The 72,089-nt window shown below is 36.5% G+C and overlaps 2 protein-coding genes and 3 long non-coding RNA genes across 5 annotated transcripts; all 5 read left to right on the top strand.

The window, feature by feature from the left end:
- The first annotated feature begins 17,198 nt into the window (after positions 1–17,198).
- LOC146734300 (uncharacterized) lies at positions 17,199–17,769 on the top strand. Its single transcript, XR_014931722.1, has 2 exons — positions 17,199–17,349; positions 17,709–17,769. It is a non-coding gene; the product is annotated as an uncharacterized LOC146734300 (long non-coding RNA).
- A 1-nt stretch (position 17,770) lies between these two features.
- Positions 17,771–30,208, top strand: LOC146734299 (cubilin-like). The gene is made up of 14 exons (XM_085508561.1): positions 17,771–17,804; positions 18,027–18,184; positions 18,752–18,848; positions 19,308–19,628; positions 20,951–21,184; positions 22,486–22,638; positions 22,994–23,362; positions 23,600–23,956; positions 24,077–24,280; positions 24,676–24,906; positions 28,057–28,204; positions 28,707–28,921; positions 29,093–29,476; positions 29,769–30,208. Exons 1-14 carry the CDS (start codon positions 17,771–17,773, stop codon positions 30,206–30,208), a joined length of 3,345 nt encoding a protein of 1,114 aa, XP_085364687.1.
- Positions 30,209–30,353: 145 nt separating this feature from the next.
- Positions 30,354–30,864, top strand: LOC146734298 (uncharacterized). The gene is made up of 2 exons (XR_014931739.1): positions 30,354–30,523; positions 30,794–30,864. It is a non-coding gene; the product is annotated as an uncharacterized LOC146734298 (long non-coding RNA).
- Positions 30,865–42,482: 11,618 nt separating this feature from the next.
- On the top strand, positions 42,483–43,053 carry LOC144359963 (uncharacterized). The gene is made up of 2 exons (XR_013422107.2): positions 42,483–42,633; positions 42,993–43,053. It is a non-coding gene; the product is annotated as an uncharacterized LOC144359963 (long non-coding RNA).
- Position 43,054: 1 nt separating this feature from the next.
- Positions 43,055–46,476, top strand: LOC146734297 (CUB domain-containing protein 2-like). Its single transcript, XM_085508560.1, has 5 exons — positions 43,055–43,088; positions 43,311–43,468; positions 44,036–44,132; positions 44,592–44,912; positions 46,235–46,476. Exons 1-5 carry the CDS (start codon positions 43,055–43,057, stop codon positions 46,474–46,476), a joined length of 852 nt encoding a protein of 283 aa, XP_085364686.1.
- Positions 46,477–72,089: the final 25,613 nt, after the last annotated feature.

The raw sequence follows: 72,089 nt of genomic DNA, 5'->3' as shown, positions 1-72,089 counted from the left end.
CATACTACTAAATCTAGTGATTACAACACGAAAGCTCAAATGAACAGAGAACTGATAAGTGATACAATAAAATCGAGAAATGGCAGACATTGGTTCAATTACTTTGTTTTTCCGCCGACTCCTTCTATGTAACTAAGTGTGTCAACTCGACAGCGGAATGTTCACAATATCTCCGTGCTTCGTGTTAAGCATAGTTATTACGATGTGCACCGTTGGAAGTTGTCAAGTCAAATTACAGCAATCACGTGTCAACAGCTACTGTGCTTTTCTCATCCAACCCGCCACAGTTTATTAACTCAACCAGAACTTCACTGTAAATCTAAGTGTTTTCAAATATGACACATTTTTGTAAACACATTTTAAGTGTTTTATAATTAAACACAGTGTTAAAATTGCATTTTTAATGTGTTAATGAGCATAAATAATCTGCATAAATTCAGAAGGTGTATATGATGAAAACCCCTGCAGTCAGTGTTTTTAATTGCAACATTTCAGGGATGAACAAGTCTGAATATTGACAAATGCTTATAACAGAGACACATTTTAAAATGCGTTTCCACTAATAACACGGCAAAAAATCATTGTCATTTTTTAAAGTGATATGAGCAAAATATATCAAATGATGTGTTTCATGATTAAGCACTTTGAACTATTGTACAGTAATCATAACATACGATAAACAAATCACATATTCAAGTAAATATTCATTAAGATAAGTATGACTAATAACATTAAAATAACAGACATTTATAGTTATTGTAAAGAATAATATCAATCGCATGAAAAAGTGTCCTCGACTTATGGGCAGCCGAATATGTATGTTTACTAAAATTCAATACCCAATAATTATGAGCATTGACACTTCAAAACAGATGAATAATGAACTAAAACGAACAATAACATCTTTGCACCCTTTCTTCATTGACATAAATGAAAGTGCCTCTGGTATTTTTATACTATATTCACCTAACCAGAGTTATTCTGGCATAGAGGACGAGGACACTGGAACAACAATAATCCAAATTAACAGAACAAAATTGATATTAGAATATCATCTTGTCCGCTCCGATATTTTCTCTTAAAATATGAAATGTATAATAATATCAGAATCTAATGAGTAATGTTTAATTAATTGTCATTATTGTTTCAAGCAATGGGAAATTTGAATCAGAAATAAGTGATGTAAAATAATATTTTTGTTATAAAGTAACACAAATTGAATGGCATTTCCTGTTATATATTTCTATTATTTTATTTGGTAACTCATGTGATGTCTAGGGAGATGTCGGCAAATAAGTTATACTGTATAGAATTAACTGGTCCTGCATAAACTTGTGTTTAATCAGCCCACACATAATGAAATGAATGTAGGTCGCTGCAAATAACAATGCAGTACACAACTGCCGACGCTGTCTCTATCAATTACACTTTCCACACGTTTCGTAACGAAGTAACAATATCATCACACCATCAGGTTTATTTAGGATAACTTCCGGTTTTCTCCTTTTATCAAAAAATCGAAAAGGCACCATTTGGTCCAAGTTGTTGTTGCTTGTTTGGTAACAACACTGTGCATGTTTAATTTCATCAGTTATTAAACAAGTACATGATATGCATATTCGCAAAGTATAGTAAGGTGTATGGGTTGAATTATTGCTATGTGTCTTTGTTTTCCGAAGTATTTCAAAATAAAACAATTTGGAAGAAAAGTGTTTTAGTTACTGCAAAGAACATGTGTACATCTCATATACATAAACCCTTATGAAACATGAATAGTCTGGTGTCTTACCTTGGAACATTTCATGTGTGTTTTTCGAAGTGCTTCAAAATGAAAATGTTTGTAAAAAGTGTTTTAGTTACACTCGTGAACACAAATGTACCTTATACATTAACACTTTGCGAAACATTTTTGTTTTGTGTTTTTGTGTTTTGGGTTGAAACATCGTTGGTTATTTTGCCTTCGAAAATTTTTTCGAAAAATGCTCAGATGTGATTGGAACTACAACCACCGTTCCCCAAATCCGGAGTATCTAAATCGGTGAGGCCAAGAGGTACTTAATTCACCATGTGTCTCAATTTCCAATTGTACTTACAGGTTGGTAAGACCATAAATAAACGTACATACAATTAATTCTTCCACAACCTGGTGTTTGACATAAAACTATTGTCTGAAGGTAATGTCATGACCATCTGCTTTGAACTACGCCTCTTTCTGCGACTGTCTAGTTGGCAATGTTATATGTGTGAGGGCGATGTTTGGGGTCATGACCATATATCATGCTAATTAGTATATTCAGGAAGATGACGGTGGAAACATGGTCTGCGGAATTCCAAGAAAATAAAACTACTAATCCTAGTTCCTAGTGCCGGATTTTGAAGTGTTCATCCCAGGAACTGAAACATTCACCGGGTAAGCTCACTTATGGAACTCTGGGTGACCCTATTTGAAAGGAGGTAACTTGGCTACCGGTTAATACGCCGATCGACGTGTCTGCTCCGTGTCCGTTTCAACGCCTGTAACTTCGCGCCCACGTAGCTGCTGTTCAATGACCTTTGAAGTAATTCACTGCATAACCGTACACTTATAACCACTGTGATAAGTTATATCTGGCCAGGTATTTTTTTTTACTTTAAACATTGTACTACTGGTGGTAAAACCATTTAATTTATCTGCCCTACTTGACACTGTCAGTTGTGTATTGCATAGAATACGATGCATGAAGCTGAATATCGTACCTGTTCTGGTTATTTGCGTTTCATTGTATTTCTGTTGCCATAGGAACCTGTTGTTGCAAGTTATTGTAACCATGGGAATTCGCTCGTATTAGCATATATACCATATTTTTCAGGGACATTCAATGTTGCTAATACTAATTGCTCAAAGTTAGGATCATTAGTCCGTAAATGTCCATCAATCAATAAACATTTTAATGACACATTTATGTCCTCATAAAACACTAATGACTTGAAAAAATGTGCTTAATTTTTCATCAAAAAGTGTTTTAATAACACTTTTTTTGACAATTATACGTAATGTACACGCCACTGTGGTCTACTAGATCACTTCTTTAAATAAAAATAAAACCCGCCAAATAACGTAATTAACGAATGGGTCATTTACCGGATTAAACTCTATAGATTTTGACAATAAAACAGTAAACCTACACTTGTTATTTTGTATGCAGATTGTAAACCGCTACGGTTGTATTCATATGCAAATTGTAAATCACCACGGTTGTATTCATATGCAGATCGCAAACCGCTCTTGTAGACATAACTTTTAAAACTACATGACTGTGCAAATTAACCAGTCATTGCGCATTGGTTACGAATGTCAACAGCTTGGCAAAGGTGCAACGCCTGGAGTTGATGAGAAGACAGATTCCTTTATCAACCGATGGCAAACTTGGCTAACTAAGTGGATCAAACCGTCAACCACAGAAGGTAAAGCGTCAAACGTCTGAGCAATTGGGGATTTATTAGAGCATGAAAACAAATTCACATATTCAATCAAGTTATTCAATCAATGTGTATACCGTTTATGTTTTACTCGTGAGAAAATAACAACGTGTTCAATGCAATCTTGCGTTCAGACAAATAATGTCCATTGAAAACAGCTGTGTAGGTAAAACATCGCGTTAACTCCAATGCATCGCCTATGTTTACTGCAAGGCTATTATCAGCTCACTCCGTTACCAGTACTAAAAGTCCTCGCTTTCTATATTCATTACACACTAATATGCCACCAGGAATATTACGTAATACCGGCAATATGTATAGTGTATAAGTTATAAATTAGCCTGACGAGGACGCGTGAGTTGCGCCCTCCGCGGTCCCCTAAGCCCAACACACACGAATTTTTGTCGGTACCAATCAAATTGCAAGAACGTTAGATAGTGACAGCCATCGAAGAGTAACCATTCACGGCAGAGTTTATTTCCGCCCAATGTTTATCATCTTGTTGAAAACAGTTTGTGGTTTTTGCCGACAGTGCAAACACGGCTTTGGTTGACGGTGTTAACATGGCCACCAAAATGAATATTCAATGACCTCATTGCAAGAAGGCGTGAACTTTGCGAATTGATCTTACCGACAAGACATACACTATACTATTCTATTCTGTCAGGCGTTAGTGAGGTCTGATGCCGTTTGGCCGGCGAGGGCCTACTCACGCCTACATGTCAGGCTAAATATAAATATATTTAAATGAATCTACATACGATGGCGAACTGTATATAACGATGCCAGATAAAAGGCCAGTTATCTGATCAGGTTGTGTCTGATCATATTACAGAGCTACACTGTGTTCCCAATTATCCCTTATAATATTTAAACTGGTCGATATCTACAATTAAAGAAATTTCTATACGCATGCAGGTGTTGACAGAGTCGAAAATTTAATTAAAATAGGTCAAGATATTGTCATATATATGTGAACGTATCACATTAAAAAATTGTCATACATTGTCATTGTCTTCTGAATCCACATTAAAATTGTATTTGAGGACTCGTATTTGACTGTGCGCCCTGAACTATTTTACGCACGTTAACACTTCAAACACAACGTGTTCCAATGTTGTTATTACGACTATTTATGAATACTGCTCGACAGCTGTCTAATCTGTGGAATTGGCATATCATACCTGGCGTTCTACTGTATCCAAATCTCGTAATCAAACGGAAATTATGGCAGTTTGCTGAAGTGGAAAATTGAACAGCGCGAACTACCGCATCACATTTGGTATGTAATGGTATGACTTTGTATCCATTTCCACTCAGACATTTCATGAATCGCACTGGTATATCCAGCACGCACATACACAAACGAAAAGAGTTATTTTGTTTCAGATTAATTTGACACATTTTGTTACAAAAATAATTTACTTGACTTCACAAGCAATCATGATTAACAAAATTACATTACAATTTTTAAATTAGGCGTGTACAATATCAAGATTACCCCATCAACCATGATGTTTTTCATGAGTTAGACCAAAAACATGTGTTTCTGTGTGTATTTCGCAGGACCCTTGTACTGCACGCATTTAGCGGGCCATCTAGTCTCAAAGGATATAACGAACTCTGTTGTGAATTATTCAATTTCTGTGTTTGTTCAATAGCACAATATATCGTGAAACTCTGTACGATTGAAAGGTGGAAACGACGTGATATCACGTAGAGTATCTTGTGATAAAGGTGATTTCGTTATTAAACACTAGGGGTGGGCCGGTGGAAATTAACGAATGCCAATACATGTAGCGAGCATAGCTGATATCATGGAAGCTAAATGTGACCCCCTACTTCAAACAAATAATGTTCACATTTCAATGTGACCTCATTTAACGGCACTTGTGTAGAACGTGTTTCCCCTCGATTTCTCATCTCTAAATGTTGATAAGTATTTTAAAATAATTCTGTTTATTATTTTACGTTGGTAAAAATAATGAAGAAAGATTTTATTTTATGATGTTATCTTGCCAACAAACATAGTGTAGATTCATTTTTATACATACTTATTTATATGTTTAATTATTAAATTTACAAATCAACATAAAATGATCGAAAAAACAACAACAATCCACAAGAACAATTATTATTTAACCGACAAGTGCATTGTAATATAGTCAGATTAGTAAGAGGAAGATACGTGGACCCTATGGTACACACGATGTAGTGTTTGAAAGCAGAGGTCTACATCAGACAAGTGACATTGTTGCCAGCTATAAGATTATCTGTGTTGTAACAGTTTTGTTGTATTTAACTACAAGCTCGTTCTAGATTACCCTTTGAATGTTAAGTCTACAGTTTTGACGGCAGAAGATAATTTTTTTAAGAACGTCTGTATATCTACTTCAATCCTTGGCATAGCCAATGAGTTGAATGCATTTCCAATAGATAGGAGAAGGTGGAGAGACAACCATGTCTCTCGTCATCAGTAATTGGAAAGCTGGCCATTAGATACATTTAAGACACAGATCTAAGTAAGAAGCAGAATAATGTGATTCTGTTGCTTGTTGCTTCTTTGTTCTCGATTTCAACTGGCTATATATTTGGCATATAAATACACTACATTTAGGATTGTTGGTGTAAAGTACGTCATCAATATATCTGAATGTGAAATTACAAGATTTATTTTGCAGTGTGAAGTTTTATGCATTTTCATATGACTAGTGAAATAAATAAGCCAGCGGAGAAGCACAAATGAGTTTCAATTCTTCACATCTTCAACAATGTACGTTGAAGAAGAAGAACATAACTGACAATAACGTCACTTGATATTACCCTATTCAATCAAATAAACATGTGTACATCAATATGAAATCCGACAACAAACAAAAAGATTAATATCAAGATTATAGTAGCTCGATCAGTTCGACCCTTAACAGACTGACTATTTGACTATATGGACAATAGAAAGTAGAATACATCAAATTCAGATTTGACTGACTGGCCAATACGCAGCCACATGAGATTGCGTAAATTTTACGTTCAGAAAAACTCAACTCCTATAGTTGGTTAGTGCTGATCGTTATTTGTCGACACTTCTTAGCAATAACCACACCCTTTTCACATGTAATACATTCTTTAAAAAATCTGCATATTATCAGACATGGATTTAGTCATGCTTTTCTCCGAAAGGAAATTCATTCGCTACTTCCAACTATGGTTAATGACTATGTGTAACACCAACAGTCTCATATATAAAACACTCACCGACTGTATATTTTCTTAAATCATTAAGTGATAAAAAATAGGGAGAACACGAATGTCTTTATTTGAAATTGAATTGAATGTATTCATATTTTAGAATAGTTTGATGGAGGGAAATCTCACGCAATCAGGGCATTGCGGGTCAAATGAGTTGATTGTTTGTAGAACGAGTCTCAATAAATTTCAGTAACAATATACACATTGAAGAGTAAATACTATTTTAATTAAAGTAAACAAGTGATGGGAAAGTGCGCGGGATATGTTATTATCATTTTATGAGTATTGACACGGAATAAGGTGGACAGAATGGAACAGCATAAATGACTAACACTTATTTCAATGCCTAATTAAACAAGTAAAGGAAAGAAAGAAATACATGTATAAACACTCAAAATCATAACAGAGTGCTCTGACTGTTTATTACAATGTCACGTGATACAAATGTATTGTGCTATAAAGTGCGTTTACACAATGACCGATGCGATCCAATGGCATCAAATACAAAACTACTCTGATTTGATCTTCAAATAGTCGTCGAAATAGTGTATAATAATTTATAAACAAATCATCAGACACGCCACATATGTTGACCAGAAAGTGGTGGAAATTATATAGTATTGTAAACGGCAAAACATCATGAAATTTCTGTCATTGCTTATGAAGTGTGGTTCCAGTATTGTTGATTTTCATATGATATAAACAACATGACATCTGCTTGACAGACGTTCAATATATAAATGAATTATATTCACTTTGCCATTTCCAAAGCATAAACCAAAAATACGATATTTGTCAAATTTATCGACATTTTATTTTATGATAATAAACAGCTACTACCTAGCTCGATCGATATTTATATAATTATCCAAATAACTAGTATGTTTTTTTTTATCAAAGCAGAACTGTCCACCAAAGAGGAGTAATGGACTTTATTGACTCTGCGTTGTGGGCTTCTGTGGGTAAGTTCGTTTTATATAATTGTGTGGTAATATTCCATACGCATATGCGTAGCCGACATGTCTGTCAATTAAATGAGGTGACGCCGGAAATATAATAGAACAATACTTTTCGTAGTGATACATATATTACATATATTGTTATAATAATTGGCTATTTTTAATACCCCACCCATCCCCTAAAGAAACACAATCTTAGTAATTCTGGCATCCTGGGGCAAAGGAGATAGCTGGTACAGTTTTCAGAAAATAAAAACGGCATTTTAAATTTTTATAATAATTTTATTAAGTTGTTTTTTTAGAACCAAAATTGAAAATTGCGACAAATTACGACTTAAAATTTGGAAAATTGTTTACAATTTATCGCATTTGTATATCCAGGACGCACATACACCTAGGAAAATAGTTATTTTGTTTCAGATTAATTTGACATTGTTTTTTTAGAATCAAAATTGAAAATTGCGTACAAATTACGACATTAAATTTGGAAAATTGTTTACACTCTAACAAAAAATAATATCTTAGTACAAATTACGGACGAATAAAATAGTTGATTACATTTTACACCTTGTCCATGTCTACGAATTTACTTTTTTATTTATTTAAATTACATTATTACGAAAATAAAACCAATTTATTACAGCTTACGAAAATACCCTTGCCGATTCTCTTCGTGGAAAGCAATTGTTGACTTATAAGTATGGGCTTTTAAAGAAGAAATAAATAGCAAAACTGAAATGTGTGATTTGGGAATGGAACGGCATTTGGGTGTAACGTTTTTGTACATCAAAACTTGGATTGGAAAGAGATCACGTGGACAGCGAACAATAGATGATTTTCCGTTCAACTGCGAGATCTCGCGAGATGCATGAAAGACGCTCGTCGAACGTCTGCCGCAAAAGTCGAACGATTTGATTTTGAACTCGAATATCTTTATTTCGTAGCTCACATCGACCGGCCGATTTTCGACAAAGGAATATTGCTTTCGAATACCCCAACTTAATCGAAATTACCTATCATCGAATGTGTACAGCACATTATTAAGCATGGAAATATCCCCAAAATACTTTCGCGTTTGTCGAATCCCACGCGATGTTTGACGCAACTACGACGCTATGACCTTTGTTTGTCCTGATTTTACGTTCGATTTCACGCATAGCGCGGGATTCTCGCAGTGAACGGAAAATGGTCTATTGTCTAATAATCAATCTTATTAAACTGTACATACACTTAGACACATACAAAATATTAAATAAAGTGATGATTTTTCGTTCTCAGTTTCGTTGCTGCTGTTTGTTTACGCCGTCTTTGCCGCAGTGGATGACACATCAATGGTTTCTGCCATAGGTAAGATTCTTAGTTCTGCGATTATGCAAAATACTGAGATAGTAAAGTGTACATGAATATCTAATCATGATTGGAATTGAAACAGATTATAAATTATATAAATATAATATATATATAAGTTATAAATTGGAAAGTAACATATGACAGCGATTTGTGTGCAAATATTTTAAAGCCGTTAAATTTGTTAATGGATGTGCAAAGAAAACACTATTCTGCATATTTGGTTCATTGAAGACTTCCATCATGGCTCCTAATATCTTCTTAATACAATTGAGAGTGAATGTATTTATTTCAATATGTATGTAGTTATAATTAAACCCTGCTACATGCCGCATATTCTAAAAGTACATTGAGTTACTAAGACAGTGGGGGTCGATATATATAATCCTCGTCTTTGTCGGGGAAAGCAGGAAAACATCCGCAAATTTTTAGTTTTTCATGCGAAGTTCACAATATAGAACGGAGAACATCCCACCTAGTGTGTTCTTTTAAATACACGAAAACATCAAACAGGTTCGGAAACTGGAGAGATTAAAAAAATAGATTGTCACACAATATACATCTGTATTTGAGTATGCTATCCATAAACACATCTATTCCGTTCAAGCACAGGCGGACAATTTTAGACAAAATAAAAACCTGAGTTTCTTCTATATTAGTGTAGTCGATTTAGTGTGGCACCGGGAATAAATTTGGTATCATTGGAAGCGCAATTTTAAGGCGAGTAACATATCCAAAATCCAGCGGCTATTTTACTGAAGGCACCCGTTTTACTCAAAGTTTAAAACCGAGATATATGCCGTGGCGGGATTAATTTGCATGTCATCCATGTAAAAGCTCTGGATGTAAGTTTTGTTACAGATATACAATGATGAATCATGCTTATATCATTTCTACAAGTTGTTATCACTGGAAGCTCATAAAATTAAACCAGAAATCACGTGACATATGATATTTTAGAGATCCGAATTCACGACATCATAGTGTATGAAAAAAAAATATTTAAGATGTATAGTAATAATAACAACATGCTTGAGAAATAGAAGCCTTAGCTCAACCAATTCTTCTAATACAAATACTTTATTGAATGTAATTTTCTTCAACAAGTGGCTCTTCAGCATTATGACAATTATCACCTCTGCACCCTTCACATGCTGCAACACATTTTAGCCCACTTTTGTGACAGGATCACAAGTTTGTACCACACACATTATTCGAGTTAATTATGCACTTGCGTCTGATAATTATTAGCAGATTCTCCGGTACATCTTTATCTGTCATTATTGGCATCAATCGATTGTTAATTTGTCTCCAGCCCCACTCCAATGGGTTTTCATGACAACTGTCAAATGTCTTCCACACTCGAACTTGGTAATGAACCCGCAGGCAGTGGAAATATGCCGCTCTCTCTGTTGGCGGCAACCTCTGTGGCTCAATTTTTGATTTACTTGAAGCAACCATATCGATATACTTCTTATAACGCAGATGATCCAGGGAGTCTCCAGCAATTCCACCATAGCTAAGCGCAAACAGTGCCAGTCCTGCTTCAGACATTTGTCCTTGTGTAGCAACATCACTGCCAAATATAGAGCATGTCTCCTGTAGTTGCTTTGATTTCTTTAGCCTTTTTAACATACTGGTTTTTCCCTGACCGAAAATTGAAGATGGCGTGTCACACCCAGACCAAGCATGAACAAAAAGAATAAAAGACTTCAGATTGTTGCCAAGAGAATCTGACATGGCTTCGATGGAGAAAATTGGAACAATGTTATATTTGTCTTTCTTAGCTTCTGAACGGAAATAGATATTGGCCATTTCTTTATTCCAGTTGTACAAGAGCAAGACTAAGACATCAGCATCATCTACCACCACAGTAGTTCATTCACCAGAAGCAGCTAATTGTAATGTTGTTGATGCAATTAAGGTGTCAGCATCACCTTTACTGTATTCCACTTGATGGCCGTCATTTGCTAGGGCTTGACCAAATAATTTAATAAACTGTACCTTGTTATTAGTGTTAGACAGAAATGCTCCCTGACTTTTGAAAGCTGGTAAGTCACTGCGTACTTGGATATCTGCAGATGTTTTTTCTGCTCTGCCCGGGTGCTCATGGTCTTTAGTGCTGGCTCCATTTTCATAACCATCAAATACAATGTAACAGTGGCCAAATTTCATGTCAATACATGCTTGGTACTGTTGAACTATATCATTATAGATCAAGTTTGGTAGCCAACGAACTCTATGCAGTAGGGCTCCACCAACGAGAACATATTCTGTTGTCACTGTATTTGCATTTTCGGGTAGTGTGTTACTTATCAAAGCTTTTGTCAGGAGTGCTTTGTAGGCTTTTCTCATCATGTTGTCTTTGAACAGAGCTGCAGGAACAGATATTAGTTCATAAGCAAAGTACGGGGAAGGATCAGCCTCCCTTCGAAGTATAAGCATCAGTCTAGCGAAGAGAACCATGGGATTGATGTGCACCGTTTCGTTGTCAATTGTAATACTGACTTTAAGACCTTCTAGTGTTTTGGCAAGTGTATTTCTTTTTATTGTTGCATCTTGCAAAGCCATGTTGTCAAGTGATTTTTGGATGGCCTCTCCTATTTCCTCAAGGTTATCACAATTAACCCCACTTTCAATCGAGGCAACAATTCCTGATGATATACTTCTCAAATTTGGTTCATTGAGATCAAAATGTTCAAACTTATCAAACCAGTTCTGGATCTTCAATAAATCACTGTTGTCTCGCTTTATCCGTGATTTTCCTAGCTCAATATGTTGTTCACTAGTTGTATGTTGGAGACCTGTGAGGATTGTCATGGCATCATGAATTTTACCACATGCATGAACACTGTGTACCCACATCAATCACACAGATTCAGTAAATCCACGACCTATAGTCAAACCACCTCTACTTTTCATTGACCGCATCATCACTTGCTCAATGATTAAATCAGTCCATAATCCTGCCCAGAACCTGTCACTTCACCGAACCGTGTGATATTCAAGCTCTGCAAATCTGTAGTATAGCCATGGGTATTCTTTTGGCAGATCTAACATAAATTGCAGGTAAAGCCGGGAACTTTTGGCATAGTTGATGTGTCGTGTAGCAGCAAATAGATTAATCATCTTCCTTACTACAATCAAATGATGTTCCCAGTTTCCAGTCCTCTCAGCTCGAATGAAGAGTCTCAACATATTCCAAATACTGAGTTTTGCAGTACACGACTTCCCAACCAGGTCATTCTTCAGAGCTCTCAAATTTATCTCCAGTTTTTTTAGTTCTACAGACCCCAAAATATCGGCATCTTTGGCTTTCCCAGCTCTGACTAGTTCATATAATTGAGTTGAATTTTCGGTCTCCTCCTCATTGAAAAGTTGATTCTTGTCAGCTACACAATCATCAATAACCAATGCAAAACTGTTTGTTGTTTCCTCATCAGCTTCGTTATCGCTGCTATTGGCACTAGAAACTTCTGTGTTCTGTATCATCTTCTGGAACAGGGTTGTCCTTAAGTTGCTGGGGTAGGAAATGTGATACAAGCTTATTGGTGAGGGCAGCCTCCACCAGAAAGTGTCCTCTTAGTGCGCTTGAAACGGCTTTACCTGACATCATATGCTAGACAGTTTCCAATGCTTCTTCCAATCCTGATCCTCTCATCATAGTACCAATACTGCCCATGAAACTCATTAAAGTGTGAAATCCACCCAATCGACACACGATGTGCATTGATTTGTTTATTATAACATCCATAGCTTTAACCCAAAGTGGTTGATCAAATGTGATGCACGGTGTGGTAATATTTAGTTTCTTGGCTCGAGATTCAATATGTTAGACATGTTTGGTCAGATGGATTCAGGTCTATTATTGGTAGAAGATGGACATCTTCTTTTGGTGGATATGTTCCAATGCTTGCATCTTGCATGAATCCAGACCAACCTGGTCTCAGATCTTTCATATTTCTGAAGTAATTTCCAGAAAGCCAAACTAGGTCGTACTTAAGGCCAACTGGATGACTGTATGATAAATCAAGGTTTTCAAGGGGCATAAATATGACTGCTGACAAGCCAGGCTTACAGGAACTGATATATTGGACTATCTTGACTCCTTTGTTGGCAACAGCTTCATTTGCTTTCAACAATTTCTGCTTAGGTATGGAATGCTGTTGAGGTATTCTTTCAATTCCAAATGTGCCTGTTGTGGCATTCACAATACCCATTCCATGGAAAGTATGTTTGCCACCGATTGTAACAATGTTGTGATCAACATTGTCAGCTATCCATTGAGTAAAACTACCAGCAGGATGGCAGCTCAAAATGTCTTCCACATTTATGTTTTGTACAACATTTTGTTTAAAATGCGTTACTTCATCGTAGGAAATGGAAAATCCTAGTCTATTCAGTTCATTAATGGCCCACTTTGAACCAATGACATGGTCCATTTCAACACCCAAACCAAACAATATCGAAGGTATGACAGATCTTGGCCGCACAGAATACACAATACATTGCCCAATGTTCTTTCAAAAACTTCTGCAAACAGTTTGGTATGCATGACTCCTGTTTTTCTGGCCTTGATATGTCCTCTACGGTAGGGTATTGATCATTGTTGTACTCCATGGCCCTGATCTCAGACAAAATAATCTTAGCAGCTGTCTCTACAATACGTTCTGCCTCATCTTGCACCTTGTTCTTTCTATCACTGTACCATTTCTCATTGATAATCGAAATTGTTGTACTCCTGAAACATACGATGTTCGATCGGCCTTCTTTTTTTTCTGCAAAGTGCACCGAATCCTTGTATCAATCAATAAGTTTTTGCTTTAGCCATTTAGCACTGTATACACTTTCGCCATCTGCAAATTCAGACATCTTTATCGCAAGTTCATTTAATGTGTAAAGCTCCTCTTCTGCTTCATTTTCAAGCCAAATGTACAACATATTGAAGTATTGTAGCATGGTAGCATCTGGTTTTCTTCCCCTGCTACTCCCAGACACCTGCCCAGATGAAGGAAGCTGCCTATTTAGCATAAACTGCGTGTGACATAGCTTATGATAGACAGGATCCGCTGCAGGTAAATCTAAACATCCATTCAACCTTGTTTTCACATCTGTTGCCCATTCATCTCCTCGTATTTTGCACTGTCCAAGAATAATATTTTTGAAGGGAAGACGTTCGTCAATGGTTCAGCACAAAAGAAGCATTTTGTTTTCCACTGAAAATGTGCATCCTGTAAGCACAATCTCTTTGGTGTTGAGAGGTCTTTTCTGTCATCAGACTGACGAAGGCTTCGTCTCTTGTTTGTATAGTCTCGTCTGCAGTTCTTGTGTACTTTGACCACAGAACTATTATCATTATCATTAGCTTTAGATGTAAGGCTGTTATACAGAGATGTATCATTACGTTTTTGACTATATTCGATGAGGGTGGCTAGTCCCTTCTTTGTAAGTTCAACTTTGTCGGTTGCACTACAAAATTCCTCATGGCATATCACACAGTTCTCTTCTTCAGTATTGCACGCCATCACAATGAGCTGCAAAAATTATAACTTCGGTTATTGAAGTGGATAAGCTAAATACTTTTTATGTGAATAAAAAAGTAACACAATTATCGTGTGATCAAAAAATTGAGAGACGATAAAAAACAGAATGACACAGTACTGCTCATATATGTTAGTATGCCATGATTGGGTTACAGTTGCATATTTTAAACGGCGGCGGTCGGCCACAGCAAGTGTTCAAATTACGTGTTTATAAATAAGAATTTATGCATGCGTTGTGGGTCCCTTATTACGTGCACAACGTGTACAAAAGTCGAATGCGCGCTGTAGTACGACTGGTGCCCTTGAAATCTAGTCTATGTGTTCTAAGGAGAATCCAAAGGTCCATGGATCATCTTTTTCCGACAATGGTTCCACTTACTGTAATAATATTAGTTGAATGAGCTCCGTAAAAGGGTGAGAACATCAACTGCGCATGCGCGGAATAGTATAAAATTAGTAATAGCTGAAAAATTCAAATAATAGACAATTATAACAGCAGAGTCATTTTAAAAAAGGTCAAACTAGATGTTTGTATATTTTTCCAACTTGAGCTTTAAATCGATCACATTGGAACTCAATGTTTCAGCACCCAGTATTTAATTTTAGACAAAACAAGTGCTATTGGTAAAATGGACAAAAAAATATTCCCATGGATGGATTTCGGTGAATTTTGTATATGTTACTCAGTTTAAAATTGCGCTTCCAATGATACCAAATACAAATTTATTCCCAGTAAGGTCCATTTTGAACTTAAAACGACTGCACTATATACCATGTCCCACCAGATGTGTTGCACGAATCAGCTTCAACATGTATTATGCGTTGAGTAAGTGCGTGCTTGTAAGCGTGTGCAAATGAGTGAGTGAATGTGCCTGAGAAAATAAAACAAACATGTCAGTATGTACCATTTTGTTCAGAGTGCTACACAGAGCCCGACGGGTTTGACTACAGAGGTCATGTTTCCCAAACTCAGAGTAAGTTAGCATGTCAGAAGTGGACACGTAAGTCGCCACACAGTCACTATCATACTCCAGAAAACTTCCCACATACTGGGCTAGGAGATCATAACTATTGCCGCAACCCAGAAGACGGCGAGGGCGTGGTGGGTTTCTATCACGGGCCGTGGTGTTACACGGAAGATGTAAACACGCGATGGGATTACTGTGATGTTGGCGAGCCTCAACAGCACTGTATTCGAGGTGAGTAGCTTTAAAGGGTAGCAGGATACAAATCTTATACTGTCATTTAGTTTCACGTATTCTAAACACAAAAACTATTTTGAAAGACCGCCTCCCATGTCTTACCGGAATTACCGTTCTTAAATTGGGTGTCACCGACGTCCAACCAGGGCAATATAGCGGGACTTAAACGCTAAATGTAACTGAATTTTACTTTCCCTATTTCAGATGTATGCGTACAAGTCGACCCATGCCGTCATGGCGGTACGTGCGTCGGCGAAGGAGAAGACTTTAGTTGTATCTGTAGTCCAGGTTTTCTAGGAAGAGTATGTAACAGTCGTAAGTTTGGTTTCTTTTTTAAAACAATTTTCGTGGGCCAGCCGACAATTCGCGATAGTGAATGACACTATTGTATCACTTGGCCTATTGTTAAACAGCGTCCGATTGTGCATATGCTTCACTCGACCACAGAAACCATATTCGTAATTTCCATTTCCATTTCCTACGTGGTAGGATCATATGTATGGCATTATAACAGTTTAATGCGCTGTCATGGACTTTAACATTGATTTCTTAGAATACGCCCGTTAATGAATGCATTATGATCAGTGCCTCCGATCTTTCCATAGACTCTGCTGCTCACTCATAAAAAGTACGGTTTGAACCGTTTTCGCTGTTAGTATTACTTCACGGTTCTGGTGAAACAATCACTGTGTAAATAGTAATCGCTAGTCAATAGTTGCGTCAATACATTTTTGCTTAAATGTTTTATTATTATTTACTAAACGATTTGTTTTGGAAAGCCGAATCGCGCTGCGTATTAAACATGCTTAATTACATGTCTTATAGAAAAAGGTATTAATTTTGTTACAGCTACTGTTTTTCAAGCACAGTTATCTACAACAATGGAAGACTTTGGAGACGCCCAACAATTGTGTGATTCGATGGACGCGGATATAGCAAACTATCATCAGTTGGATAGATCATGGAACGAAGGACTGGACACATGTGAATGCGGCTGGCTTGCAGACAGCTCAGCTCGCGTAGCTGTACACACATTCTCGGATAGATGCTCGTTTGACTTTGAAGGAATTCACGTCTGCGGTACTTATCCATCTGCACAGGTTATGTTGGTGTACTGTTTTCCACGTCTGAATGAAGGTTGGTAGATCTCGATATGTTTGTTTCATTTAACTTATATAGAGGTTGTTTAAAGGTCAAATATAGTCAAAACTAATGATATGGTATGAATAACACTGTTTTATCAATATGAAATCATAGAAACATTGCGACAACAAATATTTCGATGCTTATATCGTTGAACAATGTATGTGTGCGTACTGAGATATATCCTAGCAAGTTATGAGCTTTCGCCTGCTATGAGAAAAACACCTAAATATACATTTTGAATCAGCATATATTCGCTTCCAGGTGTAAAGTGGAGAGGCGACTTTCGTTGTGGCACGCCTGTCTTTACAGCCCTGGCACCGGGTACAGCAGACGCCAAATGCGACCCTGACGCGAATGGTCCATGCTGTTCTTTCTTTGGCTGGTGTGGATATACTAGTGCTCACTGCGACTGTGATGGGTGCTTCGATTATTCTACTGTCGTTGGTATGTACTTTAGTTAGCCTGATCTGTGACTTCTGTGTTTAGACTTCTAGCCTTAGGTAACATTTGTAACGAGCTGATAAAATATTCACAAATTTTATTCAAGTATACGACCATTCTGATCGATTATGGATTACTAGTTCATTTAAAATGAATGGAAGTGAAATTGAAAATCTACCTAGAGGTAATAACGATATTTTATCTTTCAACAAACGAAACGCTATTTTATCAAAGGTTATTTGAATATTTGAGAAATTATATACATACCATATATCTATTATCACCCATACGTATCCGGCAATAGTCTTATCTCAGTCATTTTATGTTGTAAATTGCATTTAACAATATTGCTAATATTCTAGAACAAATACAAGAGAAAAGTGGTTGGATATCACACCCTAATCTGGGCAGTTACCTGGGAAATATGCATCGATATTGGATTGTAACAGTAAGAAAAGGTAAAATGTACGATTGTTGATTGTTATTGGCTTGCATCAAAATAAAGGAAGTAAAAACAGATGACTGCATATCTTATTACTAGACCAGCTTTTATAAGGAAACCTTCACACTTTTTACAGTGCTATGAATGGTGAATTCAATTGTATATATTACCTCCGAAATCAGTGCATGACATCTCAACTGATGAGGTGATTCATAGTTGTTTTGTCCCATTTTACTAGGTATGAGGATAGCAGTAACGTTTAAAAAATTTCACCTTCAACGATCATGTAATAGTGTTCAAGATAAATGTTTTATGGATTATGTAGACATCTATGACGGTGCCGATACAAACCAAACTAGACTGTTCCATTACTGCGGGGACCAGCTGCCACCGAAGGTGAGCTTTTCATTTTTACTGGTATTTCAACTATCATGTTCAATGGTACGTGACCATCAATGCACAGGGAAGGCTTGATAACAGAAATACTTCGTATTCGTGTACAGCGTGGCGTTTATGAAATAATTAACGTTTACGTAATACGCTGACATTTAATTATCGACTCCCAGCAGGTAATCATAATGTCAGTGTACTTTTAGGTTTCATATTTGTTTCTATCTGCATGAACGTCATCGCTCGATATACACATATAATGCAAGCATCATAAAGTATTAGTGTATTAGTGTATTTGGCTTGAATTGGGGTAGACATAAACTGTCTATGTCTAAACAAACGCAAAATCAATTTACTGATTTTCATGATGATATATGTAAGCAGGGCCTTCTGACAGCTTTTGCATGTTTTTATGCCGACCAAATTCGTTCTCACTACATACATATGTGTATGATCGGCGATATATCTGTTAAGTAGCTAATATGCACTAAATAGCATAAAATGTTGGTTTTATTCAGCGAAATAACAATTAAGTTTACTATAATAAAAACATCCAGATTATCACTTCCACAGGAATATATATTCAGTTCGCAGAATGAGATATCAATAATCTTTCACAGCGATGCTGAAATAACAGGTCGTGGGTTTTCACTATACTACGAGGAATATGGTAAGTACGTTATTAAAAGAGCGTCGTATAGTGTATTATTTTTGAATATATATATATATTAAAATGTGAGTGACATGTATTGTCACATGCATTTGTGCTCATGTCGAGGAAGTCATAGATGAGTTCCCTGTGGTATTTAGTAAGAATTTCACCATTTGTAAGTTTTTAAAAATTTTGAGAAGAAAAACGTTTACTGTCTGCTTGTCGTATATGTAGTTGCGTTGAGTGTGTCTTCTAGTTATGTCGTAGATTAAATCTTTCTAAAGGCTGAAAGAGGAAATATTACAAGTGCGCTGAATACACGTATGAGACTTTCGTCTATGTATTAATTGTCGCGTCTACAGAGCGCAATTGATGACACATCGCATTCATTCTACTGCGTTCACCTATATTTATGCGAAATGAATACAGGGAATACTGGTCAATCAAAATAATATTGAATTCCGTTGCCTCTTCAAGGTTTATCGGCGTGTCCACGTTCGATTGGTCACAACGCATTACCAAACTCAATAACCGTCAATATTCCACTGAGTAATGAAGTCACTTTTATTGACAAGAATCTCCAGATGTCTTGCTCGGGACGTGTGGTTGCATGGCGTTTTGAGAATGATCAGACAAGTACTTCTGCTGTGCGTCTTGGAATCTATCGACACCAGGACGGCGACACGTACATGCTAATTGGACAGAATGTTATTAGTTATTCCTATCTAACAGTAGGGGAACACTTTGTTAATATCTCTGAAAATGAACAGATTATCTTTGAAAAAGGCGACTACATCGGTGAGAATAACTTTGTAAAGTATTATAATTATTGAAAAAAGAATATAACTGTATAATTGCATTGTATGATTTATTATTAACATGTAGATACAGACGTAGGTACGAAATTAGATACCAATGTGAACATATATCGTAAACGAATAAGTGGCTGGTTGATATTATAAAGTTAGAATATGTCAGCTCTGTAACAAATGTATATGAAATAACTTCTATTATAGGTTGGTATTGTGATGGCATTTGTCCATTTTTCACTGCAATGCGTGACTCTTGTGTGGACGGTCTTAATATAGTACATACTGACTCACTAAGCGATATACATTCAACTGTAATAAATGTATCTAATGAGCTGAATACGTCTTTGTCCATATCTTTGGCTGCTCATATAGAATCCAATGGTAATTATAAACTTTCATATTTGTTACAAGTGCAACTTCTGTTGATTTAATTAATTTGGCGTAGATTTTGTGGATAGGAATACTCATGTCACGGTATACGTTAGAGAGGGTGAATGATATGCCACACGTTTTAGCGTATAAGGCAAGTTATAAGTCACAACACAAATAACTGACAAGAACAAAAACAAATACAACTGACAAGTACACTACACTACATCGTCACATCAGAATAATATATGAACTAAATGGTACACATGAAGTGATGCCAAGGGTTTTGAAAAGAGTGAGAACATACTACTCCACATACAGCACCCGCAATCTATCATTCTGAATCACAATTGAATGATTTCTTTACGAAATAGAATAATTATGTACATCAGATATTGCTGGTACCTGCTGGTAAACAATGTTGTTTAACCACAAGCAGATAATATTCGTCAAAAATCGTGCAACAAATTCTTGGCGACGGAAAACATAAGTCTGCATAAGTACAACATTAATGAGCTTGACAATTTCTACCCCCGGGTAGAAGATAGTTGGATGTTCCTGAAATAAAAGATGACAGTAAAATTTAAATTACCGAGCACTGTCGGAAAATGTGTGGTGTCTTTGACGACCTAGATAAGATGAACAGATGTTTAGCCATATGTAGTTTTTATGACTTTAGTGTTATGTAACATACTGCCAAGCTTCGATTTCTGCTTATACAAATATTGACCTGTAACAGTATTTAGTTGCTTAGTTTTCATGATTAAACCAGTTGCTGCTTTGTGTTTAAATTAAACACATCTCGTATCAGTCTCCTCACGACCCGAACACTTTCCTACAATTACTTGGTCCTCAGAGTCACATTCAAGGCTCAGATCCAATCAGATAATATTTAACGTATACAATGTTTTTTTTATCCCGGCTACTCTTGTTTTTCAGTTTGTCAGAGTGATGAGTCAAATCTCGAGTTGGATAGAAACATGGTCATTCACGTGGATTGCGTGAGTTCATTTGCATCGGTCAATTTCCCAGGTCAATACTATCCAAATGAATATTACTCCTGGGACATACGGGTGCCAGAAGGCGACGTTGTTGGTATCTCATTCGTTGAGTTTGAGTTGGAGGACCGAACGCCTTCAGGACAATGCCTTGACTACGTGCGACTAAAAGAAGGTACGTGACTGTAGTATTTAGATTTATTCCATATGTCATGGTAGTTCAGTGTAATAAAGCAGAGTAATACTTTTATATATATTTCCATACTGTGTAATAACAATCTCTGCAATATGATTGGTCCATTCAATCAGACCGAACCTTCGATATCATATTCGAAATATTGGTAGTTTTACAAAATTTTTTTTGAATTATTATTGATAATTACCTTAATTCAAACTATAAAGCACCCGGAAAGGCAGACCTTCACCAAGCAGCTAACTTCACCTGAAACAAATGCCCTGCATTTATGTTATCTACCTTTGGAATCATACATTACTTCGAATGCTGTTTCCATGGCATACATACATACATCTCTACCAAATTGTATTAGATTGGACAACCATTCCTGAGAATTACATGGACATGAAAATAATTCCCTCAGTTAATATTACCATGGTAATCTCTACTAAATCTGATCGATTGGTCCTTATTAAGGACACACTTTCCTGTTGATTTTATGAAAACCACCAATGACCTTTTGAATTATGAATGAAAAAAATCATTCCCGAAATTGATTTGTTGTTAACCCTGTACCAAAATTATATACGTCGGGCAAACTTTCCCAGGAATTTTATGAGATTCTATCTACAAGCCAACAAACCTACACTACCGAAAACATAACCTTTTGGCAGTGATAATAATTCTGGTAGTTTCAGATGTCGGCTATGACGCTTTTGTAATATAAAGTCGCATGGATTTGAGACTTCATTTCCAACTTTCTTAACCTCAATTTCTCGACACAGAAATGTTTTTCACTATTTCGCGCGCCAATTATTGACAAATTGTGAAACGGTCTGGCTGAAATATAGTGATATAGTCAAAAATAAATATATTCCTTATATTGCAAAAGGGTACGCTACAGGTAAACGGTAATCATCTATGTTAGTTTGTCGGATAAATAAATCTGATAATATAGAGATACTCCTGTTTTCTCCACGCACCTCTATACAACTGATATTACTGTGTTGATTAACACTTTTTTCTAACGTTACCTATTACTCCAAGCAGTTGACGTAGTTGTTTCGTCAATGATTATTTGGTATTTGCTTTACTACTCATAATATAAGAAATAAAACAGTAGTAGTAATTCATGACACATTTGATTTAATAGATTATACTACATTGACATTTTTTGTTATTATTGACAGTCAATTATGACGCGTTCATTTTATATCTGGTACGTTGGCATAGTAGATGAATACATGCACACAAATCGTATCAAAGACATCACTTAATGTATTGAATGTTTAATTCCATAGAAGTTAATGAAATTACTACAATAATAGGAGATGACATTTGTGGTAATGATAATATTCCTGCTGTGACGTCATTTGGAAATGCATTAACAGTTGAATTTTCAACAAATGGTATGAACAATAATCATGGATTTGAAGCAGAGATTGTGAGCTGTGGTAAGTTCCTCTATTAATTAAACCAAGCAGAAGCGTCACAGTTATCGTTCATGCAATCATTTTTCTTGTAGTTTGCTTCAACGACCTCAAATGTGTCATCATGATACATTTATCATGTTCGTGGTTGTCGCCGACCAGCACATTGTTATGAAAACTAGTACAATGTAATACTAATGAAAAAAAAACAAGTCGTGATTTGAATGCAGCTTGTTGATTAATTATTTGGCGTGAACACTGCCAGACGTCACTGTTGCTCCTGCTGGCACCGGGCATAATGTTTTATTTCTTTTTAACAAACAAACTTTAATAAACTAATGATTATCGTTAACGTTTGCGACCATTCATGTCTTGTCAGGATGTGGATGTCATATGTATGGTTCGAGTGGCAACATTCAATCGTCAGTCACCAATTCCAACAGAAGAGTTGACAAAAGTGGATCGGTTACCTGCACTTGGAACATTACTGTTCCCAATGACCACGGAATAGACTTGAATATTGCTCAAAGCCAGTTACGCAATAGTCCAAATGATGATGGCAACTGCGAAAACAGTCTAGAAATCCTAAATCAACATTCGAAAATGATAGCGAAGATCTGTTCACCGAATGAGCTTATTTCAAAATCAGTGATCTCAATATCGACGAGTCAGGTTATTATCAATATGCAGATGAAGGATGACGTCACAAAACTGATTGCTACATTTCAGTCGGTTCCCAAGACTCGAGGTTAGAAAGAGATCTTGCGAAATTAGTATCGAATATGTTCTCATCTTTTTCTGTTAATTGTATTTCATATTAAAGATACAATATAAACGAAATTAAGTATTTTTAATTCTGTTGTTCAATACTCTATACTGTATACTAAATCGGTACAGAAAGAGTTGCGTTTGCATGACACGCAGTTGTATTTGTTAAATTAAAATACTGACAAATGTATGTTGTTGTTTATCTATTTATATTTAGATTGCAATATGATATTGACCGACGAATCGGGAGAGATAAAATCGCCGAACTATCCAGGGCATTATCCCCATAACGTCAGGTGTTCATGGTCAATAGATGCAGGAATAGGACACGCTATTGTTGTCCGATTCATAGAGCTGGCACTTGAAACTGCTGAAAACGGCGAATGCAGTGACCAACTATTGCTGTATGATGGTTACAATGTATCCACAAATCAGATTATGGAACCTCTGTGCTTCTTCAGCGAAAACTCAACTCGTGACTTGGTGTCAAGTGAACAGTGGTTGTCCCTGGTATTCACGAGTGATTCCACAATAAGTGGTACAGGTTTCTCCTTGGAATACCAACGCATTGCACGTGAGTAAATTCTGTAACTGCTGGCAGTGTCCGTCTACTATATCCTAAGCCATTGATCGTTGTTTGAAACACGTGCAGATAATAATGTTGACAGCATGAAATTTTACTCTGTATTTATAGGTGCATGTCCACCAGGCTACTCTATGGGGTATGGAGGTAACTGTTACAACGTTGAGCAGACTGACAAACGAAGTTGGTATAGCGCACGTTTCAAATGTCAGCAATACCAACATTCAGACATCATAGTATCTGATACCGAAGAGGAGCACTTGTGGCTGAGGGCATTGTTTGAAGAATCCGTCTCCACTGACAAATTATGGATAGGTATGATCTGGTTAATTTTTGACACATGTTTTATAGATGCAAGATTTGGTACTCCGATGGAATGTGCAATGATTATTGCAATTGCTGACGAATATTGTTCCAAATTAAAATGCGCAACTCTATTTTCGTTGAAATTTATGTTAAATTGTTAAATATTAATACATCAAGTGGCGGTCGACGGCATGATGGTGGGCGACGCCTGTCCGCGTTTGGACCTCATAACAATTGGCCGGGAATTAGTGAAAATCCAATATTTTATTCGATAAAAATCGAAATTTCTAGAGAAATATGTCTTCTTATGAAATCCGTATAGCTGTATTCCTCCTCGCTATGCCCTCGGCGAAATACGGTCGCATCACATTTGTTATTAAATATAAATATGTATTCACATCCAGGAATGACCGACGATATGGAGGAAGGGAAATGGGAATGGGTGTATAAATATCCCGTTGATGATTGGTTGATGGGAACAGAGAGATATTGGGAACCTGGTGAGCCTGATGAATTGGATCCCGAACCACAGGTCCCAACTGGGGCTGAAGAGGACTGCGGGGCCCTGGTGACTTCGAATAGAGTCCTTGCTAGTCTTTACTGCGAGAAGTTATTAGGTTATATTTGTGAATTTCGTGAGTACCCTTATTCATAACGTATTGATATCAAAATCAATTGAGCTACATGAAAAAAACACAGTCCGCGACAGTTGTTTTATTCATAGCCGCAATCGATAAACGGTGCAATGTATAAAAGTAATTTTGCAGTGGTGCCAACCGACGTGTCTGGTGCAATGAAAACAAATCGTATTGTTTAGTCTAAATATACATTTCGTCTATAATTTCATACTCGCTTCAATGCGCACATGCAAAAACGATATTGAATGTTATCAAGAATGGAACAAACACAATTAAATTTTCCTCATTGTAATAAAAGTATATCCACCCCGCTAACTCCGGCTAGGTTGTCGTAACGCAATTCTTTTACGTATATCACCGGGAACTTATACTCAGGCGTCGTGGTCTATTGCGGTACAAACACGCAGTCAAACACCATGCCAGTAACACACATTAATATACGACACCCGGTGTGTGTGTGTGTGGGGGGGGGGGCGGATTACCAATTCGCAAACATGTTCTCTCACATGATATTTTTGATATATTCAAATGATTTATTCGATCCCATGCCAATCGAATGAAACAAAAACATGTTAATATCACGATAACCTGATAATTATAAACATGTTTTGATCACAGTGATAATCTGCCACAGAACCAATCGTTAAGTCTGTTAATACCACACTCACATATAAGCTAGAAACTGGTAGGTTTAAAACATTAATAATCAGTCATTTGTATACATAATGGTCAAGGTTCAAGTAACATGTTTGAAACATGTTTAAAATCTGTTAAATTTCAACCTAGTTTTTACATGAGCCAAGTTGGGAATATCTTCAAATGATTTAATTTGCTTTGTGTGAACGTACCCTGTTTTAAATGTTAATATTATGTTACTTCTGAACTTTAAATTAAGATGCTAATGATGTTTGAGTACTTATTAGATATAACATATCTTTGATCCAAAACATGCTGCACTGAATGGTGCTCACGGAAATATTGCAAAATCAATTTAGTTTTTGAACTTCAATATTCATTTTATTATTTATTAATTTCTCACAAAATGGCTGCCTTCGCACATCTAGAAATCACAGACTTCATAGACCAGGCTTAACGGTTATAATTTACTAGTATTTCTATAACTATGAATGAAAACAATTTAGTGATTTTCCCCCCCATAAAGTATCCCTTATTTATGATTTCACTGACCCTTGTTTAATACAAGACCATCTTTTCTCCATAAACACATGTGCCACCATCCAGTGCTCAAACAAGTTTATTTTTTTACACTCCTCCCGATAACAATGGGCGATAACAATGGATATAACACGGTTACTTCAAATATAATAGTCTAATATAACTTCAGTTACCATTCAGTGATTAACGTAGATACGAACACAGTAGTAATCATTTGATATATGGTATAGAGATGCCATACCTAGTAATAAGGAACATCATACAATACTGGTTAATTCAAACTCAGAAGACATTCACACATGCAATAGAATGAAAAAGAAATATATGTGTTTGTTATAATTAAACATCCTATAATGCCAATCCACAAATTATATTGGTCAAAGTACACAATCGACACATGACATCAAGGATATAATAATAATAATAATAATAATAACTTTATTTAATTAAGCGCAAAAATTCCAACATATGAAGATCAAAGGCGCTGATACAATAAACAATCAGTCAAATATTAAAAGCACATTTAAATAAGTGCGTTTTCAGTCTGGATTTAAAAATGTCTACTGAAGGACTAGAACGAACAGACAGAGATAATTCATTAAAAAGTTTAGGACCTAAATTTTCAAAAGCACGGTCTTTGTATAACACCTTGGACTTTTTACTACACATCTGACGAGTTTTAATAAGAAACTTCGATTCAGATCTTAAACTACGACTCGGTACATAAAATTCAATTAAATCACATAGATAATTTGGGGCAAAACCATACAAAGATTTATACACTAGTAAAAGTAATTTGAAACAATATAATTATACAATATCGAATCCCCAATAGTACCATAACGTTACCGCTAACAAGAAACTACCGGAAAAACCTCACAACCTCATACTGGTAATTATTAATATAATTTGTTTTACCTCATACGATATCCTGCTGAATCATATTATGCTATTAAATAAAATATGTATATGTAAATCTGAGATTTGAGGAACATCAGACCTTCTGAACTAAAATGCTACATGGCTGAACAACCAGACGTTTCACGACGCTATGTTTTGAAACAATGTCGCATTTCAATTGTTTAGATGGTAGGATATAATCACTACTGTTGAAAGTCGTTTCACGCAGCTCAAACAATTGTTATTGTGTTTGTAGATTTTATGGAGCAATACTTACTGACACCATAGGTGGTGAGTGGTACGCAATTACCGATCCTCACCACCGGAAAACCAATGTTATGAATTTCATGTGTTAAATTATTCATCAGCCACGGTATATGAGAGCAGGCAGTTCACACATGGAACTTTACATATAGCGTTCGGTGCTGGTGTATGATTTATTTGATGTATACCAGAATACGAACGCATGCACTAAACTTTCACAATGTCTTCTAGATGTCAACGAATGCCTTTATAGCAATGGGAATTGCTCTCAACTGTGCATAGACTTATCAGTTGGATATCACTGCCAGTGCAATGCCGGATATTACCTCGTGCCAGTTCACAACAGAGAATGTGTGGGTAGGTCAAACAAGTATCTTAATTAATGTCGTGCTTTCGTATGAATATGTATCAGGTCATGCGTAATATATAACGTAACATAGCCGCAGGACGGCGAGATGCGTACATTTGTTTCAGTGGTTAGTTATTTACAAGGTCATTTACTCGGTATACAGACGTTTGCACAGTTATGATTGGGGAAGAATGGAGCTATGATGCGGGATATTGCCATTATTACAATGATAGCCTTGACTCTACTTCAGGTAAAAGCAATCATTCCATTTTGAATATATGAATAATTGCACAACAATGATATATCGTAAATACTACAATATTAATAATAATATAAATATGTATTAGTTAGTGCATTATTCGTTAGGTAAAGATATACTTTAACTGCAAGCGTATATGAAATGTAATTGCATTTATATATTTTCAAGTTGAGCATAACCTCATTTATTTGTCTTGCAGTTGACAGTGACTATGGTACGTGCGAAGCTAATTTAACTGTACTGAGTGCCCCTATTGGAATGCTGCAGTCAATGAATTACCCATTACAATTCTCTAAGTATATGTCGTGCTATTGGTTGATTGACGTTCCTGTCGGTTTTGCAATCAGGTATTGTCAACTACAAAAGACATTACCCGCTTAATGTTGCAAAAGTGTGTATATATCTGTAAAAAAAACAGTGTGAAGCTACTTACAAGATTGTGCCTGATTGGCTACCTAACCTTAACGTCTTTCAGTCAGACCAATCAAAGAAGAGGTTTGACTGTTCTTTGCAACGTATCTATTCCTGCCTTGAATATATGTTTCGACTCAACTACTGTGATGTGTTAGTAGTATTTATCATGTAGCTTGTTTAACAACATGACTCAAATCAACAAACAAACCAATTACCATTGTCATTAACTCTAAAAAACCGATTGCATCTTCTTCGTCCCCTTTAAAATACCACATTCCTTTGAACGTATGTAAGTACACACAAATAACCCACATTCTAGATATAATTACTGTATGTCGAGACCGCTGTAACGTCATAGTGTTATGAACTACAATAGCCTAATCCGCTACTACACACTCCAACTGATTTACTGATTGCATACACTGTGTTTTTCAGACTATGGTTTATATACCTGAATCTTGGCACATATACTTCTAAGTGTCTATCCAACCTGACAACATACGACGATGGCGAGTACCTCATAAACACATACTGTGGAAGCGTCAACAACGCATATGTTAGATCTACCTCACATCGTTTGCTTTTGGAGTTCAATTCAGGGGATGTGGTGGAAGATGGTGCTGGGATTCTGGCTGTATATAATAGCACTGGTAGGAACCATTTCACATGTCATCCAAGGTTGTCTTATTTGCAAACGACACAAAGCGTGCGCGTACAAGTATCTTGTTAGCATGTGACTACCAAGCCAAGTTTAATTCATCATGACACTATTTTACATAAATGCGTTTCATATATTTCAAATAATATTCTCAAAATTACAGAATGTCCGTTTGGTGAATGTTTTTCTGATTGCGGAAGTCCCAGTCATTTCATTAACGCCAGAGGAGAGTTTGCATCAATGAATTTTCACATGGACGAGTTGTTCTATCGCCCATACAGCAGGTGTCAGTGGACAATCATAGTCAGCGATGCAAAGTTTGTCCATTTAGAATTTCCTGTATTTGATGTACCATCTACCAATCCCAGTGCATGCCGTGATTACGTGGAAGTAGATATTAGTGATATTGGCAATGTTATGAATTCAGTTCGTTACTGTGGTGTGGATGCACCACGCGTATCATCTCTCGGCAACCGCATGAGAGTTACGTTTTCCACCTTCGAATACAACCAAGGAGGAGGATTCCAAGCTTATTATGAAGAAGAAGGTATAACGCTATATTTTATAAATCTGTAATATTAATGCTTTATAAAGGGTGTTTGTGTAATGTCAGGATATCCAATTGTGTGCATACTTAACTGATGCTGGGACTCACTCCTAAATTAAATAACTTATTAATACATATTTTGTTAGCTACCTCAGAAGGAAACGTATTATATCCTTGGCAATGCAATACAATATGCGCTTGTCAATTTCAGGAGGCAATAAAACTTATACTTCTCCGTCGATTGTGAAGTATATTGGTTGACACATATTTTGTTTTCCTAATATCTACTTAGACTGCCCTGGATTTGGTATGGGAGTACGCGAATGTTCTCGGTACCTTCATCTGAATGAAAGCTGTGGATATTTCCAATCAAGCAACTATCCTAATCCCTATCCTGATAACAGCTACTGTGACTGGAACATCGTGGCACCTGAAGGGAAATTAGTACTACTAGAGTTTCTTCATCTCGACATCAATGGTGGTTCAGACTGTCGTGACAATTACGTGAAGATCTATGACGCCGACATGGCAGATCCAAACCATCTAGTGGATACGTTGTGTAACAGCAAAGTTTCCACAACGTTTATTTCGAAATTCAATAGCCTGTATGTTGAATTTGTTGGTGTGCATGCGGACAATGGTATTGGATTCTTTGCTAGGTTTGAAGCATACAGCTTCGTCCCTACTGTTAATTTGAGTAAACCATCCGACCAAGGTACGTGCTTCTCTTAAACTATGTTCCATATCGCTCCACAACTATGATACATTACGTAATTAGTAAGCAACAATTTTCATAACTATGAGTTTCAGATCCAGACGAGACACTTTTCTTTACAGATTACGCATGTCTTCACGGGTGGTATCTGTTTAATGCCCATTGTTATCGTTTCTTTGTTGAGAATTCAACATTGAGTTGGACTAGAGCTGAAGGCAGATGCACGGACATGGACTCCCATCTTGTTAGTATACTAAATAATGAAGAAATGGTGTTTGTTCACTACAGACTGACAACCACGTGGTGGACTGGAGAGATGGAGACATATATTGGTATTGTCAATGTTCAATTAGATCTGTGTGTCATTAGTCTCCTTAGTGTTGCTTACATTGTTAGTCTCACTGTTGAGAATGTCTATATCAATATGTATATAAGACCGATAATCACTACCTGTGCATGAGCGTTTGAGAACACATACTGTGCCGGGCTTTTGAAGATGTTAATATTATTCGATACCCTCCACAAATTTATACATGCACTGTACGTGCCACAACAATGGATACACGTTTTCCTTTTCTACGCACTATTTACTATATTTTTAGGATTCCACAAAACGACAGACGTTAGGTACCAATGGACTGACGGAAACCCCATGTCGTACACCGATTGGTAAGCTGTATTAATTCCCGTTTACCCAGTTTACTTCTGTTACTGTTGGTTACTCAATAACTATAAGTTGATTCGTTCGCATCTTATACAACGTATTATTTCATAGGGCAAAAGATGAAAAAGCTGATGGGACATATTTATTCCAGCCGGATGGCGGAATGTTTGAGCGATGTACGATGATCAACTTAGCTAATTTACATTCAACCGATCATTGGCACGATATCCCATGTGCGTTGGATACCATTGCGCAATATATATGTAAACAACCAGCTGTGTATACAGGTATGAACCTTTCCCGTGTTACATTTGAATATTGTATATTAATGTCCGAAAGAATAAAAATTTATACATAATATATTTTACAATTTTTTAACAGGGGAAAGAATAATAGAAATTATTGTCGATCCTGTCTGGAGTCATCTTGGTATGTACAAGAAAATTGTTCCAGTATTTTCTAGAAGCATATACAAATAACCGAACTTCTGTTAACATTGAACAGTGTGCTATAGTCACACGTGTCTGCTTCTATTTTGATATTTCAGGAAGTCAAGCATGTGATACGTTTCATAAATGTGATGATGGTTCATGTCTCCATTATGCATTTGTATGTGACGGTGCGGAAGATTGCCCTGATGGTAGTGATGAAAGATTATGTGGTACGTACATAATTACAAGTGCTTTGAATGTTGTAAGTGAGCATACGATGTAAATCGCATGTTTAGAGAGCATTTCCAATAGGTTCAACCCATAAGGTGTTGTGTAATCCCATTTCTCTGGGCAGAGTATATTATTTCATCATAATTATGTTGTTTCACACAGAAAGTGGGTGTTCGGAGGATAGTTATCAGTGCTTAAATGGTGGGTGCATATCGATGTCATTTTACTGTGACTTCATTGACCAGTGCGGAGACAATTCTGACGAAGATCATTGTGGTAAGATGCGTAATTGATACTTGTCATGGCATTGACATCAATAACTAACCGTTATAAAAATATTAACGTAATATTGCCTTAAGACACTAAAATATATTATAAATTGTATAGCAAACATATTCGACTGTATAACGACTGTATTCATGTTATTTTAAATAATTCATACAATATACATTTGAATATACGTGTGAATGATAGGAATGTATTTCTAATATTATGCATTTCTGTATTGATGTTCAGTGTATCGCAATTGCACAGAAGACCAATATACGTGCTCCAATGGTCAGTGTATATCGAAAGAAAAACGATGTAATGTAGTTAAAGATTGTTTCGATGGCAGTGATGAAACACTGTGCGGTAGGTATTCGAACCGTCGCAGTAGGTTTGTGTATTACTTTCAGAATTTACCGTTGATGTAACACGAGTTTGCTGTATGTAATAACATATTTAGATAATGTTTGTGTTCGCCATAATGGGACGCAATCAAATACATTTGATGATATTTCATTTCAATATTTCAAACTCATTGAGTAATAGTCCAATAACAAAATTACATACGCATTACCTATGAAAGTTATGTTTATGTTGTGGCCCATTTGTTGTAGAATCGTGTGATGGATTCCAATGTTATGACGGAGAGTGTATACCTGATCACGCCAAGTGTGATTTCACTTACGATTGCCAAGGCAACAGAAAAGAAGACGAATATAGTTGTGGTGAGTATTAAGTTCCACCCAATCGTACTTGTGTCCATCAGGCAATATCAATATATTGTCCCTTAACAACGTGTGTAGCAATAAATAGAATCTTAACAATGTTTCGTGCTGGAGATATGAACTGCGATAACTGATGTTATTGAATGCATAACCATGTACTGTGATGTATTGAATTGTGTAATTGTGACAGCGATTACACGAACTCAATCACAAAATACAACTACAACACTGCTGCTCCAGTACACAACACATACCTAATACGCAAGTGAGGTAGAAAAAAAACAGCCTGATACAAACACTTTCTACTTCCTTCGAAAACTAACTTCTTTGTATTTTGTGTGTTTTGCGATCAAATGGGTCCATCATACATGCACGCTTATCTTGAAAATCGTTGAGAATAATTATGAAAATCCTACTTGTTGATAGATTTGGAAGTGGTAGGTGGCTGTGTCAATGACGACTTTCAGTGTAATAATTACGAATGTACAAATAAAAGAAATACTTGTCTGTATGACTTTGACGAGTACGGTTACCCAGTTGGTTGTCGTGACGTGTCGCACTTGAGGTCATGTGGTGAGTTGTTCAAATTTATAAATTATATTTCAATTAAACACAATGATGTAGTTAAATATGCAGTTTCCAGTGATAATGCAATTTATGTTAGATTTATATATATATATGATTGTCTAAACTTATTCATTTTTTCCATATTTTAGACACATTTAAATGTCCTCTTGGAATGTTCAAATGTCCGGACAGTTATTGTATATCGGTACATAGAGTATGCGATGATGTCCACGACTGTCCTGGTGGTATTGATGAACATGGATGTGGTGAGTTTGAGAATATTTATAGGAAAACATATACATTAAACTAAAATTTTAATGGAAATTCAATGCATTTACCCATATGTTCATCACATCCTTACATTTGAAAAAGGTTCAATTTTTAGTTTGTTGGTCATTAGTGAACAGTTTTAATAATACAAATAAAAAATATCTTGTGACGCAAATCTCCCCTCCCCGAATATGACTTCAGGTAGACAATTAGGAATATTTTTGCAAAGTTGTAGCAATTTTCGGGATCTGTCATCAAACTATATCGGATAACCTTAATTAAAACATTTTGTATTAAATTCAATCGTAAGATTTTAAAATCGGTTATTCCACAACAAAGCCCAACAGCTTCAACAGCTTCAACAACTTGTATTACTTCACCCACAAGCAATGCTTGTCCATGTTTTTTTCCCAGATAATTACACATGTATCAATGGCATACGGTGTCATGGTGTCCGCAACTGTATCCAACAACATCATGTATGTGATGGAGTTAGGCAGTGTCCTGGTGGAGATGATGAAATGCTGTGTAGTAAGTAATAATTACATAACTTTGTATTTTTGTACAATAAACGTAATATTCTTCGTCTTCTCAATACCCCAACTTAATCGAAATTACCTATCATCGAATGTGTACAGCACATTATTAAGCATGGAAATATCCCCAAAATACTTTCGCGTTTGTCGAATCCCACGCGATGTTTGACGCAACTACGACGCTATGACCTTTGTTTGTCCTGATTTTACGTTCGATTTCACGCATAGCGCGGGATTCTCGCAGTGAACGGAAAATGGTCTATTGTCTAATAATCAATCTTATTAAACTGTACATACACTTAGACACATACAAAATATTAAATAAAGTGATGATTTTTCGTTCTCAGTTTCGTTGCTGCTGTTTGTTTACGCCGTCTTTGCCGCAGTGGATGACACATCAATGGTTTCTGCCATAGGTAAGATTCTTAGTTCTGCGATTATGCAAAATACTGAGATAGTAAAGTGTACATGAATATCTAATCATGATTGGAATTGAAACAGATTATAAATTATATAAATATAATATATATATAAGTTATAAATTGGAAAGTAACATATGACAGCGATTTGTGTGCAAATATTTTAAAGCCGTTAAATTTGTTAATGGATGTGCAAAGAAAACACTATTCTGCATATTTGGTTCATTGAAGACTTCCATCATGGCTCCTAATATCTTCTTAATACAATTGAGAGTGAATGTATTTATTTCAATATGTATGTAGTTATAATTAAACCCTGCTACATGCCGCATATTCTAAAAGTACATTGAGTTACTAAGACAGTGGGGGTCGATATATATAATCCTCGTCTTTGTCGGGGAAAGCAGGAAAACATCCGCAAATTTTTAGTTTTTCATGCGAAGTTCACAATATAGAACGGAGAACATCCCACCTAGTGTGTTCTTTTAAATACACGAAAACATCAAACAGGTTCGGAAACTGGAGAGATTAAAAAAATAGATTGTCACACAATATACATCTGTATTTGAGTATGCTATCCATAAACACATCTATTCCGTTCAAGCACAGGCGGACAATTTTAGACAAAATAAAAACCTGAGTTTCTTCTATATTAGTGTAGTCGATTTAGTGTGGCACCGGGAATAAATTTGGTATCATTGGAAGCGCAATTTTAAGGCGAGTAACATATCCAAAATCCAGCGGCTATTTTACTGAAGGCACCCGTTTTACTCAAAGTTTAAAACCGAGATATATGCCGTGGCGGGATTAATTTGCATGTCATCCATGTAAAAGCTCTGGATGTAAGTTTTGTTACAGATATACAATGATGAATCATGCTTATATCATTTCTACAAGTTGTTATCACTGGAAGCTCATAAAATTAAACCAGAAATCACGTGACATATGATATTTTAGAGATCCGAATTCACGACATCATAGTGTATGAAAAAAAAATATTTAAGATGTATAGTAATAATAACAACATGCTTGAGAAATAGAAGCCTTAGCTCAACCAATTCTTCTAATACAAATACTTTATTGAATGTAATTTTCTTCAACAAGTGGCTCTTCAGCATTATGACAATTATCACCTCTGCACCCTTCACATGCTGCAACACATTTTAGCCCACTTTTGTGACAGGATCACAAGTTTGTACCACACACATTATTCGAGTTAATTATGCACTTGCGTCTGATAATTATTAGCAGATTCTCCGGTACATCTTTATCTGTCATTATTGGCATCAATCGATTGTTAATTTGTCTCCAGCCCCACTCCAATGGGTTTTCATGACAACTGTCAAATGTCTTCCACACTCGAACTTGGTAATGAACCCGCAGGCAGTGGAAATATGCCGCTCTCTCTGTTGGCGGCAACCTCTGTGGCTCAATTTTTGATTTACTTGAAGCAACCATATCGATATACTTCTTATAACGCAGATGATCCAGGGAGTCTCCAGCAATTCCACCATAGCTAAGCGCAAACAGTGCCAGTCCTGCTTCAGACATTTGTCCTTGTGTAGCAACATCACTGCCAAATATAGAGCATGTCTCCTGTAGTTGCTTTGATTTCTTTAGCCTTTTTAACATACTGGTTTTTCCCTGACCGAAAATTGAAGATGGCGTGTCACACCCAGACCAAGCATGAACAAAAAGAATAAAAGACTTCAGATTGTTGCCAAGAGAATCTGACATGGCTTCGATGGAGAAAATTGGAACAATGTTATATTTGTCTTTCTTAGCTTCTGAACGGAAATAGATATTGGCCATTTCTTTATTCCAGTTGTACAAGAGCAAGACTAAGACATCAGCATCATCTACCACCACAGTAGTTCATTCACCAGAAGCAGCTAATTGTAATGTTGTTGATGCAATTAAGGTGTCAGCATCACCTTTACTGTATTCCACTTGATGGCCGTCATTTGCTAGGGCTTGACCAAATAATTTAATAAACTGTACCTTGTTATTAGTGTTAGACAGAAATGCTCCCTGACTTTTGAAAGCTGGTAAGTCACTGCGTACTTGGATATCTGCAGATGTTTTTTCTGCTCTGCCCGGGTGCTCATGGTCTTTAGTGCTGGCTCCATTTTCATAACCATCAAATACAATGTAACAGTGGCCAAATTTCATGTCAATACATGCTTGGTACTGTTGAACTATATCATTATAGATCAAGTTTGGTAGCCAACGAACTCTATGCAGTAGGGCTCCACCAACGAGAACATATTCTGTTGTCACTGTATTTGCATTTTCGGGTAGTGTGTTACTTATCAAAGCTTTTGTCAGGAGTGCTTTGTAGGCTTTTCTCATCATGTTGTCTTTGAACAGAGCTGCAGGAACAGATATTAGTTCATAAGCAAAGTACGGGGAAGGATCAGCCTCCCTTCGAAGTATAAGCATCAGTCTAGCGAAGAGAACCATGGGATTGATGTGCACCGTTTCGTTGTCAATTGTAATACTGACTTTAAGACCTTCTAGTGTTTTGGCAAGTGTATTTCTTTTTATTGTTGCATCTTGCAAAGCCATGTTGTCAAGTGATTTTTGGATGGCCTCTCCTATTTCCTCAAGGTTATCACAATTAACCCCACTTTCAATCGAGGCAACAATTCCTGATGATATACTTCTCAAATTTGGTTCATTGAGATCAAAATGTTCAAACTTATCAAACCAGTTCTGGATCTTCAATAAATCACTGTTGTCTCGCTTTATCCGTGATTTTCCTAGCTCAATATGTTGTTCACTAGTTGTATGTTGGAGACCTGTGAGGATTGTCATGGCATCATGAATTTTACCACATGCATGAACACTGTGTACCCACATCAATCACACAGATTCAGTAAATCCACGACCTATAGTCAAACCACCTCTACTTTTCATTGACCGCATCATCACTTGCTCAATGATTAAATCAGTCCATAATCCTGCCCAGAACCTGTCACTTCACCGAACCGTGTGATATTCAAGCTCTGCAAATCTGTAGTATAGCCATGGGTATTCTTTTGGCAGATCTAACATAAATTGCAGGTAAAGCCGGGAACTTTTGGCATAGTTGATGTGTCGTGTAGCAGCAAATAGATTAATCATCTTCCTTACTACAATCAAATGATGTTCCCAGTTTCCAGTCCTCTCAGCTCGAATGAAGAGTCTCAACATATTCCAAATACTGAGTTTTGCAGTACACGACTTCCCAACCAGGTCATTCTTCAGAGCTCTCAAATTTATCTCCAGTTTTTTTAGTTCTACAGACCCCAAAATATCGGCATCTTTGGCTTTCCCAGCTCTGACTAGTTCATATAATTGAGTTGAATTTTCGGTCTCCTCCTCATTGAAAAGTTGATTCTTGTCAGCTACACAATCATCAATAACCAATGCAAAACTGTTTGTTGTTTCCTCATCAGCTTCGTTATCGCTGCTATTGGCACTAGAAACTTCTGTGTTCTGTATCATCTTCTGGAACAGGGTTGTCCTTAAGTTGCTGGGGTAGGAAATGTGATACAAGCTTATTGGTGAGGGCAGCCTCCACCAGAAAGTGTCCTCTTAGTGCGCTTGAAACGGCTTTACCTGACATCATATGCTAGACAGTTTCCAATGCTTCTTCCAATCCTGATCCTCTCATCATAGTACCAATACTGCCCATGAAACTCATTAAAGTGTGAAATCCACCCAATCGACACACGATGTGCATTGATTTGTTTATTATAACATCCATAGCTTTAACCCAAAGTGGTTGATCAAATGTGATGCACGGTGTGGTAATATTTAGTTTCTTGGCTCGAGATTCAATATGTTAGACATGTTTGGTCAGATGGATTCAGGTCTATTATTGGTAGAAGATGGACATCTTCTTTTGGTGGATATGTTCCAATGCTTGCATCTTGCATGAATCCAGACCAACCTGGTCTCAGATCTTTCATATTTCTGAAGTAATTTCCAGAAAGCCAAACTAGGTCGTACTTAAGGCCAACTGGATGACTGTATGATAAATCAAGGTTTTCAAGGGGCATAAATATGACTGCTGACAAGCCAGGCTTACAGGAACTGATATATTGGACTATCTTGACTCCTTTGTTGGCAACAGCTTCATTTGCTTTCAACAATTTCTGCTTAGGTATGGAATGCTGTTGAGGTATTCTTTCAATTCCAAATGTGCCTGTTGTGGCATTCACAATACCCATTCCATGGAAAGTATGTTTGCCACCGATTGTAACAATGTTGTGATCAACATTGTCAGCTATCCATTGAGTAAAACTACCAGCAGGATGGCAGCTCAAAATGTCTTCCACATTTATGTTTTGTACAACATTTTGTTTAAAATGCGTTACTTCATCGTAGGAAATGGAAAATCCTAGTCTATTCAGTTCATTAATGGCCCACTTTGAACCAATGACATGGTCCATTTCAACACCCAAACCAAACAATATCGAAGGTATGACAGATCTTGGCCGCACAGAATACACAATACATTGCCCAATGTTCTTTCAAAAACTTCTGCAAACAGTTTGGTATGCATGACTCCTGTTTTTCTGGCCTTGATATGTCCTCTACGGTAGGGTATTGATCATTGTTGTACTCCATGGCCCTGATCTCAGACAAAATAATCTTAGCAGCTGTCTCTACAATACGTTCTGCCTCATCTTGCACCTTGTTCTTTCTATCACTGTACCATTTCTCATTGATAATCGAAATTGTTGTACTCCTGAAACATACGATGTTCGATCGGCCTTCTTTTTTTTCTGCAAAGTGCACCGAATCCTTGTATCAATCAATAAGTTTTTGCTTTAGCCATTTAGCACTGTATACACTTTCGCCATCTGCAAATTCAGACATCTTTATCGCAAGTTCATTTAATGTGTAAAGCTCCTCTTCTGCTTCATTTTCAAGCCAAATGTACAACATATTGAAGTATTGTAGCATGGTAGCATCTGGTTTTCTTCCCCTGCTACTCCCAGACACCTGCCCAGATGAAGGAAGCTGCCTATTTAGCATAAACTGCGTGTGACATAGCTTATGATAGACAGGATCCGCTGCAGGTAAATCTAAACATCCATTCAACCTTGTTTTCACATCTGTTGCCCATTCATCTCCTCGTATTTTGCACTGTCCAAGAATAATATTTTTGAAGGGAAGACGTTCGTCAATGGTTCAGCACAAAAGAAGCATTTTGTTTTCCACTGAAAATGTGCATCCTGTAAGCACAATCTCTTTGGTGTTGAGAGGTCTTTTCTGTCATCAGACTGACGAAGGCTTCGTCTCTTGTTTGTATAGTCTCGTCTGCAGTTCTTGTGTACTTTGACCACAGAACTATTATCATTATCATTAGCTTTAGATGTAAGGCTGTTATACAGAGATGTATCATTACGTTTTTGACTATATTCGATGAGGGTGGCTAGTCCCTTCTTTGTAAGTTCAACTTTGTCGGTTGCACTACAAAATTCCTCATGGCATATCACACAGTTCTCTTCTTCAGTATTGCACGCCATCACAATGAGCTGCAAAAATTATAACTTCGGTTATTGAAGTGGATAAGCTAAATACTTTTTATGTGAATAAAAAAGTAACACAATTATCGTGTGATCAAAAAATTGAGAGACGATAAAAAACAGAATGACACAGTACTGCTCATATATGTTAGTATGCCATGATTGGGTTACAGTTGCATATTTTAAACGGCGGCGGTCGGCCACAGCAAGTGTTCAAATTACGTGTTTATAAATAAGAATTTATGCATGCGTTGTGGGTCCCTTATTACGTGCACAACGTGTACAAAAGTCGAATGCGCGCTGTAGTACGACTGGTGCCCTTGAAATCTAGTCTATGTGTTCTAAGGAGAATCCAAAGGTCCATGGATCATCTTTTTCCGACAATGGTTCCACTTACTGTAATAATATTAGTTGAATGAGCTCCGTAAAAGGGTGAGAACATCAACTGCGCATGCGCGGAATAGTATAAAATTAGTAATAGCTGAAAAATTCAAATAATAGACAATTATAACAGCAGAGTCATTTTAAAAAAGGTCAAACTAGATGTTTGTATATTTTTCCAACTTGAGCTTTAAATCGATCACATTGGAACTCAATGTTTCAGCACCCAGTATTTAATTTTAGACAAAACAAGTGCTATTGGTAAAATGGACAAAAAAATATTCCCATGGATGGATTTCGGTGAATTTTGTATATGTTACTCAGTTTAAAATTGCGCTTCCAATGATACCAAATACAAATTTATTCCCAGTAAGGTCCATTTTGAACTTAAAACGACTGCACTATATACCATGTCCCACCAGATGTGTTGCACGAATCAGCTTCAACATGTATTATGCGTTGAGTAAGTGCGTGCTTGTAAGCGTGTGCAAATGAGTGAGTGAATGTGCCTGAGAAAATAAAACAAACATGTCAGTATGTACCATTTTGTTCAGAGTGCTACACAGAGCCCGACGGGTTTGACTACAGAGGTCATGTTTCCCAAACTCAGAGTAAGTTAGCATGTCAGAAGTGGACACGTAAGTCGCCACACAGTCACTATCATACTCCAGAAAACTTCCCACATACTGGGCTAGGAGATCATAACTATTGCCGCAACCCAGAAGACGGCGAGGGCGTGGTGGGTTTCTATCACGGGCCGTGGTGTTACACGGAAGATGTAAACACGCGATGGGATTACTGTGATGTTGGCGAGCCTCAACAGCACTGTATTCGAGGTGAGTAGCTTTAAAGGGTAGCAGGATACAAATCTTATACTGTCATTTAGTTTCACGTATTCTAAACACAAAAACTATTTTGAAAGACCGCCTCCCATGTCTTACCGGAATTACCGTTCTTAAATTGGGTGTCACCGACGTCCAACCAGGGCAATATAGCGGGACTTAAACGCTAAATGTAACTGAATTTTACTTTCCCTATTTCAGATGTATGCGTACAAGTCGACCCATGCCGTCATGGCGGTACGTGCGTCGGCGAAGGAGAAGACTTTAGTTGTATCTGTAGTCCAGGTTTTCTAGGAAGAGTATGTAACAGTCGTAAGTTTGGTTTCTTTTTTAAAACAATTTTCGTGGGCCAGCCGACAATTCGCGATAGTGAATGACACTATTGTATCACTTGGCCTATTGTTAAACAGCGTCCGATTGTGCATATGCTTCACTCGACCACAGAAACCATATTCGTAATTTCCATTTCCATTTCCTACGTGGTAGGATCATATGTATGGCATTATAACAGTTTAATGCGCTGTCATGGACTTTAACATTGATTTCTTAGAATACGCCCGTTAATGAATGCATTATGATCAGTGCCTCCGATCTTTCCATAGACTCTGCTGCTCACTCATAAAAAGTACGGTTTGAACCGTTTTCGCTGTTAGTATTACTTCACGGTTCTGGTGAAACAATCACTGTGTAAATAGTAATCGCTAGTCAATAGTTGCGTCAATACATTTTTGCTTAAATGTTTTATTATTATTTACTAAACGATTTGTTTTGGAAAGCCGAATCGCGCTGCGTATTAAACATGCTTAATTACATGTCTTATAGAAAAAGGTATTAATTTTGTTACAGCTACTGTTTTTCAAGCACAGTTATCTACAACAATGGAAGACTTTGGAGACGCCCAACAATTGTGTGATTCGATGGACGCGGATATAGCAAACTATCATCAGTTGGATAGATCATGGAACGAAGGACTGGACACATGTGAATGCGGCTGGCTTGCAGACAGCTCAGCTCGCGTAGCTGTACACACATTCTCGGATAGATGCTCGTTTGACTTTGAAGGAATTCACGTCTGCGGTACTTATCCATCTGCACAGGTTATGTTGGTGTACTGTTTTCCACGTCTGAATGAAGGTTGGTAGATCTCGATATGTTTGTTTCATTTAACTTATATAGAGGTTGTTTAAAGGTCAAATATAGTCAAAACTAATGATATGGTATGAATAACACTGTTTTATCAATATGAAATCATAGAAACATTGCGACAACAAATATTTCGATGCTTATATCGTTGAACAATGTATGTGTGCGTACTGAGATATATCCTAGCAAGTTATGAGCTTTCGCCTGCTATGAGAAAAACACCTAAATATACATTTTGAATCAGCATATATTCGCTTCCAGGTGTAAAGTGGAGAGGCGACTTTCGTTGTGGCACGCCTGTCTTTACAGCCCTGGCACCGGGTACAGCAGACGCCAAATGCGACCCTGACGCGAATGGTCCATGCTGTTCTTTCTTTGGCTGGTGTGGATATACTAGTGCTCACTGCGACTGTGATGGGTGCTTCGATTATTCTACTGTCGTTGGTATGTACTTTAGTTAGCCTGATCTGTGACTTCTGTGTTTAGACTTCTAGCCTTAGGTAACATTTGTAACGAGCTGATAAAATATTCACAAATTTTATTCAAGTATACGACCATTCTGATCGATTATGGATTACTAGTTCATTTAAAATGAATGGAAGTGAAATTGAAAATCTACCTAGAGGTAATAACGATATTTTATCTTTCAACAAACGAAACGCTATTTTATCAAAGGTTATTTGAATATTTGAGAAATTATATACATACCATATATCTATTATCACCCATACGTATCCGGCAATAGTCTTATCTCAGTCATTTTATGTTGTAAATTGCATTTAACAATATTGCTAATATTCTAGAACAAATACAAGAGAAAAGTGGTTGGATATCACACCCTAATCTGGGCAGTTACCTGGGAAATATGCATCGATATTGGATTGTAACAGTAAGAAAAGGTAAAATGTACGATTGTTGATTGTTATTGGCTTGCATCAAAATAAAGGAAGTAAAAACAGATGACTGCATATCTTATTACTAGACCAGCTTTTATAAGGAAACCTTCACACTTTTTACAGTGCTATGAATGGTGAATTCAATTGTATATATTACCTCCGAAATCAGTGCATGACATCTCAACTGATGAGGTGATTCATAGTTGTTTTGTCCCATTTTACTAGGTATGAGGATAGCAGTAACGTTTAAAAAATTTCACCTTCAACGATCATGTAATAGTGTTCAAGATAAATGTTTTATGGATTATGTAGACATCTATGACGGTGCCGATACAAACCAAACTAGACTGTTCCATTACTGCGGGGACCAGCTGCCACCGAAGGTGAGCTTTTCATTTTTACTGGTATTTCAACTATCATGTTCAATGGTACGTGACCATCAATGCACAGGGAAGGCTTGATAACAGAAATACTTCGTATTCGTGTACAGCGTGGCGTTTATGAAATAATTAACGTTTACGTAATACGCTGACATTTAATTATCGACTCCCAGCAGGTAATCATAATGTCAGTGTACTTTTAGGTTTCATATTTGTTTCTATCTGCATGAACGTCATCGCTCGATATACACATATAATGCAAGCATCATAAAGTATTAGTGTATTAGTGTATTTGGCTTGAATTGGGGTAGACATAAACTGTCTATGTCTAAACAAACGCAAAATCAATTTACTGATTTTCATGATGATATATGTAAGCAGGGCCTTCTGACAGCTTTTGCATGTTTTTATGCCGACCAAATTCGTTCTCACTACATACATATGTGTATGATCGGCGATATATCTGTTAAGTAGCTAATATGCACTAAATAGCATAAAATGTTGGTTTTATTCAGCGAAATAACAATTAAGTTTACTATAATAAAAACATCCAGATTATCACTTCCACAGGAATATATATTCAGTTCGCAGAATGAGATATCAATAATCTTTCACAGCGATGCTGAAATAACAGGTCGTGGGTTTTCACTATACTACGAGGAATATGGTAAGTACGTTATTAAAAGAGCGTCGTATAGTGTATTATTTTTGAATATATATATATATTAAAATGTGAGTGACATGTATTGTCACATGCATTTGTGCTCATGTCGAGGAAGTCATAGATGAGTTCCCTGTGGTATTTAGTAAGAATTTCACCATTTGTAAGTTTTTAAAAATTTTGAGAAGAAAAACGTTTACTGTCTGCTTGTCGTATATGTAGTTGCGTTGAGTGTGTCTTCTAGTTATGTCGTAGATTAAATCTTTCTAAAGGCTGAAAGAGGAAATATTACAAGTGCGCTGAATACACGTATGAGACTTTCGTCTATGTATTAATTGTCGCGTCTACAGAGCGCAATTGATGACACATCGCATTCATTCTACTGCGTTCACCTATATTTATGCGAAATGAATACAGGGAATACTGGTCAATCAAAATAATATTGAATTCCGTTGCCTCTTCAAGGTTTATCGGCGTGTCCACGTTCGATTGGTCACAACGCATTACCAAACTCAATAACCGTCAATATTCCACTGAGTAATGAAGTCACTTTTATTGACAAGAATCTCCAGATGTCTTGCTCGGGACGTGTGGTTGCATGGCGTTTTGAGAATGATCAGACAAGTACTTCTGCTGTGCGTCTTGGAATCTATCGACACCAGGACGGCGACACGTACATGCTAATTGGACAGAATGTTATTAGTTATTCCTATCTAACAGTAGGGGAACACTTTGTTAATATCTCTGAAAATGAACAGATTATCTTTGAAAAAGGCGACTACATCGGTGAGAATAACTTTGTAAAGTATTATAATTATTGAAAAAAGAATATAACTGTATAATTGCATTGTATGATTTATTATTAACATGTAGATACAGACGTAGGTACGAAATTAGATACCAATGTGAACATATATCGTAAACGAATAAGTGGCTGGTTGATATTATAAAGTTAGAATATGTCAGCTCTGTAACAAATGTATATGAAATAACTTCTATTATAGGTTGGTATTGTGATGGCATTTGTCCATTTTTCACTGCAATGCGTGACTCTTGTGTGGACGGTCTTAATATAGTACATACTGACTCACTAAGCGATATACATTCAACTGTAATAAATGTATCTAATGAGCTGAATACGTCTTTGTCCATATCTTTGGCTGCTCATATAGAATCCAATGGTAATTATAAACTTTCATATTTGTTACAAGTGCAACTTCTGTTGATTTAATTAATTTGGCGTAGATTTTGTGGATAGGAATACTCATGTCACGGTATACGTTAGAGAGGGTGAATGATATGCCACACGTTTTAGCGTATAAGGCAAGTTATAAGTCACAACACAAATAACTGACAAGAACAAAAACAAATACAACTGACAAGTACACTACACTACATCGTCACATCAGAATAATATATGAACTAAATGGTACACATGAAGTGATGCCAAGGGTTTTGAAAAGAGTGAGAACATACTACTCCACATACAGCACCCGCAATCTATCATTCTGAATCACAATTGAATGATTTCTTTACGAAATAGAATAATTATGTACATCAGATATTGCTGGTACCTGCTGGTAAACAATGTTGTTTAACCACAAGCAGATAATATTCGTCAAAAATCGTGCAACAAATTCTTGGCGACGGAAAACATAAGTCTGCATAAGTACAACATTAATGAGCTTGACAATTTCTACCCCCGGGTAGAAGATAGTTGGATGTTCCTGAAATAAAAGATGACAGTAAAATTTAAATTACCGAGCACTGTCGGAAAATGTGTGGTGTCTTTGACGACCTAGATAAGATGAACAGATGTTTAGCCATATGTAGTTTTTATGACTTTAGTGTTATGTAACATACTGCCAAGCTTCGATTTCTGCTTATACAAATATTGACCTGTAACAGTATTTAGTTGCTTAGTTTTCATGATTAAACCAGTTGCTGCTTTGTGTTTAAATTAAACACATCTCGTATCAGTCTCCTCACGACCCGAACACTTTCCTACAATTACTTGGTCCTCAGAGTCACATTCAAGGCTCAGATCCAATCAGATAATATTTAACGTATACAATGTTTTTTTTATCCCGGCTACTCTTGTTTTTCAGTTTGTCAGAGTGATGAGTCAAATCTCGAGTTGGATAGAAACATGGTCATTCACGTGGATTGCGTGAGTTCATTTGCATCGGTCAATTTCCCAGGTCAATACTATCCAAATGAATATTACTCCTGGGACATACGGGTGCCAGAAGGCGACGTTGTTGGTATCTCATTCGTTGAGTTTGAGTTGGAGGACCGAACGCCTTCAGGACAATGCCTTGACTACGTGCGACTAAAAGAAGGTACGTGACTGTAGTATTTAGATTTATTCCATATGTCATGGTAGTTCAGTGTAATAAAGCAGAGTAATACTTTTATATATATTTCCATACTGTGTAATAACAATCTCTGCAATATGATTGGTCCATTCAATCAGACCGAACCTTCGATATCATATTCGAAATATTGGTAGTTTTACAAAATTTTTTTTGAATTATTATTGATAATTACCTTAATTCAAACTATAAAGCACCCGGAAAGGCAGACCTTCACCAAGCAGCTAACTTCACCTGAAACAAATGCCCTGCATTTATGTTATCTACCTTTGGAATCATACATTACTTCGAATGCTGTTTCCATGGCATACATACATACATCTCTACCAAATTGTATTAGATTGGACAACCATTCCTGAGAATTACATGGACATGAAAATAATTCCCTCAGTTAATATTACCATGGTAATCTCTACTAAATCTGATCGATTGGTCCTTATTAAGGACACACTTTCCTGTTGATTTTATGAAAACCACCAATGACCTTTTGAATTATGAATGAAAAAAATCATTCCCGAAATTGATTTGTTGTTAACCCTGTACCAAAATTATATACGTCGGGCAAACTTTCCCAGGAATTTTATGAGATTCTATCTACAAGCCAACAAACCTACACTACCGAAAACATAACCTTTTGGCAGTGATAATAATTCTGGTAGTTTCAGATGTCGGCTATGACGCTTTTGTAATATAAAGTCGCATGGATTTGAGACTTCATTTCCAACTTTCTTAACCTCAATTTCTCGACACAGAAATGTTTTTCACTATTTCGCGCGCCAATTATTGACAAATTGTGAAACGGTCTGGCTGAAATATAGTGATATAGTCAAAAATAAATATATTCCTTATATTGCAAAAGGGTACGCTACAGGTAAACGGTAATCATCTATGTTAGTTTGTCGGATAAATAAATCTGATAATATAGAGATACTCCTGTTTTCTCCACGCACCTCTATACAACTGATATTACTGTGTTGATTAACACTTTTTTCTAACGTTACCTATTACTCCAAGCAGTTGACGTAGTTGTTTCGTCAATGATTATTTGGTATTTGCTTTACTACTCATAATATAAGAAATAAAACAGTAGTAGTAATTCATGACACATTTGATTTAATAGATTATACTACATTGACATTTTTTGTTATTATTGACAGTCAATTATGACGCGTTCATTTTATATCTGGTACGTTGGCATAGTAGATGAATACATGCACACAAATCGTATCAAAGACATCACTTAATGTATTGAATGTTTAATTCCATAGAAGTTAATGAAATTACTACAATAATAGGAGATGACATTTGTGGTAATGATAATATTCCTGCTGTGACGTCATTTGGAAATGCATTAACAGTTGAATTTTCAACAAATGGTATGAACAATTATCATGGATTTGAAGCAGAGATTGTGAGCTGTGGTAAGTTCCTCTATTAATTAAACCAAGCAGAAGCGTCACAGTTATCGTTCATGCAATCATTTTTCTTGTAGTTTGCTTCAACGACCTCAAATGTGTCATCATGATACATTTATCATGTTCGTGGTTGTCGCCGACCAGCACATTGTTATGAAAACTAGTACAATGTAATACTAATGAAAAAAAAACAAGTCGTGATTTGAATGCAGCTTGTTGATTAATTATTTGGCGTGAACACTGCCAGACGTCACTGTTGCTCCTGCTGGCACCGGGCATAATGTTTTATTTCTTTTTAACAAACAAACTTTAATAAACTAATGATTATCGTTAACGTTTGCGACCATTCATGTCTTGTCAGGATGTGGATGTCATATGTATGGTTCGAGTGGCAACATTCAATCGTCAGTCACCAATTCCAACAGAAGAGTTGACAAAAGTGGATCGGTTACCTGCACTTGGAACATTACTGTTCCCAATGACCACGGAATAGACTTGAATATTGCTCAAAGCCAGTTACGCAATAGTCCAAATGATGATGGCAACTGCGAAAACAGTCTAGAAATCCTAAATCAACATTCGAAAATGATAGCGAAGATCTGTTCACCGAATGAGCTTATTTCAAAATCAGTGATCTCAATATCGACGAGTCAGGTTATTATCAATATGCAGATGAAGGATGACGTCACAAAACTGATTGCTACATTTCAGTCGGTTCCCAAGACTCGAGGTTAGAAAGAGATCTTGCGAAATTAGTATCGAATATGTTCTCATCTTTTTCTGTTAATTGTATTTCATATTAAAGATACAATATAAACGAAATTAAGTATTTTTAATTCTGTTGTTCAATACTCTATACTGTATACTAAATCGGTACAGAAAGAGTTGCGTTTGCATGACACGCAGTTGTATTTGTTAAATTAAAATACTGACAAATGTATGTTGTTGTTTATCTATTTATATTTAGATTGCAATATGATATTGACCGACGAATCGGGAGAGATAAAATCGCCGAACTATCCAGGGCATTATCCCCATAACGTCAGGTGTTCATGGTCAATAGATGCAGGAATAGGACACGCTATTGTTGTCCGATTCATAGAGCTGGCACTTGAAACTGCTGAAAACGGCGAATGCAGTGACCAACTATTGCTGTATGATGGTTACAATGTATCCACAAATCAGATTATGGAACCTCTGTGCTTCTTCAGCGAAAACTCAACTCGTGACTTGGTGTCAAGTGAACAGTGGTTGTCCCTGGTATTCACGAGTGATTCCACAATAAGTGGTACAGGTTTCTCCTTGGAATACCAACGCATTGCACGTGAGTAAATTCTGTAACTGCTGGCAGTGTCCGTCTACTATATCCTAAGCCATTGATCGTTGTTTGAAACACGTGCAGATAATAATGTTGACAGCATGAAATTTTACTCTGTATTTATAGGTGCATGTCCACCAGGCTACTCTATGGGGTATGGAGGTAACTGTTACAACGTTGAGCAGACTGACAAACGAAGTTGGTATAGCGCACGTTTCAAATGTCAGCAATACCAACATTCAGACATCATAGTATCTGATACCGAAGAGGAGCACTTGTGGCTGAGGGCATTGTTTGAAGAATCCGTCTCCACTGACAAATTATGGATAGGTATGATCTGGTTAATTTTTGACACATGTTTTATAGATGCAAGATTTGGTACTCCGATGGAATGTGCAATGATTATTGCAATTGCTGACGAATATTGTTCCAAATTAAAATGCGCAACTCTATTTTCGTTGAAATTTATGTTAAATTGTTAAATATTAATACATCAAGTGGCGGTCGACGGCATGATGGTGGGCGACGCCTGTCCGCGTTTGGACCTCATAACAATTGGCCGGGAATTAGTGAAAATCCAATATTTTATTCGATAAAAATCGAAATTTCTAGAGAAATATGTCTTCTTATGAAATCCGTATAGCTGTATTCCTCCTCGCTATGCCCTCGGCGAAATACGGTCGCATCACATTTGTTATTAAATATAAATATGTATTCACATCCAGGAATGACCGACGATATGGAGGAAGGGAAATGGGAATGGGTGTATAAATATCCCGTTGATGATTGGTTGATGGGAACAGAGAGATATTGGGAACCTGGTGAGCCTGATGAATTGGATCCCGAACCACAGGTCCCAACTGGGGCTGAAGAGGACTGCGGGGCCCTGGTGACTTCGAATAGAGTCCTTGCTAGTCTTTACTGCGAGAAGTTATTAGGTTATATTTGTGAATTTCGTGAGTACCCTTATTCATAACGTATTGATATCAAAATCAATTGAGCTACATGAAAAAAACACAGTCCGCGACAGTTGTTTTATTCATAGCCGCAATCGATAAACGGTGCAATGTATAAAAGTAATTTTGCAGTGGTGCCAACCGACGTGTCTGGTGCAATGAAAACAAATCGTATTGTTTAGTCTAAATATACATTTCGTCTATAATTTCATACTCGCTTCAATGCGCACATGCAAAAACGATATTGAATGTTATCAAGAATGGAACAAACACAATTAAATTTTCCTCATTGTAATAAAAGTATATCCACCCCGCTAACTCCGGCTAGGTTGTCGTAACGCAATTCTTTTACGTATATCACCGGGAACTTATACTCAGGCGTCGTGGTCTATTGCGGTACAAACACGCAGTCAAACACCATGCCAGTAACACACATTAATATACGACACCCGGTGTGTGTGTGTGTGGGGGGGGGGGCGGATTACCAATTCGCAAACATGTTCTCTCACATGATATTTTTGATATATTCAAATGATTTATTCGATCCCATGCCAATCGAATGAAACAAAAACATGTTAATATCACGATAACCTGATAATTATAAACATGTTTTGATCACAGTGATAATCTGCCACAGAACCAATCGTTAAGTCTGTTAATACCACACTCACATATAAGCTAGAAACTGGTAGGTTTAAAACATTAATAATCAGTCATTTGTATACATAATGGTCAAGGTTCAAGTAACATGTTTGAAACATGTTTAAAATCTGTTAAATTTCAACCTAGTTTTTACATGAGCCAAGTTGGGAATATCTTCAAATGATTTAATTTGCTTTGTGTGAACGTACCCTGTTTTAAATGTTAATATTATGTTACTTCTGAACTTTAAATTAAGATGCTAATGATGTTTGAGTACTTATTAGATATAACATATCTTTGATCCAAAACATGCTGCACTGAATGGTGCTCACGGAAATATTGCAAAATCAATTTAGTTTTTGAACTTCAATATTCATTTTATTATTTATTAATTTCTCACAAAATGGCTGCCTTCGCACATCTAGAAATCACAGACTTCATAGACCAGGCTTAACGGTTATAATTTACTAGTATTTCTATAACTATGAATGAAAACAATTTAGTGATTTTCCCCCCCATAAAGTATCCCTTATTTATGATTTCACTGACCCTTGTTTAATACAAGACCATCTTTTCTCCATAAACACATGTGCCACCATCCAGTGCTCAAACAAGTTTATTTTTTTACACTCCTCCCGATAACAATGGGCGATAACAATGGATATAACACGGTTACTTCAAATATAATAGTCTAATATAACTTCAGTTACCATTCAGTGATTAACGTAGATACGAACACAGTAGTAATCATTTGATATATGGTATAGAGATGCCATACCTAGTAATAAGGAACATCATACAATACTGGTTAATTCAAACTCAGAAGACATTCACACATGCAATAGAATGAAAAAGAAATATATGTGTTTGTTATAATTAAACATCCTATAATGCCAATCCACAAATTATATTGGTCAAAGTACACAATCGACACATGACATCAAGGATATAATAATAATAATAATAATAACTTTATTTAATTAAGCGCAAAAATTCCAACATATGAAGATCAAAGGCGCTGATACAATAAACAATCAGTCAAATATTAAAAGCACATTTAAATAAGTGCGTTTTCAGTCTGGATTTAAAAATGTCTACTGAAGGACTAGAACGAACAGACAGAGATAATTCATTAAAAAGTTTAGGACCTAAATTTTCAAAAGCACGGTCTTTGTATAACACCTTGGACTTTTTACTACACATCTGACGAGTTTTAATAAGAAACTTCGATTCAGATCTTAAACTACGACTCGGTACATAAAATTCAATTAAATCACATAGATAATTTGGGGCAAAACCATACAAAGATTTATACACTAGTAAAAGTAATTTGAAACAATATAATTATACAATATCGAATCCCCAATAGTACCATAACGTTACCGCTAACAAGAAACTACCGGAAAAACCTCACAACCTCATACTGGTAATTATTAATATAATTTGTTTTACCTCATACGATATCCTGCTGAATCATATTATGCTATTAAATAAAATATGTATATGTAAATCTGAGATTTGAGGAACATCAGACCTTCTGAACTAAAATGCTACATGGCTGAACAACCAGACGTTTCACGACGCTATGTTTTGAAACAATGTCGCATTTCAATTGTTTAGATGGTAGGATATAATCACTACTGTTGAAAGTCGTTTCACGCAGCTCAAACAATTGTTATTGTGTTTGTAGATTTTATGGAGCAATACTTACTGACACCATAGGTGGTGAGTGGTACGCAATTACCGATCCTCACCACCGGAAAACCAATGTTATGAATTTCATGTGTTAAATTATTCATCAGCCACGGTATATGAGAGCAGGCAGTTCACACATGGAACTTTACATATAGCGTTCGGTGCTGGTGTATGATTTATTTGATGTATACCAGAATACGAACGCATGCACTAAACTTTCACAATGTCTTCTAGATGTCAACGAATGCCTTTATAGCAATGGGAATTGCTCTCAACTGTGCATAGACTTATCAGTTGGATATCACTGCCAGTGCAATGCCGGATATTACCTCGTGCCAGTTCACAACAGAGAATGTGTGGGTAGGTCAAACAAGTATCTTAATTAATGTCGTGCTTTCGTATGAATATGTATCAGGTCATGCGTAATATATAACGTAACATAGCCGCAGGACGGCGAGATGCGTACATTTGTTTCAGTGGTTAGTTATTTACAAGGTCATTTACTCGGTATACAGACGTTTGCACAGTTATGATTGGGGAAGAATGGAGCTATGATGCGGGATATTGCCATTATTACAATGATAGCCTTGACTCTACTTCAGGTAAAAGCAATCATTCCATTTTGAATATATGAATAATTGCACAACAATGATATATCGTAAATACTACAATATTAATAATAATATAAATATGTATTAGTTAGTGCATTATTCGTTAGGTAAAGATATACTTTAACTGCAAGCGTATATGAAATGTAATTGCATTTATATATTTTCAAGTTGAGCATAACCTCATTTATTTGTCTTGCAGTTGACAGTGACTATGGTACGTGCGAAGCTAATTTAACTGTACTGAGTGCCCCTATTGGAATGCTGCAGTCAATGAATTACCCATTACAATTCTCTAAGTATATGTCGTGCTATTGGTTGATTGACGTTCCTGTCGGTTTTGCAATCAGGTATTGTCAACTACAAAAGACATTACCCGCTTAATGTTGCAAAAGTGTGTATATATCTGTAAAAAAAACAGTGTGAAGCTACTTACAAGATTGTGCCTGATTGGCTACCTAACCTTAACGTCTTTCAGTCAGACCAATCAAAGAAGAGGTTTGACTGTTCTTTGCAACGTATCTATTCCTGCCTTGAATATATGTTTCGACTCAACTACTGTGATGTGTTAGTAGTATTTATCATGTAGCTTGTTTAACAACATGACTCAAATCAACAAACAAACCAATTACCATTGTCATTAACTCTAAAAAACCGATTGCATCTTCTTCGTCCCCTTTAAAATACCACATTCCTTTGAACGTATGTAAGTACACACAAATAACCCACATTCTAGATATAATTACTGTATGTCGAGACCGCTGTAACGTCATAGTGTTATGAACTACAATAGCCTAATCCGCTACTACACACTCCAACTGATTTACTGATTGCATACACTGTGTTTTTCAGACTATGGTTTATATACCTGAATCTTGGCACATATACTTCTAAGTGTCTATCCAACCTGACAACATACGACGATGGCGAGTACCTCATAAACACATACTGTGGAAGCGTCAACAACGCATATGTTAGATCTACCTCACATCGTTTGCTTTTGGAGTTCAATTCAGGGGATGTGGTGGAAGATGGTGCTGGGATTCTGGCTGTATATAATAGCACTGGTAGGAACCATTTCACATGTCATCCAAGGTTGTCTTATTTGCAAACGACACAAAGCGTGCGCGTACAAGTATCTTGTTAGCATGTGACTACCAAGCCAAGTTTAATTCATCATGACACTATTTTACATAAATGCGTTTCATATATTTCAAATAATATTCTCAAAATTACAGAATGTCCGTTTGGTGAATGTTTTTCTGATTGCGGAAGTCCCAGTCATTTCATTAACGCCAGAGGAGAGTTTGCATCAATGAATTTTCACATGGACGAGTTGTTCTATCGCCCATACAGCAGGTGTCAGTGGACAATCATAGTCAGCGATGCAAAGTTTGTCCATTTAGAATTTCCTGTATTTGATGTACCATCTACCAATCCCAGTGCATGCCGTGATTACGTGGAAGTAGATATTAGTGATATTGGCAATGTTATGAATTCAGTTCGTTACTGTGGTGTGGATGCACCACGCGTATCATCTCTCGGCAACCGCATGAGAGTTACGTTTTCCACCTTCGAATACAACCAAGGAGGAGGATTCCAAGCTTATTATGAAGAAGAAGGTATAACGCTATATTTTATAAATCTGTAATATTAATGCTTTATAAAGGGTGTTTGTGTAATGTCAGGATATCCAATTGTGTGCATACTTAACTGATGCTGGGACTCACTCCTAAATTAAATAACTTATTAATACATATTTTGTTAGCTACCTCAGAAGGAAACGTATTATATCCTTGGCAATGCAATACAATATGCGCTTGTCAATTTCAGGAGGCAATAAAACTTATACTTCTCCGTCGATTGTGAAGTATATTGGTTGACACATATTTTGTTTTCCTAATATCTACTTAGACTGCCCTGGATTTGGTATGGGAGTACGCGAATGTTCTCGGTACCTTCATCTGAATGAAAGCTGTGGATATTTCCAATCAAGCAACTATCCTAATCCCTATCCTGATAACAGCTACTGTGACTGGAACATCGTGGCACCTGAAGGGAAATTAGTACTACTAGAGTTTCTTCATCTCGACATCAATGGTGGTTCAGACTGTCGTGACAATTACGTGAAGATCTATGACGCCGACATGGCAGATCCAAACCATCTAGTGGATACGTTGTGTAACAGCAAAGTTTCCACAACGTTTATTTCGAAATTCAATAGCCTGTATGTTGAATTTGTTGGTGTGCATGCGGACAATGGTATTGGATTCTTTGCTAGGTTTGAAGCATACAGCTTCGTCCCTACTGTTAATTTGAGTAAACCATCCGACCAAGGTACGTGCTTCTCTTAAACTATGTTCCATATCGCTCCACAACTATGATACATTACGTAATTAGTAAGCAACAATTTTCATAACTATGAGTTTCAGATCCAGACGAGACACTTTTCTTTACAGATTACGCATGTCTTCACGGGTGGTATCTGTTTAATGCCCATTGTTATCGTTTCTTTGTTGAGAATTCAACATTGAGTTGGACTAGAGCTGAAGGCAGATGCACGGACATGGACTCCCATCTTGTTAGTATACTAAATAATGAAGAAATGGTGTTTGTTCACTACAGACTGACAACCACGTGGTGGACTGGAGAGATGGAGACATATATTGGTATTGTCAATGTTCAATTAGATCTGTGTGTCATTAGTCTCCTTAGTGTTGCTTACATTGTTAGTCTCACTGTTGAGAATGTCTATATCAATATGTATATAAGACCGATAATCACTACCTGTGCATGAGCGTTTGAGAACACATACTGTGCCGGGCTTTTGAAGATGTTAATATTATTCGATACCCTCCACAAATTTATACATGCACTGTACGTGCCACAACAATGGATACACGTTTTCCTTTTCTACGCACTATTTACTATATTTTTAGGATTCCACAAAACGACAGACGTTAGGTACCAATGGACTGACGGAAACCCCATGTCGTACACCGATTGGTAAGCTGTATTAATTCCCGTTTACCCAGTTTACTTCTGTTACTGTTGGTTACTCAATAACTATAAGTTGATTCGTTCGCATCTTATACAACGTATTATTTCATAGGGCAAAAGATGAAAAAGCTGATGGGACATATTTATTCCAGCCGGATGGCGGAATGTTTGAGCGATGTACGATGATCAACTTAGCTAATTTACATTCAACCGATCATTGGCACGATATCCCATGTGCGTTGGATACCATTGCGCAATATATATGTAAACAACCAGCTGTGTATACAGGTATGAACCTTTCCCGTGTTACATTTGAATATTGTATATTAATGTCCGAAAGAATAAAAATTTATACATAATATATTTTACAATTTTTTAACAGGGGAAAGAATAATAGAAATTATTGTCGATCCTGTCTGGAGTCATCTTGGTATGTACAAGAAAATTGTTCCAGTATTTTCTAGAAGCATATACAAATAACCGAACTTCTGTTAACATTGAACAGTGTGCTATAGTCACACGTGTCTGCTTCTATTTTGATATTTCAGGAAGTCAAGCATGTGATACGTTTCATAAATGTGATGATGGTTCATGTCTCCATTATGCATTTGTATGTGACGGTGCGGAAGATTGCCCTGATGGTAGTGATGAAAGATTATGTGGTACGTACATAATTACAAGTGCTTTGAATGTTGTAAGTGAGCATACGATGTAAATCGCATGTTTAGAGAGCATTTCCAATAGGTTCAACCCATAAGGTGTTGTGTAATCCCATTTCTCTGGGCAGAGTATATTATTTCATCATAATTATGTTGTTTCACACAGAAAGTGGGTGTTCGGAGGATAGTTATCAGTGCTTAAATGGTGGGTGCATATCGATGTCATTTTACTGTGACTTCATTGACCAGTGCGGAGACAATTCTGACGAAGATCATTGTGGTAAGATGCGTAATTGATACTTGTCATGGCATTGACATCAATAACTAACCGTTATAAAAATATTAACGTAATATTGCCTTAAGACACTAAAATATATTATAAATTGTATAGCAAACATATTCGACTGTATAACGACTGTATTCATGTTATTTTAAATAATTCATACAATATACATTTGAATATACGTGTGAATGATAGGAATGTATTTCTAATATTATGCATTTCTGTATTGATGTTCAGTGTATCGCAATTGCACAGAAGACCAATATACGTGCTCCAATGGTCAGTGTATATCGAAAGAAAAACGATGTAATGTAGTTAAAGATTGTTTCGATGGCAGTGATGAAACACTGTGCGGTAGGTATTCGAACCGTCGCAGTAGGTTTGTGTATTACTTTCAGAATTTACCGTTGATGTAACACGAGTTTGCTGTATGTAATAACATATTTAGATAATGTTTGTGTTCGCCATAATGGGACGCAATCAAATACATTTGATGATATTTCATTTCAATATTTCAAACTCATTGAGTAATAGTCCAATAACAAAATTACATACGCATTACCTATGAAAGTTATGTTTATGTTGTGGCCCATTTGTTGTAGAATCGTGTGATGGATTCCAATGTTATGACGGAGAGTGTATACCTGATCACGCCAAGTGTGATTTCACTTACGATTGCCAAGGCAACAGAAAAGAAGACGAATATAGTTGTGGTGAGTATTAAGTTCCACCCAATCGTACTTGTGTCCATCAGGCAATATCAATATATTGTCCCTTAACAACGTGTGTAGCAATAAATAGAATCTTAACAATGTTTCGTGCTGGAGATATGAACTGCGATAACTGATGTTATTGAATGCATAACCATGTACTGTGATGTATTGAATTGTGTAATTGTGACAGCGATTACACGAACTCAATCACAAAATACAACTACAACACTGCTGCTCCAGTACACAACACATACCTAATACGCAAGTGAGGTAGAAAAAAAACAGCCTGATACAAACACTTTCTACTTCCTTCGAAAACTAACTTCTTTGTATTTTGTGTGTTTTGCGATCAAATGGGTCCATCATACATGCACGCTTATCTTGAAAATCGTTGAGAATAATTATGAAAATCCTACTTGTTGATAGATTTGGAAGTGGTAGGTGGCTGTGTCAATGACGACTTTCAGTGTAATAATTACGAATGTACAAATAAAAGAAATACTTGTCTGTATGACTTTGACGAGTACGGTTACCCAGTTGGTTGTCGTGACGTGTCGCACTTGAGGTCATGTGGTGAGTTGTTCAAATTTATAAATTATATTTCAATTAAACACAATGATGTAGTTAAATATGCAGTTTCCAGTGATAATGCAATTTATGTTAGATTTATATATATATATGATTGTCTAAACTTATTCATTTTTTCCATATTTTAGACACATTTAAATGTCCTCTTGGAATGTTCAAATGTCCGGACAGTTATTGTATATCGGTACATAGAGTATGCGATGATGTCCACGACTGTCCTGGTGGTATTGATGAACATGGATGTGGTGAGTTTGAGAATATTTATAGGAAAACATATACATTAAACTAAAATTTTAATGGAAATTCAATGCATTTACCCATATGTTCATCACATCCTTACATTTGAAAAAGGTTCAATTTTTAGTTTGTTGGTCATTAGTGAACAGTTTTAATAATACAAATAAAAAATATCTTGTGACGCAAATCTCCCCTCCCCGAATATGACTTCAGGTAGACAATTAGGAATATTTTTGCAAAGTTGTAGCAATTTTCGGGATCTGTCATCAAACTATATCGGATAACCTTAATTAAAACATTTTGTATTAAATTCAATCGTAAGATTTTAAAATCGGTTATTCCACAACAAAGCCCAACAGCTTCAACAGCTTCAACAACTTGTATTACTTCACCCACAAGCAATGCTTGTCCATGTTTTTTTCCCAGATAATTACACATGTATCAATGGCATACGGTGTCATGGTGTCCGCAACTGTATCCAACAACATCATGTATGTGATGGAGTTAGGCAGTGTCCTGGTGGAGATGATGAAATGCTGTGTAGTAAGTAATAATTACATAACTTTGTATTTTTGTACAATAAACGTAATATTCTTCGTCTTCTCAATCCAGTCGATATATGGACAACGAGACCATGACGGGAAATATCGGGGCCCTCTAGTCAATGTACAAATGCAATGCATGGTCGCAATGTTGTATTGTAATATTTCGTCATTCATTATTTAGAATGTGTATTTTTTAAGGAGGTTGTGAATATCCATGTGGAAACCTCAAAAGTTGCACTGTGGAACACTGACAAATGTTTAATATTGATCGTTCAATCCTTTCACATTTTCAGATATAACATGCCCCAATATTTGCTCGTGCAATGGTTTGTATGTTGACTGCGCAGACTCCAACATCACCACTTTACCAATTACTCTCGACCAAGACATACGAAAATTGTAAGTACGAATAACCAAGTTTTGTGTCGGAATTAAAATAAAGGTATACACTAATTTGCAAATCAATAGGTAAAAAGTAGAGTGATAATTTTTGTTTTATATGGTCATGACATCTACGGTGACCAAAGTTTTGACGTCAAGTAAATTATCAAGTAGATGATAGATAAGCATATACAGATCAAAATACTTAAGAATGTGAAAATGTAGTCATCACAACAACGGGTTAAGTTTGATCACTCTTTTCAGTATGTTTCATTTATGATAGAGCTCTGGATTTCAATAGCTATAAATATTCTATGAAAAAAAAGGTTTATTTTGATTAACATGTGCCAACAAAAATCTACCATAAGTGAGTATTAGTAAAGCAATCATATATAGAAGAAAGGTCATGCAACTAAGACATTTCTTTTTAAGTAACGTAGGATGTAGTTCCATTACTAATGAGCCCGATATTCGGTTGACAAGCCAACCCAGGTTTTGAAAGTCTTAACTAATATCACTAAGAACTATTAACTAATAGGTCATACAGTACATCTCATTCCCGAAAGTGTTTCGTAAACAGATGTTAATCCAATTATAAATTTGCATTATTTCATCCAATTGATTTCAATCGGATTGATTTCCTTAAAGTTTGATTGAACTCTGTGTAAAGACTCTGTTTAGGCTATTTGTTCTAATTGTTTGTGAGATATTTGGGGTTTCCATAGGGATATCCACAAGGTAGGGTAATTAGCTCATTTCAAAAACTGTTTTATTTTTCAGAACTCTTCGTGGAAATCGGATTGATTTACATCATACAATCTTCGACAGATTTGTCCTCCTCGGGGAGTTGTGAGTAGAAAAGATATTCATGATATTTTTGTTTGATTACAGTCGTTTTGCTCGTATGTGTTCATGTGTTAAATTATATCTCACGAATATTTATTCACCAGGGATATTTCTTCAAACAATATATCTAGTTTAGAGGAAGCAGTTTTCAAAGATCTTTCCAATCTCTACTATCTGTAAGTGTTAAATGCAATATCTAAACAAAGTGTTGACAAATAAATGAAAAACAATATATTCTCAAAACTACGTTTTCATCATGAGCACGACAACATTCCAAAATACAGTTGGTCGTTAATTGGAAAAATTGTGTAATGCCTTGACAACGTTATAATATCGCTACTAATGTCTTTCATGAAAATTGACGTGTGATGTATGTGGACAGCGTTGTTATAGACGGAAATATCTTTTGTAAACGAAATTATGTTTAATAAATGTTTAATATTTTTTTTGTCTAGGGACCTCGCAAAAAACAATCTGGATATGTTAGAGAAAAATTATTTTATCGGATTGACAGCGTTGACAACTTTGTTAGTATTTTAAGATATTAATATATATGGAATTGTAATACGTATTCGTTTATGTTTCGTTTAATATGCGGATATTGAATGTTTTACTGAATACGTGGATCATGCGATCGTAATTCTATATTCACAGAATTCTGACTGGCAATCCACTGACATACGTACAGCCTGGTTCTTTCAAAGGATTAGACTTATTGCCTTCATTGTAAGTGACAAACATTAATATGATGTTATTAATATAATTATAGTTAACATAACGAATCCGAGGCCATTGTTGCAAGTGACAAATGCTACGCTAGTTATCTAATATATTATAATGTTTTATATATTATATTCAATTTCAGGGATCTGTCTGAAATGAATATCGAACGTATTGATCGACAGATGTTTCTGGGACTTTCGTCTTTATCCTCACTGTAAGTAATTTCAAACATATATTGAGTAAATTACTCTTTTTACGATGAAATTATTTACGAAATTTAGTTATTATTGCATATTCTTGCTGTTAAAATAGAGGATAGCTCATTAGTGACCCTTGATGTCAGATCTATTATTCTATTGTAATGTTTCTGTGTCCTGGTGGGTGCAATAAATATGAAATTGTGAGATCGCAAATTTCATAACCTAATTATATATCCCATATATCCGTGTTGTAGTCAGTGTAGTTTCTAAAAGTTAAAAACTAACACAGTGACTGAATTTGTGAGCGCATATTCAAGTCATTATATAGAATCCTCGTATGGATAAAAGATTGCCATTTATGAACACCGATCACGTTAGTATAAACTATTGCGATTAAGAAATAAAGAGATTAAGTAGTTATTTTTGCTGCCGTTACTACATTTACCTTTTGAGTGATGCATTAGTGACATAATAACTAAATTTCGGATCAACTGGCCTTAACACGGTTCGTGAGAAATCGTCACTGGACATTGGTGAGACATTTTTCCTTGCGCGGAGAAGTTGAGGTTGGGTGAATTTCAACGTCTCAACTATATGTGAATATATATATTACACATTCATCCTAAATCACACTAACAGTATATTCAAAGTAGTATAAATATCATATAAATATTATATCTATAATTCAAGAAAGATAACGTAAAACCATGATAGTCAATCATGATATCAAAAAGTCAATCTGTTTGCATGAACCAATCAGAATGCCGGGATTGATATCACACAGTATATAGATTATCACTCTGTCTTTATTACATTAAACGGTCATGATATAGGAGATCACAATATTAGCGTGATATCATCTTATGGTTTTTCTAAATACTTAATCACGTGGTACGTTTTGCATATATTACTACTGTAGAAACTTGGTGAACGCTGGCATAACATTTATCGAAGACGAAGCATTCTTAGGCCTGGGAAATGTGAAAAAACTGTATGTATACTGAATAGTTTCTTAATTCATGTTGTTAACACAAGGTTCTTGTTAGAAAAAAATCTAATTAATATGTATAGTGCATTTCTATCCTACCCCGCTTAATTCCATATTATATGCATATATAAAGTATGGACATATAACAAAATTAAATATATACCTTGTAATAAAGTTGCCATGCAACTAGATCCAATGCACTATATTTTCTACTTACAGATTTCTTGAAAAAAATTTGTTTGAGGTTTTCTCTGAGCAAGTATTCAGTGATCTGGTAGAACTTCAGGAGTTGTGAGTATATTTTTGCGTTAATTTGCATGTACCTAACCAAATTTTCAGATCTGTATTTGAAAATTATAGATGAATTCAAATCTATATTTAAAAATTGCAAAATCTGTTGGTGCGTTATAATTAGAACTTTCGTAAATGAAACAATAGTATTCGTTCAATCAAATAGCTGTCACGTAATAAAGACCAACATTATTTTGTTTTATACTTGTTCATAGGCACACAGACAAATACAGATATTGTTGTATGGCACAGAAAGATAGGAACGCGCCTCTGGAACTATGCACACCGCCGGCGAATGAATTTTCATCATGTGACGACCTGATGGCCAATGAGATTCTACGCATTTCAATTTGGGTGTTAGGCTTTATGGCGTTTGTCGGCAACCTATTCGTTATAGTGTGGCGACTAAAGAGTCGAGACATCAAACAAGTTCATGCATTCTTAATTTGGAATCTCAGTCTATCTGATTTCTGCATGGGTGTTTATATGCTAATCATTGCAGCTGTCGACATGTATTACAGGGGAGACTATATCATCTATGATGAAATATGGCGACATAGCCGCTTATGCAAATTAGCTGGCTTCCTGGCGACAGTGTCTAGCGAAGTGTCGGTGTTTACCCTTACGTTCATGACCTTTGACCGTTTCATGTCTATTGTATTTCCGTTTCGTTTTCGACGAATCAGTTTCAAGAAAGCTGCGGTAGTTATGGCGACAGCATGGCTTGTTGTTGTCATCTTGAGCTGCCTGCCTCTTACCGGGATAGAGTATTTTGGAGACGAATACTACGCAAGATCTGGCGTGTGTTTGTCACTTCACCTTACAAACGATCCTCGTCCTGGGTGGGAATATTCGGTAATATTGTTCCTGGGTATCAATTTGATATCTTTCATTATGATATTTGTTGGATATGTTGTCATGTACATAGTGGTCAAGAAAACTATCACGGCAGCTGGCCAGGGCAACGAACAAGGTAAGAACACCACATTCCAACGCCAATTCGCCGCGCTGCTTCGTGTTTCACATTAGTTCCGTGCGACGCAAACAACGACCTGTGTCCTTGAATATCACCCTCGCGTTTTCGAGGGAAAAAAATTGGGGCCAAAAACTACCGATTTTCGCCCAATATTCTTAGATTTTTTGACAATATAATGAATTTAGTCCAGCGGTTAGATAAATTATTAATTTACCAAAACATTATATATAAATATATGGTATATTACTATACTGAAACACGCTACGTGTCGGCCGTTGGACTCGCGTTGTCGTGTTGGTCGCGTTCGAATTTTAGATAAAATATATGTACACTCGTTATTTACGCTATGGAACCCGTGTTAGAGACGTCGCGACGTGACGACCTCTGCCCTTTCAGTAGAATGCTGACAACATTTGTTGAATACAAGTATTCAGTAATGTTGTCACAAACACATGTGAATGTGTTGCATCAATGTGATTAAAATCTGATTATATAATAGGCTCTCGTCGCTTTTAATTCCGGTCGCTGGAGTACATCTAATGTACCACATATGTGAATAGGTTTTGCTAATGACCGGATTTCTTTACTAATTAGAGCAAGCATCGTCAAAAAGCGGCCAGAAAAATAAGTTTATTTGGTAGCAGTACTACAAGGTCTACACGTGACGTTACATCGGCAGTCTGTCATTGTCGTGCGCCATCACAGGGGTCTCTAAGAGAGCTTAACCCCCTCACTGTCTGGTAGAAGTTATTTATGTTGGAATTTCAATACAATTCAGATATGTAATCAATGAAAATTAGACATACTGTATATTTCTGTAAATATATTCCTAATTTCAATAGAATATTCGATAGAAAAGAGTTTATTAAGTCATTTGAAATGCATTGAATGTACGCCTCTGAAATAAGTGGGATACTAATCTCGGTCCATCAAGTATTCAGAGAAATAAGATTAAATTTTAATCTGTTGGGTATAAATAGTTCGATTAAAAATGTATTAATCAGAAACAAGACGAAAAATGTCGATCAATAAAATAAGTATTTAAATAACGAACACACGTGTACGAGGCTGACGCACCGCTCAGTACACCATTGCGGGTGAGGTTTCGCTACCGTCGCCAAGCGTGTTACGTCATTGATCATGATATATCCTTAATAACATTAAGAATTCATGTAAGTTAAGTTCAGGGATACGCTTAAAAATGTGCAAGCTGCAGTATATCAGTATTTGCACTCCAGGCAGCCACTATCGTCTTAGAGAATGCTAAAACGTATTCCATTATCAATTCAGAGAAAGCTAAAAAGTATTTTATTATCTTTTCAAAGAATGCGAAACCATAATGTATTATCGTTTCAGATAATACAAAACATAACGTATTACCGTTTCAAACAATGCAAAATGTAATGTATTATCGTCTCAAAGAATGCGAAAGCGTAATGTGTTATCGTTTCAGAGAATGCAAAATGTAATGTATTATCGTTTCAAAGAATGCAAAATGTAATGTATTATCGTTTCAAAGAATGCGAAAATGTAATGTGTTATCGTTTCAAAGAATGCTAAAACATATTTCATCATCGTTTCAAAGAATGCTAAAACATTTTATTATCGTTTCAAAGAATGCTAAAACATATTTTATTATCGTTTCAAAGAATTCTAAAACATATTTCACCATCGTTTCAAAGAATGCTAAAACATATTTTATTATCGTTTCAAAGAATGCTAAAACATATTTCATTATCGTTTCAAAGAATGCTAACATCATCGTTTCAAAGAATGCTAAAACATTTTATTATCGTTTCAAAGAATGCTAAAACATATTTTATTATCGTTTCAAAGAATGCTAAAACATATTTCATTATCGTTTCAAAGAATGCTAAAACATATTTTATTATCGTTTCAAAGAATGCTAAAACATATTTTATTATCGTTTCAGAGAATGCTTAAACGTTGTTCATTATTGTTTCAGAGAATGCTAAAAAATATTTTATTATCGTTCCAAAGAATGCTAAAACACATTTCATTATCGTTTCAGGGAATGCTAAACCATTTCCTTTGTACTTTCAGATATGGCTGTTGCCAAACGTATGACCCTCATCGTAATGACCGACTTCTTATGTTGGATGCCAATAATCATCATGGGGCTGCTAGCACTATCAGACACCGTCACAATACCGGGACAGGTGTATGCTTGGACAGCTGTTTTCATCCTCCCTTTGAATTCCGCACTCAATCCTCTCTTATACACAATATCGTCTATAAAAGCTAGGAAGAAAATGAAATCCAAGTCCGGTTTCTCGAGCAGCGCAGTTTACACGAACACGCGAGTGATCAGCAAAATTGGGAATGATGCAGCCGCTACGGATTTTGGACCAGGTGAGATGAAATGACGATTAATTTACGATATTAATTCTGGCATCGACGCAAATCAGACTAATCATCTGAGATACCGATTGTAAGATTTGATCCGCTATTTGTGCTTGGACGGCCTATACACGAGTCTCAGAGTAAATGTTTCTAGATCAATTTTGGATCGTGATCACTTCGTCAATATAATATTGTATTCTATGGCCAAACAACGAAAGATGCGAAAAACAAAAAACAACTTAGCTGCTTCGAATGACTAGCATTCTAAAATATGAGCGTGGTCGTTTCTGTAATAAGTTCATTCAAATTAATTGTTCGATGTCTCCATTGTGACACTGCTGATGACGAGATCATGACTCACTCCCCATTGCTTCTTTCAAATTATGATTTGCAGACTCTGAAATAAAGGAATAAAAATACTTTTTTTTTTACAAAATATAGCTAAAAAAATGATAATTTTCTTTAATTCCTTTAAGCATTGGCTCCGATTCTTATGTCGACGTTACCCTCTGCTAACATATGGCCATCAAAAGCGATGTCATGCTTGCCATTGAAGTGTTACAGAAATCAGCAATACGCCTCGCAACTAACAGTGAAAGACATATATAACATTGCAGTGGACGTAATCGCCGGGGTTTCTTTCCTTCACGACCAAGGCATTATACATACGCATATAGACGAGGAACATGTGGTTGTGGGCATGCGTGCTCAGGTAATAATGGTCGCATCCTAATTGACAAATCGTAATTAGACTATCCTCAGTTACTCATTACTACTACATTTATATGTTAATATCGGTTATAATTAAATGACACTGTCATTGCGCAAAACTTGAATTTCGTGCGAACAACATATTAAATTGCGTTTCATACATGGAACCCATATCGAACACAATTGGAACGATTCCAATTGAGCTATCAGTTCCTTCATTTTCAGTTTCAGTAAATTAAAAAGAAAATATGATGATGTGCGTGGCGTGGTTATAACTGGGTGTATTTGGTATCCGAACACACTGGCGATATTTTTAATCTCGAAAAACGTAGACACTGTTTTAGGGGAAAACGGAGAGACGTTCGATTGATGGTTGAAAGAACTCTGATTTATTCTGGAAATGGTCACGCATTATATAGCGCGCATGAAAGGTGCCGCCAAAACAATACATTGCGTTGACCAGGTGTCCGGGATTAATTAAATCAATACAGAGTGACGCTGTCCGCCCGACGGGAAAAATAAACAAAAACAGTTTCCCACAGACACTCACTGATGCCGCCAAAACAATACATTGCGTTGACCAGGTGTCAAGGATTAATTAAATAAATTAACAGGATTACAATAATTAAGATCAAACATAAATAGAGTATAAAGTAAGTATGAACGTAAACATAAACATACAGAGTGACGCTGTCCGCCCGACGGGAAAAATAAACAAAAACAGTTTCCCACATTTCTCCGGGCGGCCAAAAGTAATCAAACGATATCGAAATAAACTAGTTCTAAATAGCATACTTGGTGAATTAAATTCTGATCAAATAATTATTAAGTAAACACATTCAAAAATAGTCAAGAAGGTAAACGATAATTATAAGCAAACACTGAAAGCTCAATACACAAATTGTTTCTAATTTAAAAATATAACAAAGATAAAAACGATGTGAGTTAATAATGTTCGTATAGATTCACGATGCAATAGGATCATCGTGCGAGATCTTTAATTCGTAGTGTCGCGATAGTAGCAGCAGTTCTACGCGGGCGCGATGCTATGTTATTAACGACATGCTGTGGCGATGTTCCGACATCGGCGATATTTTCCGGGCCGGCGAGCAAGTCGATATGTAGTTCTGGTTCGGCGGTTGATAATTCTAGCGGATATAGTTTCGAAATAGGGCGACTAGTTCTGCCTGATTTAAGACGAACGTCCGCTGATCTAACTAATCCGTCGTTACCAAAGTTGAGCTTTTCCACAACAGCAAGACTTTTCCAAAATTGTTGGATGAAGGCCTTGGCGTGGATATGCACCGGTGACAGAAACCCTAAAGAATCAAATATACTTGACGTGTACCGTACGATTTCACGCTTAGTTACAGTGTTGCCAAGGTGACGTTTATTGCTGATATTGTCCGAGTAGTGCAAAGTATCATGGCAAGTATTCCATCGTAATCCGAGTACGTTGACTAGCGTTGATTTGTCAGCAGCGTTGTCGTTATTCAATAAATTACGAAGTGCTGTGTTGTTTGTTGCCCATGATCGTAGATTAAAACCGGTGTTCTTCATTATTTCTTTGGAGTCGCGGTATTATTTTATCGCTTCTTTCTGATTTTCAGTTCCGGTCAATACGTTGTCGATGTAAATATTGTTCTTTAGATCGTTGGCTATTTGCGATGACTGTTCTTCGAGGTATGTTTTAATAACTGCATTCAACATGAATGGCGAACTAGTTGAACCAAATAAAACTGATTTAAACTGGTAAACTTCAAAGTCGCTTTCAGGATCGTCGGCGTTTTGTAGCCAGAAAAACTTCGTATATTGGCGATCTTCATCGGCAAGGTTGACATTCAAAAACGCTTTTTCAATGTCACTAGTCAGTCCAATTTGATGTGTCCGGAAACGAAGCAATATGTCCAGCATATCGTTGGTGATAGCAGAACCGGATTCTAAACAATCATTGAGGCTGGGTTGATCACGGTACTTGGCGCTACAGTTGTAAACTACTGGAGTTTTCAACGGGGTGATGCGGGATAAAATGGCCACGTGAGATATCGTCATCAATTACCTTTTCGATAAATCCTCGGCGTAGTTGCTCTGTTATGACTGAATTGTAGACTTTCCGTAATTCGGGTTTAAGACGTTTTACCACTGCTCTTGTTCTGTTTTTCGCCAGTACATAATTTGTAGGTAGAATGTCACAATTTTCTTTCCATGGTAGGCCGGCTGTGTATTTATTACCATCTCGTTAAATTGTTGTCCTAATACTCTTCAAACGTTGTGGATTTCAACTTAGAATCTTCGTTGGCAGTTATTCCCATTGTCTCTAAGTCCCAGTACTGTGATATGATGGATTGTTCATGGTCAGTGTAAGCTAATACTTTCATTATAGTAGTGTTCATTGTAGTCACGTTGTTTAAGTGAGAAGGACCAGATAGCAAGTAACCAAATTTAGAGGATACCGCTGTGGGCCCCTCACCTCGAACGACGTGATCTTTAACAATTTGCCAATAATGGTCAGCTCCGAGAAGTAGGTCAATGTCAAAACATCCAGATTCGACTAAGGGCGCGATTTTCAGTTTTTGCAGATATTTATGCCGTTGTAGTGTTGGCGCGACGACATTCTGTATTGGTGAACTGATCTTGGGTACTATTAAACATTGTAGTGCAATGTTACCAGACTTGGTTTTTAGTGTTATCTCAGTAATTTTGATAGCGCGTACATCTGATTTGTCACGTCCAAAGGCGCCAAGTGTGATGTGTTCTATGCTGCAATCTTCGCTGTTAATCTGAAGTTTGCGAGCAAGGTCTTCTGTGATGAAGGTTCGTTGTGCGCCTTAGTTGAGCAGTATATTTGCGGTTGTACTTGCGTTACTTGTAGATACAGTCGCTGTAGTTGTTTTAAGCAGGACTGGTCCGGAGGTTGGAGTCAATTTTACGTGTGCAACGTCTTCTTTTGTTGACTTGACTGCCTGTTTACTAGCTTTGGGATGACTGATCGTTGGCGAACCGCAAATCGATGTATGGTGTTTATTACTGCATATTCGACATGAAAATTTACTCCAACATTCATTACTGCGTTTGTCCGAAACAATTGAGACAGAGTTTGTTTCGGAAGACGATGTCCTGACGTTGTTGAAGATCAGTAACTGTTGTACACTTGTTGGGTGTGTGATTTTCCTTACAAAATACGCAGGCTGGTCTCCGTCTTGGCTTCGCATTGATGTGAAAATTTGATGCGCTGGAAAGCGGTGTATCTTCACAGGTGTTGAACTGTTCAAACGTGTTGGTGGCTTTGTTCACATGAATTTCTCGCTGGATGGATTCTCTAAGTTCTTGTATTGTCCATGCCTTGTTACCATGGTCCCTAGATATCTGTGTTTTCAAATTTGCTGGCAATATTTGGAAAACTATCGGCACAAGTAGATCACCGTAATTTTCTTCAGATTTCCCTAGTGATTTAAGACCGCGTATATGCTTTTCGAGCGAGTCATAAAAGGACCGGATACTGTCAGTATTGTTACGTGGGCTTGGTAGGTTCAAAAGGGCGCTCATATGGCATGATACAATTTTATGATTTTGACCATACCTGGATTCCAAGAGTTGGAGAGCTTCTTTGTAGTTCGCGTTGGTGAGTTGAAGACCGTCAATGGTACGATGAGCTTCATCGACGAGTTGGCTTTTCAAGTATTGAAATTTTTGCACGTCTTCAAGCGATGGGTTTTTGTCCATTTCAAGAAATCTCCGTCGAATTTCGGTAGTTCGAGCTTGGGAAGATTTACTTGACGATGTATTGACGACGATGGTGAATTTGACGATGTTTCTGTGGCGACAGTTGGATTTAGTTGAGACGTTATCTTCTCTGCTTTGTTCAAAACCCGCTGGTATCGAGTGAGGCGGAGTTTTATTTGAATATAGTAATCGTCGGCTTCAGTGAATAGTCTTTCGTAGTTTTCTTCCTCGACGAGATCAATTATTTGTTCGTCTAGGTCACGTACCAGTTTGATTCGTTCGAATGTATTCGATGGTTGACTGAAGCACTTCGATGTCGGTTTCTTCTAGTTTGTCTTTTTTCGATGTATCGTCCGCTTTCTGTAACTGTCTGGTTACCTGCGTATTGTTAGCACCTCGCTTCTTCGTAAGTTGTTGCAGATTCGTTCTTGGTTCTGTCATCATGACTTCTTGATATACTAGTGACTGCAACTTTTTGTTGAGTGTTGGTAGGTTCAGCAATGCAGCTGGTTCTCGGCACCAAAAATGTGGTAGGGGAAATACATCGGTCGGGAAAGACGATATCACGGAGAGACGTTCGATTGATGGTTGAAACATGGAGGTAATAAGAATTCTTATTACCTCCATGGTTGAAAGAACTCCGATTTATTCTGGAAATGCTCACGCATTATATAGCGCACATGAAAGGTGCCGCCAAAACAATACATTGCGTTGACCGGGTGTCAGGGATTAATTAAATCAATACAGAGTGACGCTGTCCGCCCGACGGGAAAAATAAACAAAAACAGTTTCCCAACGACACTCACTGATGTAAATTTTTCAGATGAGATGAGTATACTGATTGCTAACATTAACCATTAATATTATACATCTGTCACCACAACGCCATAAGTTACAGCGTGCCTACCATATTAGGAAATGCGAATTCCAAATATGGAATGATTACGCGCATAAGCGCCCACTAATAATTAAAACAAACATCATGGCTGCCACCGGGGTTGACCGGAATCTACACAAAGAAGTTCGCTGCGTGTCGGTCGACACTCTCGGTGTACTCTCTTCGTGCATACTTTGAGGTTTCCTCGTAATAACCTCATAGTATTCTCGTTTAAAAGGCCCTGAAAGGAATTGGTGCACCGATATGATTACACTACTCAGGTTGGCACTTGAGTCTTGTTACAAACCGCCCATTTGAGAAAAAGTAAAGAACTGTTGATGTTGTCACCGGCATCGTGTGTTCGATATGGGTTCAATGCGACGTATACAACGCGTATACAGTAACTTTCTATTTTCATCAATTTGTATAAATCCTTATATTATTTTATTTCAGGACAAATGTTTGCACGCTTATCTCGTGGATCTATCGGACTCCAAAGAAGCCAGGAATAAATCAAAAATAACTTTTGGAAATGATATTAAGAAATATGGACGATTCATAGCATCCCTTCTTCCACCTATACATGGAGATTTGGAAGAACATTTCGATTAAATCTGAAGTGAATGAACTTTCCCAAAGTCCAATTAAAAAATAGAATAAAATGTCATTATGTTAGTGCGATATTAATGCTGACATCGACGCCAATAAAGGAACTCACCTGAGATGCTATAGTTGTAAGCTTTCCACTTTCCGAGCTTGAATGGCCTGATTTTTTTTAGTTTCAGGGTTTTTTCATACCAATATAATAACAATGTTCGTATTTAATATTTGTAATAACAAAAATCTCCG

This window comes from Saccoglossus kowalevskii, chromosome 15, assembly GCF_978046115.1.
Source record: "Saccoglossus kowalevskii chromosome 15, keSacKowa6.1, whole genome shotgun sequence".
Taxonomy (NCBI): Eukaryota; Metazoa; Hemichordata; class Enteropneusta; family Harrimaniidae; genus Saccoglossus; species Saccoglossus kowalevskii.
Note: the sequence above shows the minus strand (reverse complement) of the source record. Positions and strands in the feature narration are given on the sequence as shown.

What these genes read in the sequence shown, in the direction of transcription:
- LOC146734299 (XM_085508561.1), top strand. Translation starts at nt 17,771, where the DNA reads ATGCATCGATATTGGATTGTAACAGTAAGAAAAG. An exon ending in GGGACCAGCTGCCACCGAAG is followed by an intron (nt 18,185 to 18,751) that starts GTGAGCTTTTCA and finishes TCACTTCCACAG; the next exon opens with GAATATATATTCAGTTCGCA. An exon ending in AGCTTATTATGAAGAAGAAG is followed by an intron (nt 29,477 to 29,768) that starts GTATAACGCTAT and finishes ATATCTACTTAG; the next exon opens with ACTGCCCTGGATTTGGTATG.
- LOC146734297 (XM_085508560.1), top strand. Translation starts at nt 43,055, where the DNA reads ATGCATCGATATTGGATTGTAACAGTAAGAAAAG. An exon ending in ACTATACTACGAGGAATATG is followed by an intron (nt 44,133 to 44,591) that starts GTAAGTACGTTA and finishes TGCCTCTTCAAG; the next exon opens with GTTTATCGGCGTGTCCACGT. An exon ending in TGAAAAAGGCGACTACATCG is followed by an intron (nt 44,913 to 46,234) that starts GTGAGAATAACT and finishes CTTGTTTTTCAG; the next exon opens with TTTGTCAGAGTGATGAGTCA.